The sequence below is a fragment of the Copadichromis virginalis genome, linkage group LG7 (assembly GCF_057382275.1).
Source record: "Copadichromis virginalis isolate Kocher_CV1m ecotype Utaka linkage group LG7, C_Virginalis_male_GT1.1, whole genome shotgun sequence".
Classification (NCBI taxonomy): Eukaryota; Metazoa; Chordata; class Actinopteri; order Cichliformes; family Cichlidae; genus Copadichromis; species Copadichromis virginalis.
The window spans coordinates 11,902,289-11,974,377 of record NC_140624.1 but is presented as its reverse complement, the minus strand read 5'-3'; the positions used below and the strand labels follow the sequence as shown (position 1 = coordinate 11,974,377).

The 72,089-nt window shown below is 39.4% G+C and overlaps 1 protein-coding gene and 1 long non-coding RNA gene across 3 annotated transcripts; one reads left to right on the top strand and one right to left on the bottom strand.

Annotated features, from left to right (window-relative positions):
- Positions 1-46,193: 46,193 nt before the first annotated feature.
- Positions 46,194-52,284, bottom strand: LOC146704537 (uncharacterized). The gene is made up of 2 exons (XR_014921181.1): positions 52,115-52,284; positions 46,194-52,027 (listed from the first exon to the last, which is right to left on the bottom strand). It is a non-coding gene; the product is annotated as an uncharacterized LOC146704537 (long non-coding RNA).
- A 1,538-nt stretch (positions 52,285-53,822) lies between these two features.
- On the top strand, positions 53,823-61,502 carry nr2f2 (nuclear receptor subfamily 2, group F, member 2). Of its 2 annotated transcripts, none has more exons than XM_085461754.1 (3): positions 53,823-55,102; positions 56,103-56,648; positions 58,800-61,502. In XM_085461754.1, exons 1-3 carry the CDS (start codon positions 54,652-54,654, stop codon positions 59,072-59,074), a joined length of 1,272 nt encoding a protein of 423 aa, XP_085317880.1. In that variant the 5' UTR covers positions 53,823-54,651; the 3' UTR covers positions 59,075-61,502. The 2 variants fall into 2 exon arrangements, with proteins under 2 accessions (XP_085317880.1, XP_085317881.1); XM_085461755.1 differs by having other exon boundaries at positions 53,824-55,102; positions 56,121-56,648.
- The last annotated feature ends 10,587 nt before the right edge of the window (positions 61,503-72,089 follow it).

Genomic DNA, 72,089 nt, shown 5'->3' with positions numbered 1-72,089 from the left:
ATATTCAGTGGAACCATACAGATGGGCTTCTGGCTGTGAAAAGTTTTCTGATCTCTGCTATAGGGTCAAACAGTCTATACTTCAACATTGCAGTGATATACATACTGCAGATAAGTTAGATTAACACACATGTAAAATAATGTTACTTTGAGTGATATAGCAAATGATTCTCCTAATGTGCCATTTACATTCAAATTATATTTAAACGCCGCTCACTGGATCTTAAAAAGCTTAATAAAATTAAATCTAATCAAATAGAAAGACAAATCATGCGCTTTAATGCCAATCATTGCCTGAGGATACTCACATGTTCAGTGCAATTATTCTATATTGATAGCACATGGAATCTAATACAGCGCAAATATTTAGGCCTGTTAGTGTGTGACAGCTTTAACAAGGAGCACTTCTGATGAAGATATCTCCCTGAACACAGAAATGATCAAAGACTGTCATAGCATTACAATAGTTCCATTTGTCTGCCTTGGCAGGGACATACATCCTGCTTACCGGATGGTTAATCAGAGACTCCCTCTATCATCTTCATCAGGATTGCCTGTGGTTTCGGACAATGTGTAAAAATGTGCTCACATTTCTTCATCTGCCACTCTGCCGCTGCCACTCACTTGTCCCCCAGATGCTATCTCTTCTCAAAGCACTGTCTATTATTTAGCACATCAACAAATTATTTTCTTCTCTTTTTTTTTATTTCAAACCTCAGCACACTAATTACAATTTATCAAAGCCTTATTCTCTGTGGGGGGAAATGCAGGAAGTATAAAGCACCGATTTCGACGTGGCAATTGTTGTCGTGGAGGCATATGCTACTCCTACACATGCCAGTCTCAAGTCCCCTATTAAAGCAAGCATCATTTCACTCACCTGAAGCAGAGAGCAAAGAGGCTGTGAAATCACAGCATCTGAAGAGCTCAGCACCTGCCAGTCTGACCTGCAGTGACAGGCCACGCTCCTCTTGCCCACATTAATAACACAGATAAACATAAAGCTAAATACCAGGCCATGCTCTGTTAACTTTTATGTGGTTAAGAATGATTGGCTTTTTGCTTCACTACACCACAGGGATCAAAGTACCCTGGAAGGATATCAGAGCGTTAGTCTCCCAGTAGAAATCCAGCTCTGTTCCTTTTACCTTCCATGCATATATAATTGTCAGTGTTCTACCTCAGCACTGCCTACAACCTCTGTGGACATGTCACACACAATATTGTGTGATATGTACTTAGCTAGCTTGGCAGGGCTCTGCAGTGGGACTGTTTGACTAAGCATGCAGCACGTATATAAATGAGTTCTAGGTGTAGACCTACTATAGCTTTGCAAGATATAATCAATACTTGCCCTTTTTAATGACAAATGCTGCAATAACTTTTCATAGCAGCTAAGCTAGAGTTGAAATAACTCTCTTATATTGCTGTGCAGTTATTATATCTTTGATATTATTTCAGTCTCCCATATGATTAAATGGTTTTTATGTTTTGTTTTCAAAATTACAGTAGCCTGTAGAAACACTTACCTCACTAATATTAATCCATGTTTGCTTGAAAGCATAATTCACAAATAATTTTGTCTGTTAATGCAGCATTATTTATTTATTTTTCCCACAAATAGTTCTACCAAATCACCATATTTCAGAGCTTGACATTTAAAAGGGTGGAATTGAAGGTCGTTAAGAGGCAGGGGATGTGGGCAGACGTCTGCAACTGTTTGTTTACCATACCACTCATTGGTGTCGGACTTCCTGACATTCTTGTACCTTATCTTCACTATTCTGAAGTCTGCAAACTGGTGCCAGTTAACATGGGGGATGTGTGTGGGGTCTGCTTCCGTGGCACTGTGTTGCACTCGCACCGGGACTGAATCCAAAAGAGCCAGGCTTGTGCTTTTGAGGAGTCGGGGTCAGGAGAGATTAACCCATGTGATCTGGCAGTGCTAGGAGAAATCTGACTTGAGTTTGGAGCAGAGGTGCTGCAGAGGGCAGTGCAGGCCGGAACAGGTTCAGCCCTTGCTCTCTTATCTCCGGGCCCCACTGTCGACAAAACTGCCATGGTCAAAGAGTGCTGAGAGTGGTGTAAAAAACCTGTTTACATTTCAAGGAGGTCAAGGACTTGAGGACAGATAACTATTAACAGCGTAATGCCACCGTCATTCAAAAGGCTGCCTGGATGCTGGGGTCCAAGCAGACTTTGTTAAGCCGAGCAACGAATTGAAAAGTGAAACTTTGGCAAAAAGTCATTTAATATGTCAGATAATGAGAAACAGAAACACACGTACAATTTGAGAGTGGGAGCACACACAGTTTGTGCAGTATGCTTAGGCTTCTGCTACCTATGTATACATGTTCTTTAATGTCTATAGATATAGATATTAAACACATGTGATGTATAGCATGGTGATCTTAAGGCCTTAAAGTATGCTTTTATACACCCACTGAACCAAAATGAGGAAATGAATTTTGTAAAACAAGCAAACAAAACGTACATAACAAAGTAATGACTCATAGTTCATCCCAAATAGCTAGAAGAAATTAAAAATGCATCCCAAACAAGCTCTCAGGTCTCAGGAGGATATTTAAGACCTGTGATCAGACCTTTATTTCTGCATTTCCCTGCAAGTAACATCACTGTCAGGTTTCCTGCCTCCTCCGGAGTGAATTGGATCTCTGTAACAAACTCACTGAGGAAATTAACAGCAGTCACAGGGAGGAAATTGTCATTTCTCCAGATCTTTCTTATATTAACCTGCAGGATTAGAGCAGAGTAAAACTGCAGTAGATGGCAGCGAGGACTAATATTTTTTCACCGTGTTTCCAGTGGCTGACAGCTAGGACTGACATCTCCCCTAAAGATTTGGTGACCTCTATTCTTGCCCAAACCTGTCTAAACATACTATCTTCACATTGTTCCAGGGGTTAGCAATGTGAAGCAGCTGTTTCCCTGTATATGTATTCAGTCTGAGCTTCTCCCTACAACAATGCCCCACTCCCCTTTTTCCTTTCTCCCTCTACTTCTTACTCACACAGATAGAAACCCATGCTTACGTCCTCCTTTCAATCAGAATGCGTTGTTTGCTGACGTATGGCCACTAGAGAAAAATTGCTTCAGTCAGATGTAATTGTGGCCCAGTCATTGAAGCGTGTTTATAAATGTAAAAGAGTGAAGGGAACTGAAATGTTAGGATGAAACCCATATCTTAGAAGATATTTATGGCTTATCTATCCATTTATTATATCAGTTTACATCCATATAGTTATATATGGTTACCATATATAACATACCTATATGGATGTAACAATAACCATAATAACACCTCTTATAGTTGTTCTTTGTGCTAAATACGTTTACCATGTTTTGCTACATTGTGTTTCACACTGTGTGGTTTTTATTTTCTGTTGCAATCCAGCATGAATTCATATTAAATGCGACTGCATCCATCAGCACCTCCCTGGCAGCGTGGTTGTCTGGCTCTCGATGTTTAATCTATTAAAGTGCACCCTTGCCTTTTTTTTCCCTGACATTGAGAATCTGAAAACTGGCTTTGAGCGGACATCATGTTTGAGCATCAGACTTCCATTGACACAGGCATATTCATATCATCCTGTCTTATTAATGGCATGACTTTACAGTTATTGAACTGTTGTTGCTGTTTGCTGGGTTTTTTTAAATCTCTCTCTGTTAAAATAACACTGGCACTGTTAACAGTTGAGTGGTAACAGTGAGACGCCGCTGCCCAACACCAGAACACGAGCTTGTATTTATTGCATACAGTAGTAAAAGTAGAGGTAATATTCTGCAAATGTTTGCCAAGGCAATTATCTATTGTGTTTTATCAGTGATGTTGTTAAAAAGGTTTGGAGCTAAATGCAGTCAGAAAATTACATGCGCTCCACTGCAATCAAGCTCATGATTGTAAATACATAGATACAATAATGTAAATTACGAGAAGGAGATAAAACTTAATTCCCTAACACGTAGTTCTCACATGGGTTCATGCAACTGAGGATGATCACACTAATAATAATAATGACAGAATGCTTTTCATATAGCTAGGGCATATTATACATACTGACCTTGTACTCACCTCAGAAAAAGATTATTCTCTGTTATTTAAGGTGATTGATACTCTTAACTTTCTCAAAAATATCTTGTGTTGTCTAATGATAATGGTGATGATGACTTCTAATCACCAAAAAGTCTAAAAGAAACTTGACCTTTTCTATTTAGCCATCTCTTTAACGTATAATTGCAAACACGGGACATTTAAAACTCAAAACTCTCCTGATTCCTCTTTGCATTATGCTACTTTTGAACCCTTTCCAGCTTGAGTAAGAAGGAACAACTGCAAGTGACGTGATTAGCCTAAGCAATGCTGTAACAAGAAGTGAAAAGAAAGCGGCAGTAGCTGGTACTTTAAAGTGTCAGAGTCTTTGTAGCAATGACTAGTTTATGATGCTGATGTCAAGCATCACACTCAATGAGGCCTTTGTCCTAGGCTGAGACCAGGGCAGTGGGAAAACTGCCCACTCTTAGTCGGCAGGCCCATCCATCTTTCCATGAGGCCTTCCCGTCCCCTTTGCACCAAAACTCTTGTGTATTAAAGATCTCTTGGGTTAATGCGCTGGAAAATTGGCTTGCATTTTTATTGGTGGAGTCCAGCTAAATGAAAGAAAAACAACTCATGGAGGGTAGAGAAGGACGAGAAAAATATCTGGAGGAATCATTGTAGAGGGCAGAGCCTCAAGACTTGTTTCCTGCAACTTCGATAAAAGAGAACCTTGTGTCTGACATGTCAGAGATGATATTGAGCTCGGGCCGAGTATAGCTCCATCCATTTATCATTACCGTCATAACCAGTGGTTGTTACTGCTGAAGTATTGACCTGGGCCCAATGTGTGTAATAGGTCATTAGAGATAAATCTGAAGAGAACACCAGTGATGACTGAGACTATAGAACACACATTTTGCGATTGGGGAGTCTGGAACATTTGTGTAATCATAAAGCATCTGTAAAAGATTTGAAAACTATTGTCAAATTAGCTTATTTTCATAGTATGACTCAGTATCAAAATAGGCTTTGTCTTTCAGAAGTGAAGTAGTGGTTCACCACTTATTGATGGGTAGAAATCTTTGTATGCAAAACACAAAAACCCTCAGGTAGTGGAAATTATTGCATGGGACCTCAAAAAGTCATTCTCTGTGAACAGTGTTTATCATTGCATTCACAAATACAAGTTTAAAGCCTAATGATGCAAAGAAATATTGCTCTGTGGTTGGATGAATGAAAATTTCATAATCTTCCTGGAAATCATAAACCTGCCTTCCTTGAGGTTAAAGATGAGCGGGACCATCCAACCAGTTATCAGCACACACAAACCACACACTTTGTGAAGGGACTAAAGATGCTGAATGACATATGCATCCAGCCAAAGTCTTATTGGACTGGTCTTTCTTAGCACTCAAAGCACTCTTTTTTGTGTATTCATATAGCACTTTATACGCTTATAGTACTTTTGTCTGTTATCACATACTCACACACCAGTGGATGCACCTGGGAGGTTCAGCATCTTATCCAAGGACAAGCAGGGGATTGAACCACTGACTTTCTGATTAATAGACAGCCTGCTCCCACCTAATGAGCACTGGCTGCACTCTTTTAAGAAGATGCTTTGCTTATTTCAGCAAGTTAGTGCCCAATACAGATACTGTACACATTCCAGTCTCTTGGTTATGAAGTAAAACAGTCAGTTAGGTGCATTATGAAACAGAAAGCACAACAAAGGTGTGTTGCAGCTGTTGCACAGCTGAAACCATTTATCAAGAAAAAACCTACAGCACTTAATCTCTTTAATTAATAACTGATTACAGTGACGCAACACAAATGAAAATGTGCCTTGTTCCCACCCTCATTAAATTCAACACAGTGGAAGTTATTGCATTCAAAAGCAATTTCAGTAAAAAAAAATATTGCAAAAAAATATCTGTTCTATTTTGAATGTAATAAATATAAAATTATAAATGTAATATATGTTTAAAATTATTGTCATATCTATTTTTGCACAACATCACAACTTTTTTATTGCTTTCTGTCTTTCTTTCTTTTTTTTTACCCCAGTAATAAGTTTACCTCTGTGGGTCTTACTGACACATGCAGGCTGCCTGTGTCACCCGCTCATTCTTTTTGATGACAGAGCTTAAGTTAAACCTCAGCATGGAACACATCAGTGCGATCAATGAGTGTTGAGTGACTGACCTACTGGACACGTTTATGGGTGTGGGAGGCTAATTAGGAACCACTTCCCAGGCTTGGAAAGACAAGCCCTCAGAACAGCTGCTGGTCAGCACTGGACTCCTGTCCTTGGGTCAAGTAGGTGGCAGCTCATCACGGACAGTGACACAGCTATAGGTCTAGAGAGGCCAATTTACTTAATGGCTAGCCTTGGGGCTGGGGACACCCAGTATTTCTTTCACTTGGACACTTGTAGATGACAGTGCAAGAGCCAAAATGATCCATTTGATCACAGCTGGTCTCTTAGGAGAAGCATGACCGGAGCCATTTTAGTGGGGACTCTTTTGTCTTTAAAAGTAAATTTAATGAAGTGGTCTATTTAAAGTTCGCTTGGCAAGCTATTTAGCAATTGTTTGCTCTCATTTAATGATCATTAAGCAATTTAATGTTTAAACGCACTGTAATAATTCAAGGTAAAATGCATTTTGCAAAAGGCTTTATTCCAAACATAATCACTGACATCAGCAGTAATAACTTTCTTTTGCTTTTTCCTTCCAGATTATGCCCCTAGGGGTCAAAATACTTTAGTCCCAGGCGTCTCTTAACACACAGATGTTACAGTAACACAGGCAGGAAATCATGCCTAAACATCACCTTTGACCCCACATGTCAGCTGATCTACCATCACTTCTTTTGAAATAGACTCTCAACTTCTATAAATTACCAGATTTTCCCACCAAGTCCCTCCATTCATTTTGTCTGGCTCCAGTCATTTTCTACTACAGACCCTGCGGTCAACTAATAGTGATTGCACAGTTGCTGAAAATCTGTCCCCTTGGGTTCACAGAGGTCAGAGGGCTCACACCAGGGTCAGAGCCTGTCTTTATGTCTCTTCCCACCAAAGGCTTTGTGATGAATAGAGAGCCCCAGGAAACAAAAGCTTTCAGCAAAGACAAGCAACTTCGCTCAATACATCAGCACCTCCACTCACTGCTGCCTCCCTGGTAAAAACACACTTTGTAACTGAGATAATATGAGATTGAGGAGGAGCAAAATCCACAGAGACATTGAAAGCGAGCAAAGACGAGAAGTGAAGACCGGAGAAAATGAATCATTTGATATTCAGTCCACATTTGGCATTGAAACGGTAAAAAGATAAAACGCAGGCACGAAACAGAAATTGCTCTGAACATATAAAACTTCAAACTTGCAGATGTTGAGGTACACTTTATCATTTCCATAACCACCTTTGGTGCACTAACGTATCGTTCCAACTAAATAAAAGATGGGCCGTTTTCCCCTTTTGGAAAGAAACATTTCCTTATGGTGCCACATGTCATACGTCTCTTTTAGCTTCTTCAACACCTTTCCTTTATCAACTTGTTTATCCTATGTTTGCTTTTGGCCCCTGTAAACCGAATCAGCAAACTAATAACCAGGCTGGTTTCAAAGCTCCTGCTTTGTTCCATTCTCCTCTTATAATGTGTTGCAGATTCCAGAGGTTGAAACTGGCAGCAAGATTTTAAGCAAATGGCATTTGGTTAAAGGTCAGATTTGAGGGGGGGCAGTAGGTGAAAGGTTGAATAACTCCAAGGAAGGTAGTGACCAAGCCTCATGGGAGATGTTTTAGACCTTGCTGTGGGCAAGTACCACAGCTGCTTAATTATTAAAAATCTGAATTTAAGGTGTTGTAACCTTTATATTCAAAGTTATTTAAAATGGTTACTTGCAAAATGTTTGCTCAGTTGCAATTAGATGTTTTTATGGGATATGGATGACTACACATATATGGGCCTACGTCAAATTAGTTTACTGTTATTACCCACTTTTTCACAATAAGTGGTGGTAAAAGTTTGCAGAAAGTATCACAGTCCTGAGTTCAAACTGCAGGTGTGTAAAATGGAACATGCACTTTTCTTCTAAATTAGGCATTGAAGGGCTTTGGGAGAGTGGTAGGGAAATTAGTGGAATAACTGGTTGATTCTAACCAGATGATTGCTTCAGTTGGACACCAGAGAGTTTTCATTAGGTCTCTAATTTACAAGCCTCCCTCTGCATTCCAGCACATGGATCAACTGCCCCAGGTCTTAAAGACCTCCTGTAGCCTTTGGCCCTTGCAAAACTTGTTGCCAGAGCAATGGACTCTGAAATTTACAAATTGCATCACAGCCAAGTTAAACTTCAAGTTTTAAAAGAATCTGCAATTTAGTATTATCTCCATGTAGCTGTGATATGCACGATAAATATCATTAGCTGGTAAAGACATCCTCATCAGGCAACTATGTATGTGACCATTATAAACTATATACTGCCTAGCCATTAAACCTCTGCTGCTGGACTTTACTGCAGAGGTCACCCTTAAAAAGTTAAAACCTTCACCCTTGTGGCCTCCTGTTTTTCTTGTTTTTACGTAAAAGTGGCACAAAGCATCTTTGTTTCTTTAATTTCGTCCAAATACTTCTGATTAAAAAATACAGGGTGTGAATCACGACTGATAAAACTTTTATGTTAGCCCCAGAGTGCAATGCAGAGCCCACGCCTGCCACCAATGTACACTACATATGTTCTATTTATTTATAGACTGAAATATGTGCACCCACTGTCAGCTTTTTCCAAGGGCACACACACTATTCCTCCAACTTGAACATCACCCTGGGTCGCTCTAATAGCTGATGACATATAAGCCTTCAGCTGCAGTTCAGGATGTTTTTCCCCTTAAAAGTTCACTTTGATAAATGAACCCGAGACTTGTGCCCCACTGACACTGCGGTGCGGGAGAGATCTTTGCAATGTGATCTTGCACAAAAACAAATGATATAAATTTCAAATTCATCCTAAGGAACTTTCTAAAGTAAACCACCATTTTTCCTGCAATTATGGTGTTTGTAAACACCGGGATGGATGCAGACAGACTATGTGCTTGCGCTAATGATGTTGTAGGAAGGGAGGGAACACTATGGGAGGCCCCATGCTGCTGCTTAACTCTCTCTTAGCTGGCAGGTCATGTGTGATTAAGAGGTTTGTGTTACCTGCAGCCCTGCTGAGGAACTTTTCCCTGGAGGGAAGTTTGTCCCATCCACCTAATCCGAAGAGGCCACGAATGAATATAGCACCATTTACCGGGAGTTTTATCACTCTTTTCCTCAGGGGAGCTCTCTCGGGCATCATATTCAATTTAGTAACCAGACAGGAGCTTACTCACCATTGCAGACTGCACACTAGTTTTACTTTTATTATTTGTTTGAGGTAATATTCTCTAATGCTTGGTGTTGTTACGAGCACATATTTCGCTGACATGAAAAATTAGCGTTGCATTTGAGTCAACACAGTGTGAAGAATTGTAAATGTCATCATCCAGAAAGAATTAAATTAATTAGAATGTAAACACACACAAAGACTGTACATGTTCAGTAATTGCTGTCTCAGTGATCCATCTATAAGCCTGCCAATAGGCCTCAAATGAACATCCAGAAAATGCTTGCCCTCTGTTTTTTTATTGACCGAGGATAATAAATAGTCTTCAAATTGTCCCTGAAATTGTGTCCAACAGTGATTACAGCTGGCATCACGCTGTGTCTGTGTGCAGTGAAGCAGTGGTGGAGATGAGTGGGGGTGACGGAGGGGGATAGAGCTGTGACAGTAGTGGGTCACGAGGTGGCATTCAGGACAAAGGAAAAGCATCACAGAGAGAGACGTATAAGCATGACCATGCTCCTGTCCTGGTTTGTGAAGTGATGGATGAGAGGACGGTGCCGTGGTGGAGGTGGTATTTGATAGCTGATGTAAAAGAAATATGTAGAACAACAATAGTCCCACCACCAAAATCCACAACAATGTTGCTTTCAGGTTCTTTCCGTAACCATTTGTTAGTGCTTTTTGTAAATGCAGCTGTGTAACAGGCATGTTTCCAATCACAGTACGCTGAGCACACATAATAAATGACACAAACTCTTGTACTGTTATTTATTATATACCAATGCCTCTATTTCAAGGACCTGAAATATAATGAGCTACACATCCTCACTTAGCGTTACTTATAAAGAAAATCATAGAAAGATCACGTGCAAAAAACCAACATGAGCAGTTGTTAACATTTTTGTGAGCACTTTGATAAAATGTAGAAATCTTTCCACTTAAAACAATCTGACAAAAACAAAAAGAAATTTCAAAAACATTCAATAACCTATCAAAATGTATTTTTACAAATTAAAGAGAGTGCCTTTAAAAACCAGAACCATCCCCTGCTTGACTTAACTTTATTAAATTTATGCCATTAACTGTACACACACTTATTTTTTTGTCTTTTATAGTCATGCATTTGCAACTCTCCTTTAAAAAAAAAAAAAATCTGAATTAGTTCACTTTAACAATGTCAAGGGAATAAAATGTAATGAACCCCAGACCACCTCTGCTAAAGGCCAAAGTTGTTGTTGTTCAAAAAGAGAGGACAGAGGAGACAACTGATATTGTCAGCATGTTGAGTCCTTGCAGTGTTTTGAGTGGGAGAGGGAGAACCAGGGGAGCCCCAAACAGGACAGGGCGGCGAGTTCCGCCAGCTGCACCCTGTCTTTGAGGAGGGGATGAAGAGCTTCTCATTGAGGTTGGCAAACGCTGGCTCGTAAACTTTCCCCTGTCTCTCCCTTTGATTTTCCTTGGACATCTGCCTGGCCCTCCCATCAGGAATGTGCAGCAGCTGTTTGTTGCAAGTGTCTTCGCCGTGTGAACTCAAGCTTGTGCACGGGTCCTGGCTTAATGAATTGAGCCAATTCAAACTGGGTCGCTTGGGACACATGGGCCTGGTGCATAACTCTGCTCCTGGGATGACAAGCAAAGCTCAGAGAAGGAGGCTGGGAAATGTATATTATGGAGGTTAACCATTTGCCCTCATACTGTAATTGGCTTAGATTGTCTAGCAACCGGATTTGCAAGGGCAGAACCTGCACCATTCTGCAGTGCAAAAGTTCAGCTGCAGTCGGTAGGATTGTGTGATCTTATATGTGTGTGTGTGTGTGTGTGTGTGTGTGTGTGTGTGTGTGTGTGTGTGTGTGAGAGAGAGAGAGAGAGAGAGAGAGAGAGAGAGAGAGAGAAAGAGAGAGAGAGAGAGAGAGAGACAGACAATGTGTAAACATAAGTCAAACACATGGACAGACAGCAGATATGTAGTAACACATGAAAACATGTGAGAGTGATTTAGTTTGTTTGACACTGGGCGCTACACTGCAGAATGTTGCAGAAATGGCAATAAAAACAGTGAAAACAAGAGTAATTTTTAAAGGCTACAACTATGCAATTCTATAAATGTAGTGGAATAATGTTTAATCCAGTGAAGCATCGTAAGTGATTTCTTATGAGTCAGTTATTATGGCCACAGATGCATGCTTTTGTTTTTTTCCCCTGCAAACCAATAAACTTTTATGCAGCACTGCTTTCCACCTTGCAGAAAAAAAGAATTCCCTTGTTTTTCTATGCCAAAGAAAGGTCCAGACTTTACTCAGAGTACTCATTTAGACTTTGAACTAAACGAGACAAGAGGATTACTGATAATGTGGACAGCTTTCATTCAAGAAGAACTGGCAAACATGACTGAGCTGACTGATAGGGAGAAGAATCCGATGCTGCTTGTTTGTTTGAAGGATGAGATTAAGGAAAGTGAGAACACAGAATTCAGTGAGATAAATACCACTGAGACATGTTTGTCGAGCCCCGTGAGGCCACTGTCTTCAGAACTAGTTGCACTGTTTCCCATATTGTAACTATAAAAAGGCTTTACTTAGCACTGGTTAAAAAATCTGTTGCTGGCTTATTTAAATAAAAAATGTTGTTTACATTTCTTAAAAAAACAACATGTCTGAATGATGATGAGCGCTTTATGTTTATTTGTTTTTAGTCTTGCCATTATGTGCTTTTTTGGGCTTTTTTCTTGTGTATTTCTGTGTGACTGCCCTTGCGGCGCAGTGAGGGGAACTCTATGAGCCATGATGAGTTGTTTAAAATCTAATCAAAAACTAACAAGTCCCTGGTTATTTGTTTCTGCCTCAATACTTGAGAGTTCCCAGATGTTGTGGAAGGTGGGGAGTCGATTGTTTATACAGCGGCGAATCTCTTCCAAACACACACATTCTATCAGCCTTCATGGCTATCTATCAAGGGAGGCACAAGTTACAGTTTTTCTGGAGTCAGGCAGGCACAAAAGCCCTTCAGCAGCAAATTACAACTCCCACCCCACCTGCTGAAGCCAGCGTGCTGGCGGCGCAATGTTCAGACGGTAACCTGCCTCCGATCGATCGGTTGTTGTTGCAGCTGTGCTCTGGTTGATGGTTTATTTAAGCGGCTCCACATGCTTGTTGAGGGGAAGGCAGCTGAATACATAAAACAGCTCTCAGAACCACTTTGTGGTCCAGCTAAGAGTAAATGGAATAATAAAAACCAAATGGTTTCATCCCGTGTTGTAGGCTCATAAATCCAGGAAGTTGCCTCTTACCTTTATGATCTAACACATGTAGCATGTTAGTTTTTTGTGGGATGGGCAGTGGGATCACTTGAAAGTATTAAGCTAATGTAGATTCAGATAATAATCACTGTTTCATCTGTATCAGCATGCAGTGCATTACAGTTAAAGGAGGGCTTGTAAACAGAGCATACCGACTGACGTACTTTATCTGAGAAAATGTAAAGTAATGTACAGTTTAAGGAGATATTACAGTGCTCATGTCAGCAGTCTGTATGTAGTTTTTCTTTCAGCTTTTATAAAAAATAATTTTTACAATGACAAAAACAAGTCAAGAGAGAACTTTAGTGGTGATATCTCTGTTCAGCCTGAGTAATTTAAGTCCTCTGTTTAGTCAGCTAGACTTCAAGGTCAAGCCTTGACTCGCTTCAGAGAGGTCAGTGACATCTCCTGTCCATTCACACTGTTTCCTTCCCTTCGGCCAGAGGGGAGGATGTATCCCTAACTTCCTGCTGCCATACACACAGACAGGAAATTAGTAATTTGCTGTGCTATGCCTGACATTTCGGGTGTTCGGAGTTACATGCTGCAGGGGTGTAAGCGTTTCTCAGAATTACTGCTGATTGTCTGCACAGACAATCAATATTTTTTTGGTCTTTTTGTCTTTATTTCCAAAAGCATAAATATTCATGAAAAAATCAAAGGAGAACTGTTTTAGTTAAATATCTGGCACTGCTGATCCTTAAAGACCAATGAGACATTTAAAATAATCTTTCTGATAGTATGGTGTGGTACAACTAAACCTACAAAAATTGATATTGCAGATGCATGTGAAGTATTGATGCTCTACTAATCAACCTGTCGAAGGGTTTGTACGCAGTAGATAACACTCTGTTCCTACAAATCTAAACTCATAGATTTCTGTCTCATTAGGAGCATTAGCTGGTTAGATTATCAGCAGAGATTAGTTAGCTTGTTTTTTTTATGTATATTGGTCTAAAAATTATTACTTGAAGACAATAGGATTGCAAGTCTATAAAAAATTACAATATACCAGTTAACATAGGTCCTGGGAATTTTACTTTTTAATGTAACATGACCAGCTGTTCTTCCTAGTTCACAACAGGAGGAAACTATAGTGAAAAGGGGATAACTGGACAAAAGTTGAGAGAAAAAGAAAGTTAGAGTGCGGTCCTGTAAAGTAAGCATGCTATAAATCTCCAAAAAGCATTGCTGTAAAAACACTAGAACATGTAACAATGACCAAGGGTACTTAGGAATTTTCTTTTTCCCCTTTGACTTAGCAAACTGACCAGAAAACTTAATTTGGCATGAAATATTTAAAACCAATGAAACCTATTGTAAGTTATGCTGTAAATTGTTCAGATGACTTCTGTAAATAAATTAAGAATACACAGGCAAATCTAATTTAGTTTTTATGGACCCTTAAATGAAACCCAGGGAAAATACATCGTACGCTTGTTCATCACTTTCTGAAAGTTGCAATCTACAATTTTAGCAAGGCATTTCATCGATCACAACCAGATCTTTATACCCAAACCTTTATGTCTTTCATGTGAAAAATTGTGTGAGAGACAGCTTTATTGTGACTGTGAGGAAGATTTAAAACTTTAAGTAAATGCTCCTAATTCTGTGACATCTGACATCTGCTTTTGCATGTGTGTACTCGCGGTGCATTACAGTGTAGTTTGAAAGCAGGTCATGATTTTGCCTTGAAATAAGTACAACATATTGTGTATTTTTTTTTTTTAGAAGAAATTGCAAAGTGCTGGCAATTCCACAATCCTGTGACTTTGAGGGATTTAATACCATTTGTTGTCACATGTCAAGCAGCTCCAGTATACTTTTGAGGCCTTTGGAAACAACAAAGGTGATCCTCGGAAAAAGTCAGCCACTCTGATATTGTGGATATTTCTGTAGACTCCCAGGGGTCCAGACTTGCCCTAGAAATGGCTGAGGACTGAAAAATGTGGTCGGAGCAACACTGTTTATGCAGAGCACAAGCTCATTTTTAGGGGAGAGGGAATGTTCGGAAAACCGTTTGGCCCTCTTTTACTTCAAGATATTTTGGCTCATGTTTCCCTGAGAATGACCTGAAAAACAGTAACCTAGATTCTCATATCCAATTAAAACAATTTGAGAAAACAAACCCAAGAGTAATGATAGCTGCCGTCATATTTAAACTATGAATCATGCGGCACTACATACATGTTTATTTACTTGTTAAAATTTGGATTAAACTCAAACATGCACAGAGTACGTTCAAGTACTTTTGTTCTATTAGTGCTTTTCTTTTTCGTTAAAAGTGCATTACACTGTGATAAATCACAGACTGCTCCATTATAAAATGTCCATAAACTTGAGTTATAAGATCATTAGCTGTAACACAACGTAAGGAATACATCTTAGAGGAACTTTCAGCCCATCACTGCCTGTTCAGGTTCACAGAGAAAGTGGTCCATGGAGACTCACATATAAAAATAAGGCCGACTTCCTCTTTTTCAACAGGTTATTATCATGTTGTTTCCATAATCTTGAAATGTTATTTCAGAATTGTCCTGCAAAGTATAAAGGCAAAAAGTTTTCGATACACGGTAAAGGTAATCAGAAGAGAAGCTCTGTGTTGTATATAGCACAGGCATTTGATATTTACATGTGTGTTTCATTTACTGATGCACGATAACACTCGCACATCTGGCACAGAGTCGACTAACACATCTGGCATTGGGAAACATTCTTAAACAGCAAGTAACCAGTAATTAGACTTATAAAGACGGTCTAATCACCTGTTCGGCTCTTTGAGGAATTCCACGTAGCACCCCTGAGAAAACTAGGGCCATCGCATATAGGATTGGTTATTTTAGTACCCTATACCTGAACAAACAGCAGATTTCTATTTTGACAGGTTATCTAATTATCCATGCTATTTATGGCGCAGGAACTATCTGCTACTGATTCCTTCATTATCTTGAAGACAATAAAAATGATCGGGGCCTTGTTGGAGAGAGCCATACCTTTGCTGAGGCTGAGCACATACCATCAGAAATTATTTATTTAAAGTCAGCAAGCACTAGTAAGTTGGATTTAAATCACATTTTAGTTAGAGAGATGCTCCATTTGAGCATTTCACTTCTACTCTTTACTGAGAGACCCAGATGCTTTAAGATGGGTTCCTAAATGAGGCTCTCTTAGATCTCTGTAGGATTTTAAGAGCTAGGCATAGCTTACTTTGCTTAGCAACCTTGAACATGGTGTTAAAATGAATCAATTTTCATTGATTGACTGGTTACATGACTGGTTAGGGATGGGCTAAATATACATTCCCTGTTGCTGTACATTAAAAACAGTGTATCTAACTGAGTGCCATACGTACATACAAGGGTTCACTTGCAGAAGTTATGTTTAAACATAACTGACACGCTGGATGCCAGTTGAGAGGAACCCTCAACAGGCACAGGGGGCAACACATCATATGTGTTTACATCTTTTAAATGTAAAGGTTTTTAGAATTGCCATTATCCCTTATTCTAATCAGAGACAACAAGCACAATGCAAAAATCTCCCAAAAATCACAATCACATTTTGGTTTGACATTATTATATGTCTTGCTCACTTAGTTTTATTAAGCACTTTTGAATAGTATTTGCAGAAGACAGCAACAAAAGCATTATTTGCTTTGCACCTTTTTGCAGGTCGGAGTTGATTATTGCAAATAAAAAGTGCATAAGTTTGACCCATTAAGCTGTAGTTTGCTACTTCCTGTTCCTGTTGCCTCTTCCATGTTTATTGATTCTAGATGTTTGCTTGTTTGTCCTTGTATATGTGGAAGAACCTTCCTGACCTTTGCTTATATGCTATACAGCAGTCACTGCTTTGACCAATAACTCATTTGCATGTCATACTGGGAGACAAATAACACAGGCCTCTGACTGTGTCCAAATATGATCCGCTCCATTATCTTGACATGTTTAAGACCAAATATAAACAGGCCACAAATATCAGAAGAGGTCACGCTGACAGTACAGTAAGTACATTCTTACTCAAATGGAAATTCAAAAGGACACTCATGAAATCACTGGAAAGCATGACCACCCATCAAACGCTGATATGAACGCCCATGCCAACGCTCTTTAATGTTTGAGTGCTGTATGCTTTTGAAAAGCCCTTCAACGTTTTTAATTTAGTCTGCAATGAAGAATGGTTGACAGTTGTTTTTTTGATTCTTACTGGATACTAACAGCATGTTTGGTGTTTTTCCCAGAGAGGCTATTAGCCATAATTTTACTGTCCTCTCTGGGTGTTATTGTCAGTATCCACGTTTGATTAAATCCCTGTGGCATAACTGACCAGTGTCATTGATTTGCTATCCTCCTTGTTGCATTGACTTGCCGAGCCACAAGAGACTTTTTGAAGGCTGCTGATCCCCAATATATATTTGTAACACATTTGTTTTAATTAAGTGTTCACACAGCATGGAAATTGGATACTTGACTAAATGACTGGAACCAACAGTAATACGACTAATTGTGGTTACTGTTGGAGCCATTGTGCCTCACAGATCAATATTTAGAGTAGCTTGGTATTGAATTCTTAAAAGTAAAAGGAGTGATCAAATAACGTGGTGAAAATTAGTGCCTATTGGTTTCCACAGTAACATTGAAGAGGCTTGTGAGAATTTTTAATACATTTTTTTACTTTGGTAAACATAGCTTTTTATTTTTATTTTATACATCGTACACCTTAAAAACATATATAAAAATGCCTTGTTGTCTTACAAATACATATGGATAGTTTAACAAACGCTGGCGTTTTAGATGTCTTGTAGTCAAGCCAAAAGCATGTGCACAGTCCAAAGCAGTGTTTTTAAACTACAAAACCAAATGAAATAAAACACTCAAAGGATTAGAACAATTTAGAAAGCAGACCCCCTTCTTTTCTATTGTGCCTCTACCATGCTGTGGCTATTTCTCTATGCCCAGCATGGGCTCCACTTTGTGGCTTTTAATAACCTACCCCTTCAAGCTTCTACCCCCTGAGACACATTTTTCCCTACTTTATTTGTGCCGCTCTGTTTCTACCTACCAGCAGCTGCAGCGAGTAGCAAGCAGTGGAGGCAGCAGCAGCAAATTTTTTCCAGTTGCTCAACACGCTAATACTCCCCTTTTCTTTGCAGCTCAAGCATTATATTGCAGTTTCATTGACTGGGAGGTGTTGTGTTGCAGTGGAATCAATAGCTGAGGGGATCCCAGCCCAACGATTAGCTTGTCAGTCAGGCCTCTGTGGTTGAAAGGAGGGGAGGCCGCGTAAATCCCAGAATACCAGGGGCCACCAGCATGGAAAAGCTGGAATGCTGGGAGCCGCCGATGGTGCTGCACCACCTGTTGTAAGAGGCAACATGTGCTGAGTGTATTAACCTTTCTGCTACTGTGGTTTAACTGCTTACTGCTTCCACTGGCCCTACAGTGCTGAAGCCTTTAACCACAGCATAAGAAATGCTGCTGTTATCTAATCAAATTAGCTTGAGCTATTTCTTACAAACTGAGCGCTCGTGTTTGGGGTAATAGGAAATAAATTTGAACGCTTTATCTACAGATGGTTTGAAAGTAAAAACCCGAACCCTTAATCCCTACAGCCAAGGGATCAAATGGCTCGGTTATGCTGTGGAAAGTGTTGGTGGCTCAACACCTTAGTAACGCACAACAAATGGGTTTTTCTTTCATTTGTCTGAACTTTTATATACGGAAACAACTTTTTGGTTGATTCTTGACTCACAGTCAGCTGGTGCAGGATATGTAGTAGCAAAGATCTCAAGCATTTGTGTTCAGTGGAAAGGTCAGTGGGAAGGGAATTTGAGATTTTCCATAAAACATTCTCATGCGCAAAAGTGCTTTCCAGTGTAACCAATCACTCAAATCCAGTTTGTCAAAATGATGCAACGCTAATGCAATATCAGCACAAGCGTGTAGGTTTTTTTTTTTTAAATTCTGGCGAAAAATTAGTGTAAGTATCTCTTCTAGGCTTATTCCATGAATCGAATACTGTATCATTCCCCAGGGTCACTGCCACTGACGGCACGCAATGATTCATGTTTCATTCCCTCAAGCACTGGCACAAAGCAGCTGTAAACTGTTTGTTTATGAGTCACATTTAGAGAAAATTTTAGACAAAGTAAATCTTTGACCTTTTTAGAATTATTTGGGTTTGGTCCCAGGGGTTGCCACACAGTTCATCATCAGTAGAATGCTATATGATATTAACAGAAGGCAACATACCGTGTTGTGATGCTCCTTTAGCGATTATTCCCCATACGTTTCCCTGTGACCTTTTACTATCATATCCTTACCCATGATTTAATCTGAAACCTGGCAATGATTGTGACTACAACTGTACATCTGCTACTATAAAAAAAGCAATACTGTAATTCACATTTTCTACTTTTTTCTTCTGTCATAGCAAGAGTCTTTCTGAGAGTTTTTTGAGTTTTTGAGTATTTCTCTTAAAAACCTTTGATTTTGTGCCTAATCCACTCTTTCAATACTTTCAGTAGGTTATACAGGCAGCAAAATGTGATTGAAATCCTGACTCATAAGTAGCCTTTCTTTACGTGATTAAAACGTAAGGTTAAGGGTAACTACAAAGAAAATTCTGTGAAATACTGTTCTTTTTAAATTTGGAATGATCAAGCATTTAATTTCTGTCTAGAAGGTGCTACTTGCTACTTGGGAAGGCGGGTGATTATACAAAACTAATACGCTAATGTGCACTTTCTCAACCCCACCTCCGCTCAGTGTCAGCTGTGAAAGGCTCCAGGTTAACCACATCCCAGCTGTATAAGCAGTTAAGTGGATGGATGGATGGATGGATGGATGGATGGATGGATGGATGGATGGATCAACCTCCTATTGGAGGTGTTGAGCTTTCTTTCTTCATACTAATCAAGAGAAACTCTAAACCTGTGGCTTGATGAACAACTGTTTACAATGAGTCACCCTAAGAAAAACCAGAGTCACTGAGATGTAGCACTAGAGGAGAAGCTGAGAAGAGTCTATAACTGTTTGTCTTAAAGAGGATGTGAAAGGATAAGGGTCACTGCAAGAGGATTCAGACCCCATTGGCAGTGTTTAACATACTTCCACTAACTGTGCTTCTAGCTTAAAGAGCAATTTTCTTATTGACTTTTGGCTTTTAAGCATGGTAAAACCTGATTAATGTCTATTTATGTGCTTACTGTATAGGTTTTCCAAATTCCAGGTGACGAAATATAGATTTCTGACATCATAAAAAATGTTTTTTTTGTAGAGAAAGACTCAGGCATGTGAGGAAGAATGCATGCTGTACAGCAATGTCAATTTTATTTAGCTTGTACAATGTGTTAACTCACACTTCACATTTTAACAGACTTCACTATTATTAAATCCAGGTAAGTAAATATTTAACTTGCTAAAATATGTTCCAGTCTGGAGTGCAGAGCTTATTCAATTGAATGGTACCATGTTACTAGTTTGTTTTTATTCATATGGTGAAATTAAAATCATTACTTCCCAGACATTTTTAGACAACTCTTATAATGTGATCCTTTGTTCAGAAAAAGAAAAAGGTGCTTCGTGTCATTAGCAAAGTATCAGTTATTCAGTATTTTCTCAATTAGGAAAGCTACACTTATTATTCTACCTACTGAACAAAAAACATAGCAATATCACAAGACTGACATGCATATATATATCTATATATATATAGATATATATATATATAAAAGTTTAAGAGTGTTATTTTCCCTGTTTCTGCCTCCATTTTGAAATGCAGAGTGCAGGAACAGGATCAGATATTTAGTGTCTATCTAGCTCACTTAAGCTTTATGCTGTTTAATCCTTTATAATTATGAGTTGTTTTCTGTGGCACACACCGAGAGCGTTAATGTGTGTCTGTGAGAGAGCGAGACACAGAGGCAGATAAAGAGAGGGAAAGTCTTTGTAAAGAATTTGGCAAGCTCAATAAAATCCCTCAAGAGTCCTTACCAAAGGATCTGGGAGAATGTTCTAAGTTCCAAGGAGAAAGACCCCTCAAGAGTGAAAACACACTAGCGTTAAGTTATTAGCTCCACTTTGAGCTGTGTATGTGAAACAAGCTCTCACAAGAGCTGGTGAGAATCCCTCAACTCACATTACTCCTCCCCCTGGCTTTGTCTCTTTTTCAGAATCAGACTAGGAGGGTTATTCTCTCCATGTGGATAGGTCCTCGGGCCCAATTATCTGGCTACAATGCTCAATTAGCCATAATCCCTCTTTTGAGGTGATAATAAAGGGGTTTAAGTTTTTACTTATAGAAAATGAGCCACATTTAGTGAGATGAAGTATGAAATACATAATTCCTATCTTTTAAAGAAAGTTCTTTTTTGGTTTGCTTTTTAGCCGAATTGATTTTTTTCTTAACATTGTTATGATAGCAGCGTGCCTAGAAATACGGGCTTTAAAGATTATTATTGCTGCCCGGCAAACACAATTCACCAAAGACAATGTAAACGATGAAGCAGTAGATTCTTATGCATTATGATTTTTCTGTTAACCTGTGGCCGAGTGGTGTCGTTTAGGTAAGTGTCACCGTGGGCAAGGTCATATTCTGTCACCAGGTGCTCAATTAAAAAGAGCATTATCCTTGTTTACAAAATACAAGAGCAATGCAGAGTGGGGCAGTAAATTTATTGTCATTAAACAGTAGGAGGCTGTTTTCTCTTGGCTGCTTGCCGACGAGCCACATGAGCTGGGCTGGTTAGCACACACACACTCACATACACACATACGCATGCACACACTGCATTTTTAAGCCAGCACAAGGACTACATCTGGGGCACCCCTCGTCCACGGCCAACTAATGACAAATGTTTTTGCTTTACTTTGGCTCGCATCTTAACAAATGAGTTCAAGCATTCTTGAAAAGCAGATTTAGGAGCAAGAGGTGACAGAAGCAGGGGAAAATGTCTGCCTCAGCTTTATGATGTGGTAACTAAAGGCACTCCATAAGGTGACTGCAAACTAAGCCTAGACATAAAAAAAAGTGAAACTCTGGCACCCAAAATGTCACTGTGCTGCTCCTTATGAGGCTACCACTCAGCCCCGCTCTGTTTACTTACGTGCCAGAAAGTACACATGATAAAAGCCTCCTTTCGACGTGAAGTTGAGCAGTCTTGACTCTTAATTTTTACAAGTTCTCTTAAAAGGCATTTGGCAGGAGGGCTTTAGTTTTCCAAAAAAAAAAGAAAACACAGAATTTGAATTGTATGTGGAAAAGAAACAGACTATCAAGAAGAGGTGTTGGGCCTGGCATCCAGAACAGTTCCTTTTGTAACCAAAATAAATAAAAAGAAATAAATAAATAAAAGAATATAAAAGATAATAAAAGAAATTATTAAAAAAGAGAGTTCACTGTTCAACTGGATCTTAATACACCGATAGTTTACCATAGTTTTTTCTTTTCTCTGTGAAACCCACCAAAGAATAATCTACTCAGTATCCAAGGGGAATGAACACTCCTGATCCCTACCCCTGCTTTTTTGTAACAATACCTGATTTCATGCCAAATTTGATACCAAGTGTTACTTCTAAGCTCTATCACAGGTTCCTGCCAATCTAGGTATTACAGCTGTCTCTGTTATTCTTGGAGGAGTGGCTCTCAGTTAACCTCAAATCAAGGGCTGTAATTTGTGGTTGATGGCACACTTTGAGATCTGTCTGATCTTTGTGCCTCGGGCTTCGAGGCACAGGACTTGATTAGAGACAGTTACATGTGGGAACTACTGCGCTAACCACAACTCGGAGCGATAGTCAGCCACATGCATGTCACATGTCTTTCGCGAAGATATATTGAGGTGAGATTTGCAGTGTATATATATATATATATTTTAAAAAAGCAGTATCTTTGTAGTTACAGCTACAAAGGTAAGATTGTCTTATTTTAGCTTTGTCTTGTCTCTGCTTTTTAGGATCTTGGATTTGAGATTTAAAGATTCAAATCCTTTTCATCCATTTCTGCAATCCATCAAGTTTTTCACCAATACATTCAGTAAAGTTGACATCATTTTCACATGATATATAGAGTAAGATATAGATATAAAAGGAGCACAAAAGTATCTTTTTTTCTAATTTGAAATGTATGTAGCACAAGGTGAAATAAATTGTTCATTTTCCCATTAAACGTTCAGAAGTTGTCTAAAACTTTAAAAAATAACATTTTAAAATCTAGTGGTACGTTGTAGCTGTGAACACAAGAATTTTCTTTTCTTTTTTCTTTCTTCTATTTTTCCTGAATGCGGCTTCTTGGAAACACCTTTAGAAAAGTTTTTTTTTTCTAATTAATAATTCTTCACATCAAATCAGCATTCCTCGGTGATTACAACAATTTTTTTTCATTAACATTTACTCTCTGTGCCACACATGCACACAAATACACACGTACAGATTCAAACGGCTTCATTTTGGGGTCATGGCCATTGCTGCACCGCCACCCACCCGCCCCCACTTCACACTGCACAGGAATAGATGCTGAAAGGGTGAAAAGAAAGAGTTAGGCACAAGGAGAATAAAACACAGCCACACCTTTCAGCGCCTGTGCTCTTGAGGAATTTGATGAGCGACAAAAGCAGTGAACAACTATTTACGCTGTAGCAGAGGCGTTGCCTATGGATTCATTATCCTCTTTGCCCCCCTCTTTGGTCCCCACCAGCTCTCTCTCTATTTCTTGCTTTCTTTCTCTCTCTCTCTCTCCAACGCCCTCAAACGCCTCACTCTTTGCCTTTCTTTCTTTCTTTGCTGTCTATAAGAGGTTTTTAAGCCTAGCCAGTGTTTGTAATTAGCTCCCAATGCTGGAATGGAACATGTTGAGGTGGGTGTTAATGGGCTGGCCAGGCCCTTACTCGCACAGCAGGCTGAGAGCAGAAACAGAAAACAGTCTTTGTTCCTTGGATAGGGAGAAGACAAAACGTGAGCATTAAACGTGTGTTGAAGGACCTCTGGAAAATATTAACTGGTATTCATATTTTAAAAGAACACTTGGACCAAAGCACAAGGCCCTTATAATGACTGTCACTTCTCTATATGTGCTCAGCTGGAAACTCTTTGGCAACTAACAATTTCGGCACTCATTATTCTTCCTTTGAAATATTTTCCAAGAGTTCGCAGAGTATTGTTTTACAATTGTTATGGGGGGTTAACGCTGTTTTCCTTTACTTGGAATCTGTTACCACTGTACAGTTTTTTAAAAATGTAAATATCAAACGGATGAAAGATATCAGCAGCAGAACAATCGAAGAGCACTGTTAACGCAGATGGGACAACAACACATCGCTGTACAGTGGCTTTCAAAGGAGATCAAGCAAAAATTGTAGCTTTGTGTGTTCAGTCTTTCGGGTCAGAGTTCAAATGCACTGGGAAAGCAGTGGGCGTTATTCTGAAATCTTTCAAGATCTTCCCTTTTCCCTTTTTTCTGGCATCTCTGCTTTAAGCTGTGTGGTTGCTGGAGCAATCCATTACTGTGTCAAAGTTCTTGTTCTTCTTTGGCCTGGAAGCATAGTGAAACAGCTTGTTTTCATTTCGGTAGGGGAAAGGCAGGACTGTGTTTCAAGTCCCCTGCTCCTCCAGATGCGCCTTGATCAAGGGAAGTTGACTATGTGCTTTGTGTTCTTTAAGACACTAATGTGATTATGTCACATATTTTCAGCTGATTCCCATTGCTATTAGTCTTGGTGTGGGGTCTTCGTTTCAATGGACTCTATCAAGATGGGAGTAGGAGGGATTTTTCTTTCAGCAAAGTCTGATTCCTAGCCAACCGGAGAACACTGGGGAATGTGTGTGTGTGTGTGTGTGTATAAATCTCCCTGCCTTTGCAGTATAGTATAATAAAGATAATATTTAAGTTCTTGCAATACAGTCTAATAATTCACTTTGGTTTTTTTGCTTTACATTTTTCTTTTGTGAAAGTGAGTAAATTATCGTTTCACTGTTTTCCTTCTTGCGAGAAATGTTTCTGTTTGTTGTTTTGTTTGTCAGAACCACATGATGTATTATACTAGGCTTATTGTCTTTGGACTACATACACCCATACATTGTGTTGTCTGTGTTACATAAACTGAAAAAGCTGAGAAGAAGTGGCATTTATGGCACAAAAAAACTTAAACAAATAAGGGAATTTCAGTGAAAGTGACACAAGGGATTTCTTTCAAAGACAAAGTAAATTTTGTTCTTCAACAAAGTCAGCTTAGACAAACGTATCTACCAAGACCAAAGATACTCCAAATAGCGGAGAAGAAGACCTACAAAAGCTAAAGGAAATGGTTAAAATGCCATAAACAAACAGATGTGTCTGCTAAATGGGTTGCTGTCTCCAACAGGAGTCGCCTTACTTTGTGGGCACCTTGAAAAACGTGTAAAAGTTTTTACCAGGGTGGGTCTGGGTCAGAAGGCACAACACTTTCTTATAGCACTGTGGCTCATCAGTCCGAGACATATAGTGTCAAAAATGGCTACCCACAACCAGCAGATAGTGTACACAGTCAGTATGTGCCTCTGCTTCTGTTAAACTGTCCATTAACATGTCTGCATGCTGCTAAAGAGCCTGCCTTATGGCAGTGGGTGGGAATATCTCTGGTAACATTACATTTATCAGCTCATCCACTTACTGCATGTCGGGATGACTGCATATTATGGAGAGTAACAGCATAGCTACGTTGCAATGCTAGATTAGAGGCCAGCTGGGAAGACAGCTCCATCATCTGCGAATCCAAATGGTGGACCCCACTTTCCTTTAAGCTGCCAGCATGGGTAAAAACAGGATTATGCCTCCTGCTCACTGCCTGGGCCTAGATTTGGTCTCTGATGGCTGCCAAACAATTTTGTGACAGGCCACTGTCATCAGCAACTATATGCTCCAAACTCAAAATTGGGAATGGGGCCTTTAACCACAAGTTTTATCCCACCTCATTACGCAAAGGGATATCCCAGAGTCAGCTTAGTCACTGCACCTACTCTGGGTGCTAGAGCCACGGGGGGCGGGATTGCAGCTTCAAATCTGATACAGAGTGCAGTACTATGATGGGAGTAGTCTGGGACAGTTAGAGCCACGCTTGGCCATGTTTTCATTACAGTAAAGCTCCATGGACAGCATCATACTCAACACTGAGGCACTGCCATAGAGAATCAACTGTCTCAACAAGCTGGGGTAGGAACAGCAGAGTTTTGAGCACCCCTCACACTGAGCCATTATTTGCTACATTCATACTAGCACTTGTCTGACAACCACGACTGATAATTCCTTCTGCTGCTGCTCTCCACACGTCATGAACTCTCCTTCTCCGGGCCCCTTTTTTTAGAAATAAACAATGTTTTTTTTTTTTTTAAAAAGATTACGTAGTGATTTTGGTTAAAAAAGTTGCATTAACACAATGCAGTCCTTCAGCATTTTAACTTGAATCTTCCTACTTTTTGTTTTGCTATCTTAAAGTTAGCCCATGTGTGAATCAGTCAGTGTTTCCACTAAGCTTGCGTAAAACTACTGTTGAGGTGCTGGGGCCGATTTCCTGTGTATCAAAAACAACACCTACGTTCCTTTTTCTGGAAGATCCTCAATCATAAGCTGCATCTCTGACATGCGTACCAGCTCCTGTGCACACCAGTGTCATGTTATGTCTATAATCATTAAACATAAGTGTGTGGATAGATTTTTTAATTTAAAAAAAAAAATGTAGAACAGAGTTCACAAGACGAGGTCTGTGTGAAGTAAAGCAGATGGTTGGGTGGAGGGACATAATTAATTTTCCAGTGCTTTTAATATTTTTTTGTTATTATTATTTTTTTTTTTTTATCAAAGATACTTATGCTTTTGGCTAAGTAGGTCCAGAGGATTATCGGTGGTATTAACTAAAATTGTTTTTTGTTTGTTTGTTTGTTTTATTGGGACGATGGGTCTCCAAACTTGTCACATATAACCCAACTAATTACTGTGTAAGTGTAACATTTGAATCTGTTTTGTACTGTTTCTGGCTGTGGGTTCAAGGTCAGAAGCCGACCAGCAAATGCTGTGAGGTAAGTTCTTTTGTTCAATTTTTACCTTGCAGGAGCACTTTGTCTCTTTTCAAAAACAAGAACCTACTTTAACCTCTACGAGATGACTTTGTGTGATTTACGTATCTTAATCAACAGACGATGAATGTGGGTATGTCAATCAAATCTTAAAGGTTTTAATCAGATGAATAGTTTTCTAAAATAATAAATCGGATGATCAAGTTGTGTCTTTATTCATATTAACAGATTTCAAGAAAAAATTGCAGATAAACCACTGTGTCACCAATTTTTTTATTCTCTCTATATTTAATCTTCCTGATCTCCCTGATTTATAAATTGTGGCTGTGTCTTGAAAACAAAAGGACATTTCTGTCCTGCAAAAAATTGATTTTTTTTTCTTTCTCTATTTTTATGTGTGCATTTGAAGATCAGTTTGGGGATGATGATCTTAAATCTATCTACAAAATTGCAATGTCAGCAAATGTGATATAAATTTAAAGAGCCCTTGAATAGCCATCTATACATTTTCTTCCACTTATCCAATTCAGGGTTGCTGGAGTCTAGTTTAATAGGATGAGAAGCAGGGTACACCACCAACAGTTTGCCAGTCTGTCACGGGGATAATACAGAGAGAGAGATAGCCATTCACTTTCACATTTACACCTACAGTCAATTTAGAATCACCAGTTAACCTAACCCTGGACTGTGGGAGGAAACTGGAGTACCCACGCAGATACAGGAGAACATACAAATTCCATGACTGGATTAAAGCCAAGAACATCTTGCTGTGTGGCAACAGTGCTAACCACTGCACCACCTTTCCACCTGGATCGCTTAAATAAACTATATTTAATTCTGTTGTAGTGTGCAAGCAGTAGAACTCCCACTTACTTTGTCTGCAGTATGAACAAAATATTTCCAGTCTGCTTTTTTTTTTAGTATTAATGAAAGCGAGATGGCATTTGGAGTTGGGCGATGTGCTTTTTTCTTTTTGCTGAGATGTAAAACGCTTCGATGATAATGGTGGAAAAAGATTAATGAAAAGTCTCAACATGCTTGCAATGATGCAGACTTAAAATGTTTGCACCTGAGAAAGCATCTAGAAAGAAATCATACTTACCTTTGTGTGCCGCCCCTTCAATCAGCAGTTTGCTAAGCAGTAATACCAGAAAAAAAGACTTAAAATAGGTGAGTGTTGTTACATGTTCTTATAAACAATAGGCATGCAGTTATGAAGGCTGATACTCATTTTTGCTATAAATCAAATTTAGCATTAGTTTAAGTCAACTTTTGCACACTCAAAGGAGCTTTAGACTGCTGTTGTAAGCACTATATATATATATATAAATAGAGAGAGTGAGAGAGAGAGAGAGATTTTTATTGATTTTTTTTTTTTTTACAATTTTTCAATACGAACAATTTAAATTACATTAATATATGCACTTTTCTGGGGTTTCTGACATTTTCTGGCATTGCCACAAACTGGATAATCCAGCTGTCAACAGTTTGTACAACGCAAGAGCCATTTCCTGGGTTCATCATTGTTTGGAGCAGATTAGTAGAGGGTAGTGGATCTCATATGGCCCGGTCAGAGGCCATCATTGAAGGGCTTAACGGATTAATGTTGCTTCACGCTCTCACTCATTCTCTCTAATATTCAATCAAATTGTGTGCTGGGTGAACTCATGCAGCACACTCTGTACAAACATGTCATATCACTGTAGTTTAACAATACACATCTATTTGCTGAACTCTGTACAAGCACATAATACATATTTCTGCCAGATGGCTTGCTTAAGGATTTCCCTGACTCCTGTTTAGCACTCAGACGTACCAGTATATTACAGCATTTGTTGAACTACTGTGTAAAGCTATCTGTGGCAACTGAGTCATGGTGTAGTAGTGTCCATGTGCTTGAGGAGGATGGGTCAAAGGCTAAATCCCTGCTTAAAGACTCCGTAGTGAGCCTTTTCTATCAACAGACAGGCCATTTCAGTATGTGTTGGATAAGATGTAATTTCCCATCTGCTTTATGGCTATTTCTGATCCCTGGGCTCTTGTCAGCAAACTCCTCAGGACAGATATCATCAGTAATATAAGGAGGACTCTGGCAATACTTAGGGCCTTAAAAGGCCCTTCACTTCCCTCAGTCATGTGGTTGGCTTAAAGGGTTTGAAAGTGCAGGTCACAAGTAAACGTTTCACAAACACTATCAAATAGCACAGATTTATGTGGCTTAGGACAGCTTCTTCATTCGCAGAATGTTGTTGGGTGTGTGTGTGTGTGTGTGTGTGTGTGTGTGTGTGTGTGTGTGTGTGTGTGTGTGTGTGGCTAGCTGAAGTTGGCATGTGGGGGTTTGACTAAACTCTTGTGAAACTGAAATTTATTAGTGTACTTTTTACTCATTGGTTTGTTGATATATACTATATAACCCCAACTTACAGAAAATGTGTAAATGCTCTGTTGTTTTAACAATATTTTATATTCTGTAACACTTTAACATACGGTTTGCAAATACAAATCTGTATTTGCAGAAATTGCAGTCAAATTTCACTATTTGTGAGTGAGTGAGTTTGGGAGTTCCACTGCTTTCACGAGGTTCTGGCAATAGAAAACACTTTTGTTGATATCTTGGTTAAATATTATTGCTGTGTGAGAGAATGTGAGTGAATATATAGGCAGCAATCTCTCCAGAGTTTGAGTTCAGAAAAATATTTGGGTGTTCTACTGGGAATTTAAAAAAAAAAAAAAAAGGTGACGCAGAGTTCAGAACTCAAATTTAAGTTGTCCATACTTTAAATTATGGACATGAAAATCATCTAAGTAATGCATTATGTGATTTTTATAAAAATGCCCAAGTTCAATGGTTGTGTGGTTCTGTAAGAGCAACCACATTCAGCAGTACAGAATGATTAGTAATGCAGAATAGACGGCAGAGAGGCAGCTAGCATGGGGAGCTATGGGCTAGAAATGTTTGCATAAGTACAAAATAAGCATATCAGATGTGCAACATATGAATGGGTGTCACAGTAAAAGTTCCCGATCAAATTCCTATTTAACAAAAAATAAGGCCGGTGGTTTGGCCAAAAGGCACCAATATTGGCTGTTGACTCCAGCAAAGCTTTGCAGCAAGCTGAGACACTTTCTTCCCTCTTGTGATCTCATCTGTGGGATTGGTTGTGGAGTCAATATAGTGCCAGGGTTCAGGGTCAGATAGTTTTTCTGTCTCTGGAACTCTGCCCCCCTCTCTGAAATCAGGGGCAGAAGCCAGCTATGGTCTGTCCTTTACACTGCCAGGTTCAAAAGCAATTGTGTTCCCTTCCGAGTTTTGCACAGTTCCCACCAGGGGACCCAAAGTTGCTTATTGGTTGCAACTCTTGATCTGCGGTCTTGGTGAAGCAAGCTTGCCCTTTACCTTCATCAGTGCACAAGTATTTCTGCAGTGCTAACTGTGGCAGGTGTCTAAGTGAAGTAGAGTCCTCTGCTCTCTGACCAAAACTCTGTAGGCTATTGATGATGGAAATATTGTTAACCACGTGCCTCAAATCCCTGAGGAGAGATTGTGGTCAGTTTACCACCTTCTCCTCCGTCTTCCTCGCTATAAAGAGGAGCACCTGATGTTCATAGATTGTGGGTTTGTCATGTTTTGCTACATTAAACAGAGGAATCTTCTTCCAGTAGATAGACTGTTGAAATATTGCGATGACGCCATTGCTATTGCTAAATTGTGTGTTACCTAAATCATCAAGAACTCCCAGCAGGCCAACAGTAAGATAATGTCAGAATATTCAACTCCGTTTTGCATGGACATAAACACGGAATGTTCATCAGATGTAACCAAGGTGAAACTGAAACTTCTGTACAGTCTAGGCTGCTGTCTTTGGAGACACTAAAGGTACTCTTAGCTTGCATGCACATGCCATGCCTTTTTTTCATTTAGCACTGCGCTTCTCGCTTAATGCTCACAACATGATGCTAACAATGCAGACGTTTAGCAGGGATAACATTTATTATCTTCGCCATCCTTGTTTTAGCGTGTTAACATTTTTGATTTTGCAATGAAAACGTTGAATAACTGGCTCATTAAAGTTCTAATAATTTATTTTTTAGGGCAGTAGAATCCATCAGATATCCTATATACATATCATGATACATAATATGCAGGTGACAGAGCTGAGTTAGAAGTGTATATTCTTACAAATAAAATCAGTACAATCTGCTGACTTAGCATATACTGTATAGAGTAGGTAATCAGGTAATGGAGACACCATAAACAGGAATGATTTTTTCAGATTGCGTGGTCAAAAGGCAACTACTACAGCCTGGTCATAAATGATAGTGAGCAAAAATGCTCATTAGAGGGAAATTTTAGTGGAACACTAGTTCACCGTTCAGCTAAAGCACTGCTGTAAAATGGAATTCCTTTTTTCTGCCTCATTATAGGCAAACAAAATCTTGGCATGTGAAATGAGTTATGAACACACTCTTGAGAGGAATACAAAACAGCATGTGCCTTAGTCTGGCCAGGAGTGCTGTAGTTATAATATAAAACATTTACTTGGCTGCACTGCATCATCCCAGCACATGTTAGCGGGGCTGCCAAATGCCAAATTTCAGTCGAAATAATTGTCAGACAAGTTGATAACATATGCTTAAATCCCATGTAATTTTGAGGTATATGCTGTTAGAGAAAGGTGATTTAATTTTCCCTACTCTAATTTATGTGGCTCATATCCTTACCACATAATACTTTTGAACTTAGGCTGTCAAAGATGACATATTTCTTCTAAATGAGCTGTTGTTGACTGTTTCACAAGCTGAGAGATCACAGTTTACGCAGTAAAACATTTCTCTAATTCTTTTTCTACCAGCATCTTTAAGATAAGTCGCATTCCTTTTCTTTGCACTCCTAATCCTATCCTTCATTTTCCACCCCTAGACTACCGTTTCATCCTCCACTCCCACCACAGTACCACTGAGATATGCCTTTGTGACCCAACCGCCAACCGCACTCCTCTAAAAATCCAGCTGTTTCCCCTCTGCCACTTTAACTCCCTCTCCTTCATTCATGAGCCGGTATTCTCCTCAGTTTGAGAAAACTGTTTGTGGGTGGATAGTATTTAAGACAATGAATTGTTTTCCCAGAGTCACTCAATGCACAGGACCCATATCCAGCTGTGTTTCCTCAAGCATGATACACTTCACTTGTTAAACACGGTCATTAGTTAGTCAACACTTCTTGGGCTGCCTGGCAAGGAATTAGTGATGACAGTCTCTCCTTCATGCTCCCTCCCACACTGCCAGAGCCTCCCACCATGAGTTTTCTCAGTCCTCTGTCTCCTCTGTTCATGGGAAAGTCCCAGCGCTGGTAGTGTTATGACCAGGGTGAATGATTATGCAGGAACAGAAAAATTTTGTTTCTGTGTTTTATATTCACATAACTCAGATGGAGTTTCCGAACTGAAATCAGTGAATCGGCCGTCATTCTTCTGCTGCTGAAAATGCAATTATAAATACACATTTTAATTTTCCGATAATATTACAAAATTCTTTCTGTAAAAACATTCCAGTTTCATTGCAGTTTTCATCCACTGTTTTTCCAAAGTGTTGCTTAAGGCAGGAAAATTCTGATCAGGATCGCACTCTTGTTTTACTGTCTGTTCTATGGACATGAAAATCAGATGTAAAGTGTTGTGATCCCAGAAGGGGAGTGTCCTTCATTGCGGCATTGAGACAACCCAGGACTCCATAGATCAAACATGGCCTGCGTAAAATAAGCCATGTGTAGGTGACCCTGTCCAACCTTTATTTTAGCATCCAAAGCTTAGAAGTTGCTATTATCAAGATTACTTCCAATTTCTTCAGCTGATAGTTTTATTTAAATACACTGTGCTAAACGCTAAAACCCACCAGTAGCTGTTGCCACTTGGTAACAGTTGTCTGACTTCATTAGAGCTCCACAAAGGAAATGTAGTCCTCTCTGAATGCTGTTTGATGAAGTAATATGATACAGACTACTGTATAGCTGCTAGGAAGAAAAATATCCACTCTCTCTCTCCCTTTCCCCAAACACGCGAACACACGTCACATGTACATGCACTGTACACATTTTATTTAAAGTCACTGAAGCTCAGTACGCAGCAGTGTTTCTCCTTGGAGTTTCATTTCAGGAATGCAAATGCCTTGGGCCCAGACACTCTGTGATTTATCTCCTCATTTATCTTTCCACACATCTGCCTGTGCCCTTGTGTCTGCCTGTTGCTCATTCCTCCTTTCTTTCAGCCAGTGTGTCTCCCGTGGGACCTGGGACTCCCCCACTTGCCCTGCTCTGCCCCTCACATGCTTGTGCGCACACACACACACACACACACACACACGCACACACTCATATATATATATAGATATATATATATCTATATATATACATATATATATATATATATCTATAGATAGATAGATAGATAGATAGATAGATATATGTATATGCAGACCTTGGATAACAATATTCTGCACTCACTGTTGCGTTGTATGATGCTACCCTCACCTTGCCGCTGTCATCTTTACTGGACCTCCAATAATCCAGTCTGTTCACGACCAAGCATAGAGGTCTCTGCACTTAGAGCATCAACAATCTGCACGCTGTCTCTGTTGGATTCAGAACACTGTGGTGGTGCATTACTGGAAGCCATAGAAAGTGACCTGATACCCACACTTGCTTTCTGTCAACAAAGATTACACTCAGACGAGCGCAATGGGAGTCCCGGGCAGACCAACCTGCTGCTTTATGTCTCATGCGGACAAATAGAGTATGTGCAGGACGAGTCGGAGCTTTGTTTTTCTTGTCAGAAACAGGTATGAATAACAGCAGGGCCTGCCACAACACCCCCGAGTGTTTCATATCTTCTCAGCATTGCCGTAAAATAAACACCAGTAGTGCAATTGCACTATGTTTCTTGACATGTCTTGCTGCTCATTCAGACGTCCCCTGTCCTCTTGTGCTATGCCCTACACCCTTCTCCAAAAGTGCCCCACATTCTGCCTTGATTTCACATTTCCTCGTGCAGGTCTGTCTCGAGCCCTGCAGAGAAACCACCGCCTGGTGTGAGGTCAGGTGTTATTTATCACAGCCGTCTGTGCAGGGAGTTGACATTCGCACAGGCGTTCTGCTCTGCCATTGTAATTGACTCTCCTTGTCTTCTCGAGGACACCAACAGATATAACTATGTCAGTACACCTCTCAGCTATATATTACTCATCTCACTGAGGAAGACAACTGGTGAGTTATCATTCTGCATCAGCTAAACACAAGATGGACAACGCGGCTGGTTACAGGAAAATGGCAGGATTTCACAAAGCCAATATAATTCTCAGCCAGATTCATTTCTTTCTTTTCTCCTTTCTTCACACACTTCTCAAATTATCAGGTGCTATAAGTACAGACACGATACAGGGCAACTTCTCTGATAGGGCTAACACTTGTAGGCCAAAGGGAGCAGGCACATTTCTGAGGTCATCGTTAAGTAAATACTTATTAATGGTTACCTCCATGACAATCTGATAAACAGGTCATGGTAATGATTAAGCCAAGGTTGGCAAGGTTATAGGCCATGTGTACACAAACGCATGATGGACGAAAGCAGGTTCAAACAGGTGCTAAGGACTAAATGTAATTGTTCCAGGACAGCGATCTTTGACCTGTTATGTGCAAATGCACTTCATAAACCTCTGAATAGCTTTTGTCAAATAACAGAAGCACACAGTTTTCTAATGACAGGTACACTACACCCCAGAGATCTACATAATTGAAAACTATCCAAATTGTTATGCAGGTATTGTACAGAGCGTTAGGTGCTGACTGAGGGAAATGAAAAGAGAAAAGGAGAAAAAAACATTCAGCCCAACTTAAGTTCACAGGGTCATTTCCAGCTCAAGGATTAAGTAAACTAAACAAAACTACACAAGCTGCAACTTATCAGACTGCTTGCATGCCAGGACTTTATTTTATCTCCCCCTCATGTTTGCGAGTGCGACAGAGAGGGCTCACAGTCCTCGGCAGCGTCAAACATTAGAAAGACCTTCAGTATGCGAAGATTTCTATTCTTTCCCAATAATGATAATTTAAAAAAAGATAACTGGAATAAATAGATCGTGGGGAAAACTGCATCAGTTAGAGCAGTGGCAAGATTTTTTCTAACTTAATCAGTGATTGATTACCTACTTGATTTATCTTTTTTTTTTTCCTTTTTACTAAAAGAGATAATGTTGACATCCACTTAGTCTGTGTTAGAATCAGTACAGTGAACAGCTTTGGTCATGCAGGAAATAGCTCTTTAATGCTCTGTCTCAACAGAACTTCACTGAAGCTTTCATGAGGATTATTTTGTTTATTTTGATGAAATGGAGAAACTATTTTTATTGCTTTCTCACATTCCTCTGCTAACCAAGAGTACCACAGTACTTTTGGAGAACTTATTTTCCCGTGAATCACTTCATCGTGTGGTCACTCAAATCCACCAGGGCACATGAAACATGTATCCTGAATATTTTGCAGCTTTTTAAAATACAGAAAGTCAGTGGTTGTTTGACCTTTAGACTTCTTCTTGACATGTTTATTTATGAAATCTTTTGACTCCTTTGAAATCTCTCAGTAGACACTGTGTAGAGAACAACTTTTCGAACTTAATAATGGCGGTTGCTGAATAAAATGTTTCGAAAAGTGGTCAAATTATCCATAATAAATAAATTATGTGGCATTTTTAAAGATAATATACTACTGAATAACCGATGGAACGTAGCTACAAAAATCTGTGGTTTGTTTTTATATGTTTGCCCTGGGATTATCATTTTATGTAGTCTTTGAATCACTTTGAAAATGTAACTTTGACAACTATGGAAAATGCAGAAATGATGCATACATTTAAATACAGTAACTTTTGACTACCGGTATACTTTGTGTCTCCTTATGAAATAGTAGGTGAAACTGTCGGATGTAAGTACCTGTCATCAATGCATTTCTTTAGTTCTCAACTTCAAAAATAGCTCATCCAAACTTAAATGCTGTGAATAGGAACCTGCTCTTTACTTTAACATAGCCCTCAGTGGTAACAAAAGGAACACATTGGAAGTTATGTATAAAAATGGGAGTTGGGAACTTGTTTAAATGAGTAAGAAAGTTGTAATCAAGTGTTCTTAAACCACACAGTCTTTTCAAAAGATGCTTAAGTTGTGAAGGCCGGTGACTTTTTGGAGTTTTTCAAATCCTTTTAATGGCTATATTAAAACCACTGAAAAGTGCCTCTTCAGCAATTCATATCTCATAATATTCAGATGATATGGAGCTGGGACTTTTCTCAAGTTCTCAAATAAGCTAAAACATTATTTTGATTAGCACACAATCCTTACGGTATGTGATTTGTTGTAGATCGGAGCTGATACGTGTGCTTTGTTTCAAGGTTTACACAGTGTCAAAATCAGTGGCAAAAGCCAAAATAGGTAAGATGAAATGAAGCTGCCAAAAACCCTGGCATAGATTACATAAGTGAAAGAATACTCTGAGTCAATATCACCTCAAGAAAAACTTCAACACTAAAAAGGGAGGGGGAAAAAAAGAAAGGTCATCTGGTTTCCATTAAGAAGATAAAATGGTTCACTCTGAGCCTTTTACTGGCCGCTTTGTTACTGGGAGGCGTCCATACTGCTCTCTCCATCATCATCCAGTTGACACAACATTAAAGGCTTCAAACAGCCGCACAGGGTTCCTTAATCAAAAACTAATTGTAATAGATATTGAGGAGTGCTAACACTCTGACCGCTTGGCTGGTATATGTGGTCCAAGGCTGGAGATACTATTAAACACAACAAAGGCATGATAGCTGAGACAGGGCAATGCAAGTGTGAAATACAACATGTGGCTGAAAAGGCACAGATACACTGATACTATAAAGCACTGGTCTAAGGCGAGCCTGTCAACTCTGGTTATTTAGAAACAAAACAATGGATCTGGAAAATTCCTGAAAGTGGATACAGCAGAGAGATTTAAAATCACTAACAGCTAAGGAAAGGATACTGTGGCATGGTGCCAGACTTAGAAAATTAGGAACATGTCAGACAAGAGGACATTTTGACAGTGCTTGTGTGTTTAGTATGTGTGTACGGCGTGCGAGCCGGCGACACAATATTTAATTTAGCAAATTAATTCTCATTAATTTGATTAGCCATTATCATTAGCAATAACTCATCAAAGGCCTTTATTCCTATATATTAACCTTTCAGACACTCGCCCACTTAGCATATTAAACATCAGAGTCCAAATGCATGAACAAGGTGAGCGGAGCTTCTGTCTTCGAATGATACATGACGCAACAGTCATCTTCTTGGACTGGAAACACATAGACTTGTCTCTTTCATCATGCCAATCCTTTTGACAAGTCTCATTCTTCTTCTGTTGCTGAAGAAGTCATTTGACAAACCTGTCCTGAAATGAATCTTAACAGACCTACAGAGGTCAGCAGTAAAACACTGGGCAACGAGTAAACAGAGCCAACTGTTTGAAGCCATCAAACCTGCTTTTTGGGTTTAGAAAATGGTCTGAAATTAACTCTACATCTATCTATCTATTGTACCGGATGATTTCACACCCGACGAGATAGAATCAGTGCTTGTTTTTGTGGGGTACTTGTGCGTATACCATGTCTGGCTTTCATGCAGGTGATGAAAACTTTGAGTATGAGACATGAACTCAAACACCTGCAGATAATGTTCACCTTTTTACCCCATTATTCACTGCATTATTCCCTAATCCTAAACAAAAATTGTAATTCCCCAAATTTAATCACACCATAATAATTATTTAAATGTCATAAGCATAACTGTTCCTTAAACCTATTGTCAAAAGCAACAGATTTAAAAGACTCTGGACTAAAAATACAAAAACAAAACGTATTCTTATTCTGAAGTTTTGCAGAGATGTTGTTCTCGACATTGTGCAGGATAACTTGATGTAAAATTACAGTAACATGCTCCCTGCTTTTCAGGGAGCGCATATGCGCAGGCATGCTTATAGATCCTACCAGGTGTGTCTGTTTTTGTCTGTGTGTGCGTGCACCAGTTTTACTCCTCCTCTGTTGGCAATAGAGTGAAGGATATTCAAACTCTATATTGTACATCAGTTTGGCTTTAGCAGAGTCAGTTTTCTCTGACCATAAATGTATGGCTATGCACGGTAATTGTGTGGAAAATGCATGCAGCCTCCACCTAGCATAACCACCCCTGCTGCACTCCCCTGTGGATAACAAATGGCCCTTTTCTCTGGGAATTGAGGCTAAACGATGGTTTCACTTAGAGAGCAAAGTGACTGTCCATCTTCATAACAGTGCTCTCCATCAGAGAGCAATGAATCCCATCCCGTCCCACTGGCTCTGATTAAACACAGGCAATGGATATCCCCTTTATGAAGGCCTCCAAAGCTGGCCCTTGTGTCAGCCTTGCACCTGCAACTATCAGCTTCTCCTTCTTTAATATATAAATTTAAAAAAAGAAAAAAAGGAGAGAAAAAAGCCATCTGGCCAGGGGGAGCAGTGCACTTCTCCAGCAGGCCAGTTCAACAGAGTCTGTTTGAAAGTGACACACCTTAACTTGATCTGAATTACCTAAGGCATTTCTTGTTGGTGGGGGTCACATGGAAAGCTCACAGGTCACAAAGTTCACTGGCTGAGGGACTTTCACTCGTGGTTGTGCTTTGAGCTCTTCCCCTTGTCTGTTTTTCCTCATTTCTGTTTAATAATATTGTGTTAAAGCAGTAGTCTGTCTCATATCAGTAGGGTTATAATGTGTAACGGCTTTCATTTTTGTTTGTTTTCACGGGGAGAAAAATAATTAGTTGCTTCTTGAGCTCTTTGTAGCCATAAGCCCAAAAGATGTCATTCTGAATCAAATGCATTTTGACTTCAAGTGCAGCCCCTTGAGAAATGTGGCTGAAATGAACAATAAAGTCTGTTTACATGCCTATTTCTGTTGACACTTTTTACCATGTAAGAGGTGCACGCGGTATAATATATGCCACCACTGGCTCATATAGTCTGTCCATGGTGGGAAGCTGTCACGTCAAATCTTGCGTTTGACCACTTGCCACTAACTTCTTTCAAAGTGTTCAGCATGTCACATGAGAGCAACATCTTGAAGTTATTTAGGCTTATGAGAGAAAACATTGAGTTTTACTTGGTGAAAGAGCTTCCAGCATTTGAATAGGCTTGCCATTGTCAGGTTGACCTTTAGTTACAGGTTACAGTGCTAAAACACTTGCGCATCAACTATGACTTAGTAATAGCACATGCTGTACGTGATGAGAATCACTTGATGTGATGATGAGCACTTTTAAGAGATTCACACTAGAGCGTAGGTTCCTCAGCCATAGACACGGTGCAGAAGACGATCAGTCGGAGATTATTTGTTTATTTATTTTGTTGAAAAAAAAAAGGTTGTGTCGATGGAAAGCTCGTGAGTGCTTTTACTTGATCAGGTGGGGACAAAGATTTCAAAGCAAATGGTTGAATCCAGAACAAAAGTGCTTGTGTGTGTCTCTGGGAGATACCAGAATGCACACAGTGGTATTCTATTGTTCATACATTAGCTAATGCCATTATCTTGTCTGTGGAGTCAAAAGAGCTAATCTCATGTTATAGGATTTGCAGCCACCTAGACTGATCTCATTGGGTAAACGTTTGGCACAGTGACAAAAGAACAGGATGAACATCCAAGTTCAGTAAGCAGAATCCATAAACCAGCAGCAACCCGACCCCGTGACTGGCAAGAGTAGAGCCAATGCAGATGTGGCCAGCTTTACTTTTCACTTCAGGCTGGAGTTTGAACTGTGAAAAAACTACTTTGACACAAGTTTTTTTATTGGTTTGTTTGTTTTCTTAAGCTTTGCAGCATGCCTGTTGTGACCAATTTCATATTTTTGATAAAAATGTGAAAACCTCCTCCACTGTTATCCAGTGGTTAAACATAAATTTCAAAAGCCAACTATTTGCAGTGGGAAACAGTCTTATCGGAGTATAACTGCCAATTTGGTCCAGACACCCGCCTCATAAATTATCAGGAGTTAGATGGATTGTACAGACTGAAAGATGAAGTGATCCCAAACCCTTGAGAGCAGCACTAGACTCGAGTTTGGCATGGTGTTATCATTACTCGAGTTCATATTGATGACTTCTTTCTTGGCCTGATGTCATTTTCAGCAGTGACCATGATCAATAAATTCGGTTTAAAGGCTGCTATGGGGTTTTGTTGATTTAGTGCACAGGATTAATATGTGCACTAAAATCAAGTTCAATCAAGTCAGTTCTGTTTATGTAGTGAAAAAAAGTGCTTTCAAGTTAGCTAAGACACCCTCTGCCCTAAAACCCTTGATTCAGATGAAGAAGAAAAACAGGAGAAAACTCAGGAAAAGCAGTTGAAGAGGAAAATATTCAGTATTGGTATTAACTAAAACCAAACCAAACAAAAAAGCAAAAAGAAAGCAATAACACCCTATTCTCGCTTAATAAAAACAGAGCTCTTAATGGAGTGTATCTAAATAGCATTAAGTATCTAGAACCAAAGTCAAATCTAGCACTTTATTATTTTTTAACAAGACATTTAATAGATCAAGAAAACACTTCTTACATCCATTTCTGCAAGTTAAACAAGGAGATTAACATCACGCTCATGTCTATGCAATAATTATGGATCTAAAACTAGAAAGTAATGAGTCTCGTTTTGTTAAACGACTGGAAATGGGGCAGAGCAGCCAGTCTTTCTTCCAATAAAATAAGGAAATATGCATTTTTATTATTTTATTTCTTACACTATCTCTAATGACAGTAACTGTAACAATAACTTTCTGTGAAGTAATAACCTTTAATGATTTTTTGACAATTACTCAACAAGGGCTGGAGTGATGGTTGTGACTGCACTGCGATCAGTGATTTTCTTATCACACATCCTTGAGTGAAATAGGTGCACTGACACTGAACTGAAGTTGAGTTACTTTTTTTCTGCTGACAATTATAAGGGGTCTAAAATAGTAATTTGTCTGCTTCACTTTACTGTTTTAATAAATTGCAAAAATCTAATGGACTTGCAGTGAATTTGACAGATTTCCTCAGAACTCAGAGTATTGGATTTAAGATAAGATAAGATAAGATAAGATAAGATAAGATAAGATAAGATAAGATAAGATAACCTTTATTAGTCCCACACGTGGGAAATTTGTTTTGTCACAGCAGGAAGTGGACAGTGCAAAAGTTATGACGCAAAAATTAGAATACAATAAGAATAAATACAGTACACAGCTGTACAGAATAGAATAAAATAATATACTATATACAGTAGAATAAAATAGAATAAAAATATACAATAAGATAAAAATTACTAGTAGTAAACAGAGCATATATGTAAATAATTTCCCTAAACTTGAGTTATGAAGGTTCGTTGATCCCCTTCTCACCTTCCAAACCTGTGGGAAAGCAAGGCCATAATAGTTAAGAATACTTCTTTAAACCAGTCATAAGATGTGTATCTTTCCTGGCAATCCTTAGATGACTCCTGCTATTATGTTTATCTGTCCCCAGAGCTTCTTTTGAATTCATTATTCCTATAATGCCCATTTGCCATATTTGTTAACATGCCGGGTCACCTGTCTCACAGCTGCCTGTGTTGACTAGATCTGCCTTTTCATCAATGAGAGCTACCTGCCATAATGACCCTGTAATAAAGTGTCATTATCTATCCACCCAGTCTAGTGTAGCATGCACAAAGCCACTGGAGGAATCCAGGCCCTGTCTAATTCATTTCTGCTGGGTATAAATGTCAGCGTCCTTTTGTGAGGATTACAGACATTCCCACATTAGGGCCGGACTGATTGTTCTATATGGAACGGTGGGAGTGGAATAGAGCGTTTGATTTCAGATAATGTAGTACGAGACAAATGTCACTGGACCGGATAGGTTTTTTGTCTAAACCTGGCTGCAGACTTGAATCTGAGACTATGACGGTGTCAGGGAAAGCTTGAAGAGATGAGAATGGCAGTGGTGTGGATTACACAGTCTGTTATTACAATTTGTCAGGTTTTATGATGTCAGTGATGTCTGGAATTTATCTCTTCAGCCTTTTATATTCCACCTCATTATGACATCCAAAGCCATCTAAGGTACTAATTTGTCAATTTGTATGTCGTTAGCCGAGAACTGTGTTAAGAGGAACGGTGTAATCCCAAAGTTGGATCAGTTATTTGTGGTGTTTTGCTTTTTTTCTGCCTTTAAATCTGTCATTTTGAACCCGGGTGCCAGTATATGAACTTGCAGATTACCAAAGCATATGCCAAAAATGTTGTAATTTACACAAAACTTTAAAACTTCTTAAAGTGTACAGTATAGTTTGTATAGATCATTGCTTTAAAGAACATGTTTAATATCTTGTTCAGTAATTGCTATATTGATTGCTAATGTCATCGTGATTTAGTAGAGAAGCAGTCATGTGGCAGCTTCAACAATTCAAGGGTCTCTTTGTCCATTCATCAGCACCCCTGATTGGGCCCATGTCATGGTTAGCTGCAGGCCCACCAGATAAAGATCAGTGGATGATTGGGCACACACATTCTTAACATGGCTGACCCGTGACATCTCAGGGGCAGGCAGGGAGCCTGTCATTATGTGTACAATGCAGCGCTTTCTTCCCTCTTATCTTTACTGATGACATTGAGAGTTTTTGTATTAACTCATTAATGAAAAGACTCATCATTAAAGGCATCACGGGACACGGTGCGGCGGTGGTGACACTGCATTGCCACTGTCAGCAGGAATGTGTCCGAGACGCTACACTAGCACGATGACAGCATGAGAACTTCTTGTGCTTTTGTTGTAGATGTAAAGCTATAATATCGAGTTTCCTTTGTTGCCTTCACCACAGCCCACACTTGCCCACACTACATTTAAATCATGTATTTAACATGATATGTTACACCTCGGCGTCCATTTCTGATAAGGAACCTTATATAACGTGTTTAGAAATTGTGGCTAATTGTTTTCTCAATGTTGTTTAATAATTCATTTAATAATGTCTGCTGTAAGACAATGAGAGCAGTGTTTGGGTTGTCAGGCTGGGGAAAAGAATGTTTGCTGGACACAGTGAGTTTATAAACAGCTTTAACAGTTTGGGGTTGTAAGAAATGTAAGAATGTGGCTATAATGATATAGTATAATTAGCATCTTTAGACTTTTATAGCTTCTCAGGGACCTCACCAATAATAGTATTGTTTTATAAATTGTGTAAATACTGGAAAGCATGATTTTTCACAGCCTCGCAATGATAAATTACCAATAATATAACTTTATAAGCAGTTGCAAATTAAATAATTTCTTTAATTACAATAAAAAATGTATCAAGATTTCCTTGTTATAAAGTGGTATCAAGACTTTGTTTAACATATCCAAATTTCCCCATCCAGGCCAGTTTGATCTCCACGAGCCAGTGGGAGGTTCTGAAAGTGTGCGTCGCTATCCACTGCATGCACTAACTGCTGACTGCACCTTGGTGTGTGCGCTCAAAACCATGCATGTGGTGAGTGGCTGTGCTTATGTGCAACTCGTGTGTTAATGCTGTCGTTTCCACAGATCAGTCACAGCAGCATTTTCTCTGTTGTTTATGGTTATGTCACCACAATTACAAGAGAGAAAGGGGGGCAGAAATAAAGTGTCTGTGAAAGATTGATAGCTTTGGTCTTTAGTTCAATTGTAAATTAGAATAGCAAGTCCCTCTGGGATACAAGGGCTCTATTTATGATTAAGAAAGAGCTTCCATAATAGAGTGGTGGTAGAAAAGTTTGCTCTTGCTCACAAACAGGCAATTAGCTTGATGAAACAAGCCTTACTTTTTTTTCTCTTTTTTTCCCCCCCTCGCAGCCTGGCTGTGTGAACCCATATTATTATGGGCAGCCTTATAGTTTATGGTATTATTTTCACCTTGCGCTGCAAACAATATGGTATTTAAATAAACTGGCATTTTTCTTGTAGACCACTGTTTTATCACTGCAGTTTAATACGGGCAGAGCAAGTTCAGAAGTAAGGCGAGGTGTTTATATTGTGTGTATCATGTGATAAAGGTGACAAATATCACACCATAGTTTTAATCCTGGCTGAGAATCTGCACAGAGAGTGTAAATAACATATGAGGGATATATAGAAAAAGACTTACAGTATGTACAGTGAAAATGCATATTTATTTTTCCCCAAATAGTTTTTTTAAATAGAAAAGCAAAATTTATTGATGTGTAAATTGCCTATAGTTGTTTCTATTCAAACCCCCCAAAAGTAGCTTTCTCTCATACGAGAAACGAATTCCAGCCAATATACACGATGATGTCATTTTGCTTCAGAGTTTTCGTTTTAAAGGATCTAATCCTTGCATTGTGGGCTCATTGCCATGCCAGTTATTCAACCTGACTGTACAGATTTGTCCCCCTACTGTATGTTTCCTGGAAGAGATCAGTCACACTCTTTTTAACAAGCTAAGCTTTACTACTGTTTCATTCATGCGGGGAAATCTGGATCAAAAACGGAGCCAAGAGTTAGTATTAGTTAACACTGTAGAGCAGTCTGTCTGAGAAGCTAAAAATCCTCTGTGTAAAAGATTATTACCAACACCATTATAGTTAATGGCACTATGGCTAAAAAAAGAGTGAATGGGAGACGGGAAATTACTGAAGCATCAGAATATACCTGATTGTATTGTAGAGACTAAACAAGTAAATATGTGAGGCGGTGTGTGCCAAAGAGCACGTAGCTATGAGATGTACCGCTGTTTGTTAGGGCTTTATCTTTTAAACAGTGAATTAAAAAAATAAGCATACAAAAGCATAGTTCATAGTGCACACCTGTTCAAAAAAAGTAAATGAATAGAAGTTATTGTGTTAATTGAAAGCTACTAAAAGCTTGTTCAATTGAAGAATCTATTTCAAAAGTAAGTTGTTATATTATCCAAGGCCAAACAGCCAGGAGGATTGTTGCTGCTAGGCACAGTGCTAAAGCACCTCTGTACAGTACCAAGCTGACTGCCATTAACTACACAATATGGGTAAACTATATTTGGTTGCCTGGCCTTTTCATCTGCTTTACTAATGAGGTAAAGCCAAGTAAAATTTGGAAATTCCTCTTGAAATCACAGAAGCTGGAATATTGTAGTGACATGAGAAATGCGTAGGATTCAGAGATGAATTTTTAAAGCTGTGAGATGACAGAATTGTAAATTCAAAAGAAAGAAGGGTTCGACTCAATATTGTGATGATTTCCTACTGCTAACTATGAACTTAAGTTACCACCTCAGTACCAGTACAGGACTGCCCTGAGCCTTTCTTTACTCAATTAGTAATTTAATGGGCACCAGCTGAAGGTTTTTGCTGTTGGCTTCAAGACATATTTGTGTTGTTGTTTTTTTCCTGCTGATACTTCTCCTTTGCAAGCCAGATGAGGCTTCCCCACACATACACGACAAGACGTGTGTGGCCACCGCTTTTCGTTTTTTTTTTCTACTGTTTTGCCTGAGGACACACACTCCTGTGCTAGCTGTTGTCATGGAAATTACACCAGTTTATAACATTTGTTTTTGGTATAAAGACAGTGGTGATCACGCAATAGCTCTCGTCTTTTTGGTATTTACACTTAGCTAATAAGTTCATTTTTGTTCTCTGTTTGCTTTCTTGCTTTCCAGTTCCTGTGTGCCAGACGTTATGGCTGCACAGACTCGCTCTGCAGCCACCATTGTTGTTTACAGCTCTGTTACGCCTGTCGATTGATCCGCAAACAGATGCATCTCTGACTGTGATTCACCAAAGCTGATTAAGTCACAAGTGTTTTGTGTTGGTTCACCAGCATCTTGGTTTCAGAGCTGTGTTTTATTTCTATAATTATTTCCTGTACCTGTTGAATATTGCTGAATTAAACACAAGTCACATTTCAGACTGTAAAATGCACCAAAGTCTTAATACTATGAATCTGTAGTGGTTAGTTGTTGTTTTTCGGGATTATAATTTGTCAAATTACAAAATGTAAAATTGTTAAATAAGCTATCTGTGGATATATAAAGTATAAAAATGCACTTATGCTGTTTGAATACAATCAAAATAATGAAACACAGGACTGTCTTAGCCTAAGGATACAAAATAATCAAGGTTTCACAGTGGCAGTTATCTAAATGATTCTCTCATAAATCATTATAATTTAGGGGGGATGTTGCTGAAGCAACGCCATTGTCTGTGGTGCCGCTTAATTTGAGGGTCTGATAATTAGGGTAGCCTAGTTACCATGATATAACCAAAAGCCATCTTGGTATTAAAAAAAATACAATGAATTAAATTATCTTACTTGTTTAAAAAATATATAACTGAGGGATGTCAAAGACAATGCTGTCAGCATCAGGTGTTTAATTTTGTCACACTAAAACATGCCAGAAAGCAACAATAGTTACACCTCCTGTCCGTGTTCTTATACTTTTACATACAAAAGGACAGATTACTCATGACAATTACAAACAAAACAAAAACACATGAATAGAATTTGTGATATCTTCAGGCATTTAGAGTTTTTATTTCTATAGTTATTTTCAGTCAGTTTGTTTAACATTACAGTTGTTTGCTCGTTTATTTTCACAGTTCACATTTAGAAGATGCACTTTTACCTTTGGGCAATCATCCCGCTACTGCACAGCTTGAAGTACTACATACTGAATTCATTTAGTGTTTTGTGACTTCTAGTAGTATGTTCAAGAGTTTGCATTAATAACAAAATGCTAATCCTAACCTTCATACATTAGCGAATAAGAAGTGGCGAAATATAGTTGCTACACACTGATCTAAAAACTTTGTATATCAAATACACACTGTTCAACATATATTTCAGATCACAATAAGACATTTTTTTCAACCTCTGCACATTATCACAACATTTTTACAACTCCCCTCTCAATTTATTGTGAGAAAAACAACTCTAATATTCAACTCAGTAAGTGTTGCGGCTCACGTTCTAAAATAAAGCTAAAAGTAACTCCTGTATGTCCTCGTGTGAAGATAAAGTAACTGAGACAAACAATGCGTGATTTTTGGTTTCAAATGGCTTTCACTCTCAAAGTCATGAAATTTTCTTCTTCTTATGTCGAGTCATTACGGATGTGGAGGTCTTTCCAGATCCCACTCACGTTCCATCTTGCGTTTATTCCCTCCCTTATAGACCACTGAACAAATGTGGATTAAATGTGACTTTAAAAAAATTGCATTGCAATATTTGCTATTATAGAACATGTTTTGGTAACAAATGCTGAATATGTGTCTGTGGAGATGTGGTTAAAATTGTCGATATTCATGGACTGCTGGTTTTGGTCATAGTTACAGTATCAGTGACTGCAGTGCTTTTACAATGACGTGCATTTTGATGACAGAACATTTACTCTGGATTGATTTCTCAGTCTGCATTTCTTGTGTTCAAAAGTGGTCCAAGTTATATTGCACAGCTACAGCTTATGTGCGACTGTGTTGAAACCCTGCAAGTCACATAAATCTCAAAACTGACAAATGCTTCTCAGTTTTGAAACTTAGGGTAAAACTGCAGAAGCTGTAGTTGGATAATCAAAACGTTCCTTAATTTGTACCTTACTCCTAATCATTAAATTACCAGAGATGCGTATAGGATATTGTAATTGTTTTTTACATTAATGCCACAGGAATATCATTCAAATATAAAATGAATAGGACTTTATTATCTTAATTTCAGTGAGCATCGTTAGCACCTTAAAAGCACCAAAAAACCAAGCATCCTGCCAAATTACTAGAGCAAGACACTGATAGCTTATACATTTAAGGCAAACAATCACAGTAAAACTGGAAAACCTCATTCTTAACATGTATGATACAGTAGGTGCTATAAAGAGAAAAGCAGTCAAAACACAGCTCATATCTTAAAACTTTATTAGTGGTAAATGTTGCAAATTGATATTATACACAATACTATTTAATTAACTTCTTGACTAACATATAAAACATTAATGCTTAACTGGTTATCTCATAACTTTACGTGGTAGACCATCACATAAAAACTGTGTATTTCCGAGATCTCACAAATGCGAGACCTCATGCTACAAACAGTAAAGTTATTCAGGAAGGAAGGAACATATACGAAAATCACTAAACTGGAGATACAAGGCTTTTAAAACAGAAGCAGTTTGAAATAATTGGTTAATCAAATACTGGCTGATTATCACTTGAGAACGTAAGCTGCTGTTATAGCTATAAATGACTGTAAATGACCTTCAAGAACAGAAACAACACACTTTAACACTGAATAGCTGTAACGGTAAGCTGAAGCTGAAGTAAGCCTCCACTACATCCGTTTGTGTAGTTTTTACATATCCCCCACTGCTACCACATTACACCTTGAGTTACAGTAATTCAATACACTGTCTGCTGCCTTTGGGGCCACATGTGAGCCACGTCTGGCTCGAGACTGAATGCTGCTACGACTTTCTCTCTTCTTTCTTCTCCCAAACTTTTTCTCTCTGAGTGCATGAAAAAAAAAGTGTGAAGCAAGCGGACTGCCCACTCTTCTCTTTCAAAAGGAAAAGTGAGGGGCTCAAAGAGACACATATCACAAGTGCCTGGTACAACTGCACTGTTGTACTGATGGTCACCGTACAGCTCCACTGGGACAGATGGGATTTAATCTGCTTGGCCGATGGGCACTTCAGCAGCAGTTTCTGGGGGTTAGAGAGCACTTATCACACAATTCCCCTACCCAGACTTTCCCAGCGAGTCCTTGGAGTTAAACCATTGACCCTCTGGTCATTGCTGCTACAATGCTGCTGCCTGAAGTAATCATCATGCATGCTCCATCTATGCAGTCTTTAGCAGCCAAAACAACACATCGCTTACAACACTCATCTTTCTCTCTCTACAGTTTTGATCACTTTAAACCTAACAGCAATGATTCAAACCAAAAGCATTTACAAATACATTAAGAGCATGCTGGCAGTCAGCCTAAAGAATTCATTGAGACAAATTGATCCCTATCTGTTTAAACTGGCACTATAATCTGTCATTGGCAAATTGAACACAGTGAGCTATCTGGGATCTATTGCCTTTTTAGATAGTGGCCCTTGGGGCAAGCAGACAGAGAGAAAGTGATCCACGCCGCTGAATGAACTCTATGTAAGGTTTTCAATTGAAACATGCATGGCTGCTTATACGAACACACTTTAAAACACACCTTTTTTCCTCACACTCCACATAGCTAAATGCTTTTATACTGCCTGCACGCGTATGCCGTCAACTTGCTTGCACACATACCACATTTATAATAAAGCGCTGTTACTGGAGGTAGTGGAATGCTGTTTTTTGTGACTAAATTAAAATTACATTTACATCAGAAAAACAAGCACAGTAGTCTTTAAACCTTACAAAATCCCTGTTTAGAGCAATATAACCATTAAAATATTCATATCAAAATAAACTACAGTGTACGTCTGGTCAGGATAAAAGCCAAAAAATAAAATAAAATAAAACAAATTCTATATTAATGATATAATTAAGTTAAGTTTGTTTATTTATCATAAAAATGTAAACTTTAAAATATCCCTACATCATGCTACTTTTCTTATGCTGCCTTTTTGTTCTTTGGTCCTGTAATAATGTTGGTAAAAAAAATAAAAAATTTGAATATTTGGTTTGTTTCTTTTTCCCCTACCCATAATATCACAAAGACCTACCATTCCAAAGAGTCAACCTTTACCGGAGGTAAAAGGTACTGATTGATATTCAGTGCAACAGATGAAAGTCCCATGAAATATGGGACACATCCACCATAATCAAATGAAGGAGAAACAATTTGGAGGTGTTAAGTTTTTTTGGCTCTTTGTTTTGTTTTTATACTAATGTGTGTGTTATGCTTGTAATCTTTTTTTGACGTGCTGCCTTTTTAACTAGAAAATAATCAGCTTATAAGTTATCTGAAATTCTTTCTTCATTTACGATATTTTGATTTAGATTGCGTCAGTGGGCAAAAATATGACCAATATCTCTCTTCGGGGTGTTTTTTAAGTGGCACAGTTTAGTTTCTGTCTTGATTCCACACTGTCATCTAATTCAATCAGACTCTTGAAGTTGATTAGCCTGCTTAACCTTTGCTCCTGCTTGGGTCTGGAAGGGTTAATCAGGCCGGGAACTTGGAGACCTCCGGGTCAGTATCCCTCTATCTGCATGAAGGACTTGGTGGAGGAAGATTAAAGTCAACTTCTTCTTTTTTTTTTTTTTTCATTTTTGACATTTAGCACAAGTGTGAGAGAGCTCTTTGGCCGTCAGCAGTTCAATTTTCTTTTTTTTAGATCTTGGTGCGTTTTAAAAGCATATTTGTAGGAATTTAAAAATTTTTTTTTAACTACATTCGGTTTTTAGTATATGTCTATAACGTTTTACAGAATATAATCACGTCGGAGCGCACTTCCCAGTTTAACCTGATATTGGAGGGAAAGCTTTTCCTTCGCACGCCCGTAAATCTCAAGAATTGTCTATCTCGCTATCGATTAATTTAACTGCAATCATTCCAATCAGCACATCTCCAGTCCCGTGTTCCAGAGACTGTGCTTTGTTTTACTAACAATAATAAAGTGATTTAGTCCTTTCTCCCTGTCAGAGCATGGGAAATCGTTAAAGATCTAGCTATTTGTCTGTGATCAGTAAATATTTAGTGCAGGCGACATCCTCTGTCTCCTCTTAATCGATACTGATCCCGTTGGGCAGCGCAATTGTTATGTGCATGCAGGCTTGCTGAGCATACACTGCTTTTATCCTCTGCTTGAAAAGGAGAACCAGTACAAATCACACAGGAAACTTTTTAATCCGCGAATTAAGAAAAACTGCAGGACAAGAGTTTTGAAGTGGGGGGTCTAATAGTTAAGCAGTTGTGCTGCTGTGGGAACGTTTATGCGTTAAGAAAATAGTGCGCAAATTTCTGTGCATATTTACGCGTGGTTCATTGGGCAGTCATAATTTATATATAGGCTTTCCTACTATCTGCCTGATGCATACATGCTAAAGGAGTATCTGCTAAAAGGTTAATTACCCTCTTATGTCATTACTGATATTTCTTAATAATAATAATAATAATAATAATAATAATAATAATAATAATAATAATAATAATAATAATAACTCATGTATTAGCATTTTGTAGGATAAAGTTAGAGCATTTATTAAATTATTTATGCTAAATTAATTTTTACGTGTTTAATAATAGCTTGGCTGATATTGCGTCTTGGCTTGCTTTCTCCATATATTTCCTAATATGCAAAATCTCATAAAGATTGCTCGCCATACTTAAAGACAGGTGTCTGTTCTGACTTCACCCCCTCCCTCTCGCCTCAATAGCCCACACAAAGCAGCCGCGTACGAGCGCGTTTTGGCCATATTACTGTAGGAGAGAAAAAGGCGCACAGGATCTCTCTCTCTCTCTCTCTCTGCCTGCTGTAAAGCTTACTTATCATTTCCAGAGGCAATCAAATGATATTCTGCTCGGACGACACGTCAACTTATATTTCCAGTCTCTCGCCTAACAACACATGACGTGAATCAGTTGTTTGTTTTGGCTCTCCAAAGTTTTTGCATGATCAGACATTGCAATTTTCCAATAAACAGCGTGCTTTTTGTGTCTGATCCCGTCTGTTGGAGAGGAAGCTTTGCCAGCTTCAGTCTGAGCACTGTGTCGAAAAAGAGAAGACTAAATATATTCTGAATAAGAGAGAAGATGCATCCCGCTACGGACGAATCAGCAACATATGCATTTGGTAGGTTTGTTACTATAAGAATACAGCCTCCTGCCTCACTATCACTATCGGGTAACTTTATGAATGGGTGTTTGCAAACTAGTTGGGCTTGATGCGATTCGTCATATAAATTAACGCTGCGATAATAGGCAGAGATGACTGACGGAGTCGTCCGTAGTCAGTGCGCATTGTAGAAGCATCGTATATATGTAGTCTACGTTATGCTCCGTCTGCAGCACACGTCTTTTATTTGAAGAGATGAGCCTATTTAATATGAGATTTAATTGTGAGCAGAAGGATAAAGCATTGCAACATTGCTGATTTATCATAATAAAGCATACAAATCGCATACTTACCATTTGAAGCAAAACTGGGTCCTCGATAAGCCAGTACCTTGCGGGGTATTTTATTTACAGACTTTCCATGTTCACGGGATCTGTAAACAAAACCGACAAAATAGTAATGCAGACAAAATATAATCGGCTAATTTGTTCTAGAATAAAGACACAATTGGTCTATATACCACCGCTGGGACTGCCTGAAGTGGCAAAAAGTAAATCCAACTTTGGCAACTCTCAAAGGTTTGCCGTCCAAGTCATGTAAAACAGAATTTAAACAAACAGTCATCAGTTTAAAATGGTGCTCGTTAGTTTGGTCGATGCGAGAGAGCAGACTGAATCGGTTTCCGTGTCCGACGGCTCCTCTAAATTGAATCTTATTTGAAGCAAAAAGAATTCATACGCTAGGGGGCACCCATATACTGTAATAGATCCTGGGACAATGCATGCATGCTGCTGCTCTCTCTACAGGCTAACACAGTGACCGGGCTGTAGGTTCATCTGGAGGGCTCTGTAAAGTTTTACCTGCAGTTCAAGTTTGATAGCCTCAGGCCACGGTGAAAGTAAATCAGCCCCGTTCAAATACACACAAATATCAATATAATATATTATTATTATTATTATTATTATTAACCATGTGGGCACAGCCATTCTCCCCCTTGTTACAAACACAGCATCGTTTACTTTGTTTCTTATCGTCATTAAAATAAGATGTTTTTATTTTATTTATTTTAGTGAGCAAAAATCCGACAAGTATTAAGGTATCGTTTTTGTGTGGTGTGTCAATACGGGGACTCTGCTTTCACCCTAGCCTTAAAGTGAAGGGCATGGCCTTTGACCTCGAGTGACATTTTAATTGTGCTCCGCATTTAAAGCTGTAGTCGTCTCAAGCTCTGACCACATATACAGACAAAACTGTCTTTGGAGAAATCATGCTTTTGGACCTCCTGACCATGCAGATGATTAATATTTGTGGCTTGCGGGATTTTTTTGTTAGGCAACGGCGAGCTGTGGGATGATTTCACCAGGCGATAGCGACAATTTCACGAGACATGTGGATTGTGATGTGTAGCACCTGGTACGATTGGAAAGCACTAATATGTACTATTAGCCTCGTAGAAATATAGAGGTTTGTTTAAAATGAGAAATAAAGAAATCCAGGTGGCGTTTTCTTCTCTTCTTCTTTAAATGGGGAGCGACCTTATTCAGTGTCTGGTTTTACAGTGTGCATGGAAAGACAAATCGAAGCCTACACTTGTTTTGATTTTTTTATATGCATTTATTATCAATAATAATAAACATGTTATTTGGTCTAGGTAACAGCATCACCAGTCTTAAATTAACGTAGCCCATCACACAGCCTTTTTTTTGTTTCTTTTGTGTGTTGTTTTTTCATTCATTCAGCAGTGGAGTCTGTCTTTATATCCACATACCTAAAGGATCAAGACTGTAATGAACACAGGTCATGCCAAGAAGGTGCATCTGTGTCTCAGGGATAAGAAAAAAAAGAAAAGAGAAAAAAATCCTATCTTCTTTTATATTTCAGCTTGTTATAGGGTTACCGGATATACTGTAGCGCGACATGATGCACTGCATTGAATTATTGATATTTTCCTTTTTTCCCCACTTGAAATTGCTAAAGCTTTACCAGGCTGCATGTGAGTATACCTTATAGTCTGGGTGATTTGAGTGACTATCAGTGAATACTCTCTCCGAAAACGTCTCTTTTTAGGACCAAGCGGCCCTCTCGACCTCCATGCTGGCTCTGGCAAGGTACCAAGTAGCACAAGTGCCGACTAGCCAATGGGGTTCAGGGGGAGGTCCCTGAGCTCTGACCAGTCAAACACACTCTCCTTCCTTATATGGCAGCAGATCTCCATGGTAACGTGTGCTAAGTTGCAGCAGTCGTGTCAAAGTTCACTATATAGAGAGCTCAGTGAGCTGATCAGAGAGAAAGCATTCTGCCAGCCCGGCTCCTACCAATCGCAAATCACTTCCTAACCTCCGCCTTTTTAACATATTTGATCACTTTGATTCTCTTCTCCTTTTTCCTATTATTTTTCAGTGCACGGAGGAGGTTTGTAGGTTGTGATCCTTGTTTTTTTATGTTTTTTGTTTTAGTGCTTTCGCTTTTTTGGGGAAGAGTTGTCTTCATATTCCAAGCTCTCAAAACATTGGCTTCAGCTGCGCGCTTGCTGGCGCTACCTCACAAGGAGAAAAGGAAGAAGACGCAGTTTTTTTCTTTTCTGTTTTTTTACCCAGTTGGTGATTTTCTCCAAGACTTGTGCTGGAACTTGATAGTAGCTGCTACAGTGTGCTCACTAATTGTTTTATGCTGCTGCGAGCACGGTCTTATCAACCTGCTCCATCATCCACTGACTAGCCCATGCTACCTCGGTTGGTTATTTTTGAATATTTAACCCACCTTTTCCCATTGATGGGTGTACTGGATGGCTGACTGTAAGCGCCCCTGGACTTGGCCTTTAAGCGCAAGGCAGCGACTCAGCTCGCCATCGCATCAGTTTTGAAAACGTGCTTCGGCAACGTCTCCAACAGCAATAAATCGACAGTTTTCGGGAGATTCAGACTGGATTCAGCGTAGGCTAGATCTGGCATTTTGTGTGTCCGACTGTTAATCACAGTTTACCGCGTTTCCTTGAGACATTATTCACCGCGACACCAAAACGGCAGACAAAAAGTTTCTTTACGTTGACTGATAGATATGGCAATGGTAGTGTGGAGAGGCTCCCAGGACGATGTGGCTGACACCCAAGGCACCCTTTCCTCGCAAACCCAAGGAGGACTATCTCTTCCCACACCTCAAGCAGGCCAGTTGAATTTGACAGCCTCTCAGGTCGCCCCTCCGACCCCTCAGACTCCGGTCCAAGGACCCCCGAACAACACACAGTCCACGCCGACGAACCAGACGTCGCAGCAGTCGGAGAAACAGTCACAGCACATTGAATGCGTGGTCTGTGGGGATAAATCTAGTGGCAAACACTATGGCCAGTTTACTTGCGAGGGGTGCAAGAGCTTCTTCAAACGGAGCGTACGACGGAACCTCACTTACACATGCCGTGCCAACAGGAATTGTCCAATCGACCAACACCACCGCAATCAGTGTCAGTACTGCCGCCTCAAAAAATGCCTTAAAGTCGGCATGAGACGGGAAGGTATTGGGATTTTTTGTTCTCTTATCCATGTGTGTGTTTGTGCGTTTGTAGGTTTTAGACATCGAACCATATCATGTCGCCCCCACAGCATGTTTCCTTTCCCGACTATTCCCTCCAAGGCTGTGCGGCTGGAGCACGCAATGGAGCCGCTCTCTGCCTGTGGTCGAGACGGGGCTCTCCGGATGTTCCTTTTAGCCATGCATTACAGTGTCTAGCGCCAGTGCGTTATAGCTCTGCATTTGACAAATACGAGCCCACCCGTGGCCAAACTGAAGCTGCCGAATATAATGTGATACCGTGACTGCCGTAGAGATACATCTGTGTTGAATTTATGATACAATAGCCCTCTGCGCTATTATGGCGAGTGGCGAATTAAGAGATAGCGTGTTCTGGCTACATCTCCACATCTTGCCGCTTGCCTTGTTCTCTGTGTCTTAAGCTGGACATTAGCGTGCGTTTAAAAAAAGAACGATCGTGCTCCGTCTAACCCGGAGAAATTATCTGAATTTTAGTCTAAAATAGGCCTTCGTGTATGGGGTAAAACGAGATGAATTGCTAAGTAGGTTAAGGGTTAAACATGCAAGGTCTCCCTTGCCCTCTTTGTGTTCCTTCACAGCCAGCTCATGTTGCTGTTGCTGAATAACAACAATTTAAAGCTAGACATGTGCGAGGCTTGTCTTAATTGTGTTTAAAGCGCATCCCTGTTTGTTTGTTTTTTAAATTTATATATATATATGTATATTCAGTGTACGGTTTCTCAAACTACAGCCTCTTTATTATCAAGGCACTGTGTCTTATCTCTTTTTAAACTCGGGTAATAATATGTGTGTGTGCGCGCGTGCGTGTGTGTGTTTTGATCCTGCACAGGCTAGTAAACATTTACAGCTTGGCGTTCAGATTTCAGTTTTCTGCACTTTAAAATACTGTACTGTTTAACAGCCACCCTTAATGCTCAGAATGTCTGTGATCATTTGTAGAATTCAGGCTTCAATATCTGTAGTTTCTCTTTTTACTGCAGCCGTGCAAAGGGGACGGGTGCCACCCACACAGCCACACCACGGTCAGTTCGCCTTGACAAATGGAGACCCACTCCACTGCCATTCCTACTTATCCGGATATATCTCTCTTCTGTTGAGAGCGGAGCCCTACCCGACGTCCCGGTATGGCAGTCAGTGCATGCAACCCAACAACATAATGGGTATCGAGAACATTTGTGAACTAGCAGCCAGGATGCTCTTCAGTGCCGTGGAGTGGGCCAGGAATATTCCCTTCTTTCCAGACCTTCAGATCACAGACCAGGTGGCTCTGCTGAGGTTGACGTGGAGTGAGTTATTTGTGCTCAACGCCGCGCAGTGCTCCATGCCCCTGCATGTGGCTCCTCTCCTAGCGGCGGCTGGCCTTCACGCCTCCCCCATGTCTGCGGACAGAGTGGTGGCCTTTATGGACCACATTAGGATCTTCCAAGAACAAGTGGAAAAGCTCAAAGCTTTGCACGTTGACTCTGCTGAATATAGCTGCTTAAAGGCAATTGTGCTCTTCACCACAGGTAAGACAATAGACTGCTCACTCAAGTTCAGTGTGTGTGAATGTCACTAACCTGCACACTGACATCAGCTAAATCAACGCTGACCTAAATATATCAGCACTGGCCAGAGGCTGTTGCTTGTATTAGATGAACGCTGTACTTAAACGTTCACCTATGCTGCCTTCATGGCCAAGGGCTTTCAGACAGACCCTAGGCTACTCAATTATAAAATCACTCGATTGATCAACTGATTTATCAGTCACATGCGCAAGGATAAAATGAAAATGGTGGAATGACCACACCAGATCTATCTTGGTTTAAATGAACAACAAAGCAGAGCAAAGTATGCCCAGACACACACATACACACACACAAAACCCACCGCAAATTAAGCTCGAGTTAAATAAAACTGATAACTCCGCAATAATTGCTTCAGGCATCATAAAATCGAGATATTAGAACTCTTTTGGAGACTCAAATAGCCTGCAGATGAATTTCTACACTTGGGCTTTTCGGCCATTTATCATTGTGTGTATACCCCACGTCTTGTTTGTAGGAAATGACAGATATAAATGATGTCAGGCTACGAGGGGGATGGGAATAGAAAAAGAAAGACAAGCCTAATGTCCCATTTGCACACAGTAAAAGCACTGCCCAGGTTTCAACGCTTCCTTGTCATTTAGGTGGCATACATGTGCTACCATAAAAAAATACATAAATAAATAAATAAATACATAAAAAACACGGACACCCCTATATTTGCAAAAATGAGAGAGTCTAACAGCATTGTGTGATATTGCGCAGTGACAAGAGGGGCGGCTTTAATTTTTATTTGCAGAAATATTCTCTCCGCCTAAGATTCAGGGCGTCTCTGGACTCGCTCGAGAACTGGGTCATGACCTAAACATAACCCAAACTTCCCGGCTATTTTGTTACATTAACTACACCGTTAAAGGAGAAGAAGAAAAAATAAAAAAAAACACGTAGGGAAGAGATTTACAAGGTTTCACCGACGACTGAATGCATGTCTTTGAAATGATACCATACCTGCAAGCCATCAGTCTTTTTATTTCATTTAGCTGTGGCAATCTTCAAGTGAGCTCATGGTGGCTGGTTAGTTAGCCCTTTCTGAAATAAAATCATAGTTCATGTCATTGAATTTTACTGTCAAGGCTTTATACATCCACGATGGCTTAATTTGTCTCCTCCATACCTGAGTCCCGGAGGCTTGAACGTGAGCTGTGTGTTGTAGCCTGAGTGACACGCCTTTGCTACTTTGGCGGTTTGGTTGTTGTCATGCATCAACTTTACAAACTTACCCAATGTGCGTACAAGCGTTTTTGGCACATCATCAGCTGCCGCCCACATGCAGCAGCATAGATAGTGATTCTGCGTCTCCGATGGTATAGTATGACGGCAGCTCCGTAGGCTATGGGCCCTTTTTTTTTTTCTCTCGAGCTAAATCTCTGCTCACTAAAGGTCAGTAGGTCTCCCTGTCTTTCCCTCTCTCCTCCCTCACCCCCACCCCTCTCTACCTCGCACTGCCTCTGACTGTGAAAGACACAGGCCCATCTGAAACAGTCTTTAACTATGAATATGCTTAATTATTTAGTTCACTTTTAAATGGCTTTATCGGGGAAAATATAGATAATAATAGCGACGAAAGGAGTAACACAGAATTAATATGACGAGGGAAGCAAGGCTCTCATTTTTATCTGCCCCTGTAAGATGGCAAGTCCCCCCCCCCCCCCCCCCCCCCCCATCCCCTTTTTCATAAATTAAACACACACGCAGATAAGAAAATAAAAATCAAAGTAAATAGTTTAAACAAAATAAACTGGCATGCATGTGGAAGCGTATTTTGGTTAATGGTGCCTTACATTATTTGTTTAGCGTAATGCTATGGTTATTGTATTATTGTCATATAATAATTTGTTATTATTTTTTTAAAATCGATATTTATTAAATCAAGCCTTGAGACCATTCAGCTACACTTTTACATGTAATGTTGAGATTTTAATTCTGCAAATAATTGATTTTTTATTTTTATTTTTTATGTGACAGGCTATCAATTTTCGCTGTAGTGTATCACCACAGTGGGAAAAAGCTCCTAGTGAGAGAAACACTTTAGGTTACACTTTATTAATGTTTATTTGTTTTTCCCCCTCTCAGATGCTTGTGGCCTCTCAGATGTGGCCCATGTGGAAAGTTTGCAGGAGAAGTCCCAGTGCGCCCTGGAGGAATATGTCCGGAGCCAGTATCCCAACCAGCCAACACGGTTTGGGAAGTTGTTACTCCGCTTGCCTTCCCTCCGCACAGTCTCTTCCTCGGTCATAGAACAATTATTTTTCGTCCGATTGGTAGGTAAAACCCCCATTGAAACTCTCATCAGGGATATGTTGCTTTCGGGGAGCAGTTTTAACTGGCCTTACATGCCAATTCAGTAAACCAAGAAGGCGACGAACAAACAAAAGGTAGGGTTGGGGGGCTGCGAGACTACAATGATTATAGCTGCTTTTGTGGAAGGAATAAAAAAAAAACCCGGCTGTTACACGGGGCTGGCTTTCATGAAGAAAGACATTGACGTAAATGACTGAATTCCCCCCCTACTCAAAAAAAAAAAAAAAAAAAAAAAAAAATTGAGACATCCATTGAACTTTCAAAATGGCAGATACATGCTCCCAGTGTTCATGCAGAACAACCTGCTTCGATCCTTTTTTTTAATGAAAGAAGAAAATGAGGGAAAAAAAGGGAAAGGGGATTCTGTTGATCCGTGTGAGGAAATTTGAAGTATTAAGTGCATTTAAAAATGAAAATTTGGGTTAAAAGAGAAACTGGAGAAAGGGAAAATACGAAACGTGAATTTTCTTTTCTCAGATGACTTGTCCTGTGTCCATGTATAGCTGTGTTTTGTACTTTCTTTGTTCCTCCTTTCTGGTTCCAAACCGGCCTATGTGATTTCTGTAGTACAGGTGGTGTTATTTTCTAAGACAATGGTTTATTTTGAAAAAGGTGAAATAATGAAAAAAAAGAAAAAAAAAGTTCTAAAAAGAATTAAAACCACAGCAATAGGAAAATAGGCTTATGATCTAGGCTTAATGCTGCAAACGCACTTATGTTGTTAGGATGACCAATCTGGACAAAAGGGAGTTTTTTTTCTTCTTCTTTTTCTTTTTTGGAGTTCATGTTAAACTTTATGACCCAGCGGAAACACTTCGCTCTTTATTACTATGAAGTTACAGGATCCACTTTTGTTTTCCACTCCTGCTTTTAACTAAAGCTGCATAAGCTCTCTTAAATTTTTAAATTAATTAGTTTGACGCTGACAGACATGAGGGCTTTACACGATTTTAATTATTTGGCGAATAATCTTCCTAGTTTCATCCAGCTCTGAATATTTGGCTTCAGTTCCCCAATTGGATACAATAATAATAATATTTTTTCTTAAAAAGGAAATTTTTAGAAGTTGCCTAGACCTGCTGTTATAAAAGGTATGTAAAATAGGTTGCTCTAAATGCAGTACATGCGCATTTAAGAGCTTTTGCAGAAGCTGAAAACTGTACTGAAAGCATAGTTGGCTTGCTTGAAGAAAAAAAAAGTTGGAGAGGTCAAGGGTCATAAAAGTTTGAAGCCTAGCCAGAGTAGTGTTTAATAGCAGTATTATTACAGCGTCCCTGAAATGTCACCCTTTATTCACTTCAAGCATTAAGTGCCTGACAAGCATGGTGTGATTTCTTATCAAAACGATGTTAAAGTAGGCCTACAACATTTTTTTTTTTTTGGGGGGGGGACGACACAATTAGATATGAAACTCCAGTCATGTATTTCACTTGAAAAAACTGATTAGAGGCAGTATTCTTGTAAATATAGGTCAATTCATTTCAACAAGTTTTTTCCTTCATACAAAGTATATGTGATTAAGAAAAATCTGTGGTTGCCATTTTTTTTTCCTTCTCGGTAATACAACGTCTTCAAAATTGAGTGGCAGACTTAGCTAGTAGCACTGAAGGTTATGTTTTTAATGTATATACATATTACTACAAATGTTTTCTTTTTCATGTATATTTAGACTGTGAATGCATGGCCACAGGTCGCTAACCTATTTTACCTTTGATATATAAATGTAAATGTTTTTTCTCTCTTTCTTTCACTCTTTTTTTGGACTGTATAGATATAATCTGTGCATTCAGTACACTAGCCCTTGTATTTAAAGCAACAGAAAAAGAAAAAGAAAAGAAACGACGTTCATTAATAGGCTACAGACTTAAACAGGGTGAGCAGGTTTGGGGACAAAAAAATTTAGAAAAAACCTAAAAAAAAAAAAAAAAAAAAAGGAGCTGATATTTTAACTTTAGTGTTATGGCTCCTTTTGGTCTCTGACAGGTGCCGTGGTGTGCATGCGCGTGTGCGAGAACGTGTGTGTGCGTGCGTGCGCGTGTGTGTGCGTTTGGAAGCTAGCAATTTTGTCCTTGTTTTGAGGCTTTTCTTCAACACACACATACAAAAAAAACACAAAAAAAACACCATGTTGTGGTTGAATTAAAAGGGATCACTGATTGAACACTGATCTTTGGCTGTTCGGAGCCACATATGGACCAGAGAATGATACATGATTGTAATTATGAACAGTTTAAACTGACCCACGTTTTTATATAAATATATAAAAATATATGACTGCAGGGTATTGATAACGTATAGATACTTTTTTTATCATTATTATTATTATTATTATTAATTGCAAGTGATATATGTGAGTGTGTGTGAAAGTTTATAGTTGAACACAATTCTTGTTTGTTTGTGTTAGCTTATTGTAAACAAGCATTCTGCTGTAAATTTGTTCTTGGTATTAAATTATAATTTATGAATTTGAAAACACCAGTTTTTCATGGTTTCTTTTTTTAACTTCCCAAACTTTATGTGTGAACTTGTCCTTGTATGGGTGTGCGTGCGCGCGCGCGTGCGCGGGGGGTGTGTGTGGTCGGTTGAAGGTGGTGCTGGTGGTGGTGGACGGGGAAGGGAGGGGGGGGTGACTGGAGTCAATTTGCTGTAGCAGGATGTTGCCCTTTTGCCCTTTGAAAGTGATTAATGAATTACAAAATAATTAATCAATCCGGCAACAGGCCCGCTCAGTACCTTAACCCCCCCCCCCCCCCCTTTTTTTTTTTTTTTTTTAATTTCCCTATAAGGTTATACTTCCTAAATCCTGATCTCTAAATTACCAAACTGTTTGGGAAATGATGGATTCAAGGTTGCTGTCTGTTAAAGCCCAGAAATGGAATACCACTTGTAATAAGGCGCAGTGCCTCAACAGATAATAACATTTCATAACAGTAGCCCGCCCTCACACGGGACTGCGACCATAGTGCAGGAAATACCAAACCCTGCCTTCCCACCGCTTTATCTGCGGAATAAAGTTTCACCTTTGTACGCTCGCATAAATATTAATGGGCGGAATTTATATAGGAGCCTGTACATTATGCATAGTATCAAAATAAGATAAATCGTATTGAAAGGGAAACCGCTTTGAATGATTTCATGAATATAGAATTGCTCTCTATCGCTGGCAGTGGTTTAGGTTGTTATGCTCTGCTTTTTATTTTTACTTCCAACCGATTCACCGGGCTTCATCAACACTACCAGAACTTCCTGAACTATAGGCGGCATAATGCACATCATCGTTATCGTTGCTGTTATGTGTGTGAGAAACTCGAGAAGTGGATGTAAAGGTTTACAGTGCCAGCTATTTACACGCACTCTACTCTGACGCTAAAACTGTTTGCCCTATAATTATTATTAGTATTGGCTTAGTTGGAAGTTAAATCTGAAGTAGAATTAGCCTTGTTGTGCAGAAGCTTTATCAGGATCGGTATGAAAGCCAACTTCACCACATTTTTTTCCCTGCCGCTGCTGCTGGTGTGTATCTGTGAGTGCGCCTGTGTGGTTGTGTTGCTGTTGATAATGAAGAAAATGATGATTATAATGTGGCGCTGATGGTCTTTTATCACTGGCTTCTTGCTGAAAGCGCTATTTATCCATACAGTGGTGCTTCCCCTGTTTGTCCAACCAAGCTGTCCCTGAGGTATAGCCTACACTGGGGCCAAACTAAGCCCATATTGATAATTAAAGGTGGACATCTCGCTACACGCGATCATCAGTTAATTGGACAGAGTGTTTAAAGTAGAGCAACCCCGGCCACTCAAAAAAAAAGAAAAAAAACTTTTACCATTCACAGTGTTAGCAGGGGGTGAACACTTTGAGGGATGCAGAATTCACCCACGTATGTCAAAGTAAAGCTTTCGAGTGGGTCTTGACCGGTTGGATTTCGACACTGACCGGATTGATTTGAGGTGACAGAATTTTTTTTTCATGACATATTGGATCTATTGGACTCCATAATTTCTACTTCTGTCCATTTATTAGCATTATGCAGGGGAAAAAAACCAACAAGGTGTAACTTGCTGCGACGTCACTTTTATTTACATCTGCGTGACGTGCCAACTGTTTGACACGCGAGCTGGTTTTGCCTATAAGCAAAAGTTTAAAGAAAAATCCTGCAGCCTGCTGACGATGCTACGAGGCTGTGGCATGTATATAGAGTCTTTAATGCTCGGTTAGTTTGTTGGGGTTTTACACACAGAAGCTTAGAACTTATTTAGGGCTCACGGGCTATTAGTGGCGCTATTTGTTTAATAAGATAAGGATATGGTTTGCATTCCCTTGCTCTTCCGCTGTCTACTTCACACGAAAGCACACAAGTACATGTCTGCGCAGTTAAGCCACAAATGCACATATGCACATTATTTGTACCTTGGCACTATCACTATGACAAATTATCCCATACTGCATGCGCTTTATTCCATATAGGTTCAGGCACCGCAGCTCATTTACAATGTAGCCTACAAGTCAAAGGCTTAGCAGCTTGGGGCACCTGCCTCATATGTTAACGCACGGGCTTTGAAGACAGAGGAAAAAATAATTAATATTATTATTACTATTAATATTATTAATGTTATTATTAATATTACACATTGACTATAAAGTGGTGATGAAAGCTCAATCAGCAGATGCAAGACTGTTTTTTCCCATTCTGTAGCAGTTTTCTTTATTTTAAATGTTTTATTTTGCGATCATTTCTCCACTTTGTCTTTCGCCATTAAAATAAATTGCCTTTCACTTCTCCTTAAAGCAAACGCCTTCCCTGCACTCTGTCCATAAATGTAAGAAAATTGTGCCATCTACCCGCTGTCCCTGGAACTGTAGCTTCCCAAGACCTCGGAGACCTCGGCTCACTTTAACACAAACGGAAAGGCGGTCGGCGCTGCACATGCAGGCGCCTCCTCGCGCGTCCATGACAGCAGCTGCCGGCTGCTATTAGGCTGTAACTTTACAAGTAATGTGTGTTTTAAGCACCTGTCATCCACTCTGTATCCCACTGCGTCAGTCTGTGTGAATGGAGCAGATAGTATACGGCCACTGGGCATCTCTTTGCCGGAGAGTCCAAATTCACATGATCCTGAGCGCAGGAGCAGGCACACACACAAACTATTTGGGGGGGGGGTCGAAGGTAAAATGTCATAGTTGGGGGATAAGCCTTTTTTTTTTCTTTTTGGAAATTCGTGAGACCCACGACTGTAATTTACGCCTATAAAGAACCGCGTTCTGCTGTTGACTACATCAGCGAATTTTGTTCCTGGTTATTTAGCATCTATAGAACATGTTATAGAACATGTAGAACATATTTCCCGCACAACTGTAGACCTCCTGGGTTTATTTACTTTTATGAAGATTTGTTTGCAGCACGCCGTTTTTATATTTACGCCGATATTAATCGATAGTACTGAGTTTTGTTCCGCTTAACTTAAACAGAGCGGTTCCTTTCATGAAGTTTTCATAAGTGTTCGGACCGAAAGGAGAGAGAGAAGGGGAAGTGCAGAAAGAAGGGCCAGGCAACACTACCAAGACAAAGTTCACTTGAAAAAAAAGAAAGGGGGGGGGGGGGGGGGGAAGGGAAGGGGGGGAGAAAACACTGCTAGACTTTCAAAAGGGGTGCAGCGCTTTGTGGCCGTTAAATAGGGGAGGTAAAGACAATTGCAGCTGATGTAGTCCAGGAGTATGAATATACCCCGTGCTGAATTTATGCCCGTTTCGAGAAGGCTATTTGAGTTTTCTTTTAGCCCAAACACGCTCACAGCTAGTCCATCTCGGTGCCAGCGAAACATTCCCTGCGGTAGTTTGAATATTTACGTGCCAAATGGATCAGAATGCAAACTAATATTTGGCCACCGAGTTTAGCATGAAGACCGTTTACAATATTAAAATGTATTTACGGCCGAGAGAGAACAAACCTTTTCGTTCTTTTTTAAGAGGAGCATGCTGCTGGGTTTCTGTCACACTACTGTGCGCCCGAAACTACAAAGCGGGGAGACCGGCACCTTTTTAAAGCGCACGTTGTAATTTGTCTTAATATAGACGATCACACACAGAGGGGAGGACTTAGAAGAGCGGTGAGCCAGAGGGATGATTTGAAGAGACCGCAAACACTCTGCTGGATATTAGACAGCCCCCCTCAGCCTCCCCAAACCCTAACGCATTACTTCATCATGAGTACTTCATAGGTATTGATCGATATAGGCCTACATCTTGCATTGATTTGTTACTCGGGGTACATAGATACTTTATTAAGATTCCCATTAGGTGCACCGCAGCGGTTGTCAGTCTTCCAGGGGTCGCAGTATTAATGTTACACACTCTTCACTCTGAAATCGTTTGGCGCGGGACCCTGAATGTGCCTACAGCCCACACGTTAACCTGGGGGTTCCCGTGCGTGCGTTTTGGAGGTCCTTGGAGGTGCGCGTGCTTGTGCGTGTAACTACAAAGTGGCTGATTAGGCCTGCGTAATTGGCGATGTCAGTTAACCAGGTTTGTTGACTTAAATCGCACTATTGCGCAAACAGTGGTGTCCGACTTAAGCCAAAAGACGATGATGAGGAGGAGGATGGCGATACCTGCCGCAGTGATTAGCGTGTATGGAAGACGCTGGACGTAAAATTTTGCATAAATTGCTCAGATAGAAGCTAAATGTTTAATCAATTCTGCATTAATTTGACGGACAGGCCTGCCATGCCTCGCTCGTGTCACTCCACACGCAGCTCTGCCTGTCTTACCCGTCGGTTATGGGGATGTTTTCTGTTTTCCTCCCTGTAAACCTCCCTCACCACGGAACTGTGTGTGTGTGTGTGTGTGTGTGTGTGTGTGTGTGTGTGTGTGTGTGTGTGTGTGTGTGTGTGTGTGTGTGTGTGTGAGAGAGAGAGAGAGAGAGAGAGAGAGAGAGTGAGCGTCTATGAGTGAGCGTCTATCCCTCTGTGTGTGGATGCGTGTGTTTGCCGAAACTTCAAACGCGCACTTGGCAAAGCTCTCTCAAACTGTGAAATTAATTTGGCGTAATTCTGGTCGATGCTGGTGGTAGACTGAAGGTGCTTTAACAATAAATCTCACACCCTGGGCGTTATCTCTTGTCCAGCCTTCATCTTCATCATCGTCATCATTATCACTGTTATTATCATCACCATTTCCACCACCAACACAGTGATCAGCAGCCTACACGTTCACAAATTCCACAGGTGAAAAAAATAAGCCAAACAAAAATCCTCCAAAAATGTAAATTTGTAGACTCACCTCTGCTGTGGAAATCCTCGAGAACTTCAGCTTCAAGAACGTGAATTCTACTTTTTTGTACCCATTTAACCTAAAACAGGGACTGCTAACATTTTCTATTCTTTTATTTTACTTTATGACATTTCTTTCATCGTCCAGGCTATATGTTGCTCTGTCCCTCTCTGTAAACAGCCACGGGAAAGCGGTCGTTGAAAGTGTTTCTGTAGGACGGACTTTGCGTATTTCAACTCGTGTTTAAAAAAACAACAACATAAAAAATACAAATAAAAAATAATAAAATTAAACACCAAGCTCTAAACGGCCAAACATCTACTCGTATATTAGACTGAGTCTCCCGCGGCATTTATTTGACCTGTAGGCCATAATAGCGGCAGATATCGGATTCTTTCTTATTCAAGTGTTTCTTAAAAAACATGAATATAGAAACAAAATAAAATTAAAGTGAATGGTTAAATAAATAAACAAACAAATAAACGATGTTATGTTTACGTCCACGTACTGATGGTTTCTCAGATCCTCAAGAAATCCTTAAGGATTTGTGACTCCTTCCTATTCCCTTTTTTTTTTTTTTTTTTAAATCATCCTATATTTTCAAAGCTGTTGCGCTTAAATTTAAAGTCGCCTCTTTTTACCTTAACTTTTTAAAGTAGCATTCTCTTTATTCTCAGCTCACCCAAACAATATTGCGACATAACACTGCGCGTGTGTGAACAAGTCTTCTCTTCGGGCTCTTTCGCTACCAATTCATGGGCTCCCACACCTTTTCGTGTCACGAACACCAGACGCAGTTACGACTTACAGCCCCCGGATCCCCGCTTGATAAGATGTTGTCACGGGGACCCACGTCTGACATTTTCTGAGGCTTGATAGGATTTTTTTTTTTTTTAACAGTCTCCATGTGCTGCAGACTAGCAGATAGCAGCAGGGAAGCTGAAATCCAGGATCAACATCCACGCAGGATGTATACATACATCCTGTAAATGTGCAACTAGAAGCTGAACGTGAATCACGAGAGGAATTAAATTATTTCTCTGATTTCCGAGGACCCCATTTTATCTCCCTCGGCGAACCAGTATAGCTCACGGGACCCCAGTTTGGGAACCAGTGTATATGTCGGACTGTGATCATTTTTTGTTGAATTAGATTACAGTGAAATGACAGCACTTCTCAGATTGCTGAGGACGACTTCACCCCCTCCTTCGGTGACCCCCGCTGGTCCCGGGACGCGCTCCGGGACCCCCTGCACTAATGAACAGCGATAACAGTATAACTGGTGGCCGCCAAAAGACAGCAGCATGCAGGCTGTTGTCATAGCTGGCTATGCACACAGAAATCGGTCAACCTTATGAGGGGACAAACCTTCACCGAGGGTCTCCGCGGAAAAGGGGGGAAATGTGAAGGAGTATCTGCTTGCAACAGCGAGATGGCGCTATTCTGCATGTTTAACATCAGCTGCGCTCCAGTTCTCTCTGTGCCTGTGAAATGCTCCATGTCTACCTGACCACCTTTGATTTCTCTGCAAAATACGCCGAATGAAACTAAATACAGATATCAAAGGGTAAATAATCGGCAGACTCCAGTCGGACAGGTTAAGCATGGAATTCCAGATGTTTTGTTCACATTTATGCTGAAATGTATGCAAATTTCTGAAGAAAAAAAATTCTTATTATTAACTAAATGTCTACTTAAGGGGGAAAAGAAGTATAGAAAGCACAGTAGGTAACAAACCCAGCTACTGTTTGTCAAAGAAACAGTGAAGATCAGGTTTCACATAGTGTTGCGCTATAAGCTCATTACGCCTCTTCCCCGCAGGCTCCAAATTCGCGATGATCGGTGCAGTTTCGATATTTTGTGTTCATTTATTGACAACTGCTTTATGTTGAAATCTGATCTGCATTATGCTTTTTGTGTCCCGTTTATCGAACATTGTGTTACATTTCAAATAAATCTGCTTTAAGTGTCCAGAACACATTTGAAATTTCTAAAAGAAAATAATTGATAATATAATATATAATCTATATATGGCCTTATTTTTTCTACACTCTGGATTTTTTTAAATTTTATGTTATTTATTTACTTATTTTGAACCTTTTTCAATTTGAACTTCAAAGCGCTCTGGGCCTGCTGGCACTAGTCTCTTGTATCTCTCTCTGTTGTTCATTTGCTTCGTATTTATTATTATTATTACAATTTATGGTAAAATATTTATTATGATTTTTATTATTGCGATCCTGTTTGTTTGTTGGATCGGAGGTGCTTCCAGCGGCCTGTGAACGAGCGGCGCTCCTGATATAACAAAGTGTAAAATAACACCATGTGATAGTTCATTCGATATCATTTCTCATCCGGTTGTATTCTCTCTGTTTGAATGACTGAAAACAGGTATATTTTCGCTTAAGCTTCCTTCAGCTTTTTATTTATTTATTTAATTATATATTTTTTTCAGTTTTTCCTCCTCTGCACTTCAAAGAGCGGTGGGAGCTGAACTATTTCGATTTTATGAAATATTGTCTTTTAGCTGATTTTACTTTTAAATTATGAATTGAAACCTTGACCTAAAAACGTTAAACTCCAGCGTCAACACACTGAAATGAAAGATAGTGAAACAAATGCCCCCCGCAGCCTCAAGTAGTCTCAGTAATGAATAACAGTATTAGTTATCATTACTAAAGCCACTGCATTGTACGTACGCACACGTGTAATTTACTTGTGTATCTGCGAAAAATTGGATACAATTAACAAAATAAATAAATAAATCACACTTTCTACTTCTTTAAATTGTTTTAAAAAGTTCGCTTTTGCATCTGAATGTAGGTAAGGCGATAACTGAACGACCTAAATTGAGCCATTTCGTGATGCTGACGTTGTGGACTCAGTCATCAAGCTCCCTGAAGCTTTGGCCAGTCCTCTGAACTCTACAACTACATGTAAACAAGGTGTCAGTTTGGGAATAATCTTTCTTACTTTTTATTGGAAGGAAAATTCAATCTCCCAAGCTTAGATTAAGCAGTTTTTTCCTTTTACTCTCACCCTCTTCTTCTTCTTCGTCCCTTGTCATTGCTGGGGCTGGACTTTGGTGGACAATAATGCGGGAATTGTTGATGCTTTGTGACCCATAAAATTTGAGGGTGGCTATTCTGGCTTTGGTATGTAATTATGCAAAACACTTTGCATAAAGACTTGCTATCCGATCTAATGATAGAGCCTGCAGTCTCATTTCCAGAGAGGGAGACACCAGCAAACCCTACACTCCGAGTGACGGTGGAAAAGCTGCCATAATAAAACCAAGACAAGTGCACATAAGAACACATGCTATTGTTCAGGTAATTTTGTTTTGGTATGGATATTTATAATCTAGCAAAATAGAAGACTGTATTTAAATGTAACTGCCACTTACAGTATGTGTTTCTTTCACATTCATCTCTTTTTCCTTTTTTTTTTTGCCTTTTGTTTCTTTTTGAGTCCACTGTTCTGTTTTTTATGAAGCTCTTTTAATGTGTGAAATCTTTTGGTTTTTGACTTTTAAAATGTCTTTAAAAGAAAGAATAAAGAAAAGGCAGACAGGAGGAGAAAGTCAAACCCTTTGCAGAATGTGTCTGCTCTGAAGAGCAGGTTCATTGTGATATTGTTCAGCACACTGGTTTTCTTCACACCAGGGGTCTAAAAAAATATCTAAATACAACCTATGTTTCTATAAACACAAATCATGGCAACACTTATTTACTTTTTTTTTTAGATTATTCCCAATAAATATGTAAAACAAAAGAATGAAATAAAATAAAATTTAAAAAATGGATGCAATATTTACATGGATATATTTTTTGTCACAATTTTCAGCCTGTTTATTAAAAGACTGCATACTGCATGTCTTTGAGGTGTGCAGTATACGGGATATTCTGTGTGTATGCACATAATAAACACTTGTGCTGCCTGACAGAGGTGTGAATCTGAGAGCTTTTCTACCAAATGAAGTGCCAGCAGAGAGAGAAATAAAGAGATCTGCAGCTGTCAGGGGTCAGTCAGGCAGAGATTGCTTCTAGAGATCTTTTGAAAAAATCACACGTTTGAAGGCTTAGTACTTTGCTGTCTTCGCATTTCAAGCTCAGATCAGTGGAATCAGAAAAAAAGGGAGAACATGGGTTGGAGAATTCTGATGTTGGGATGGACACCGGACGAGTGCTTTTGGAAGGCAGGAGACAAGTCTTTTACCTGATCCTTTAGAGAGAAGAGGAGAACCCGTGTTTTTTTTCTTTCTTTTTTTTGTTCTGACATTAAAACATGTATTCCTCAGTTAAAGCAACAGCGTCTTTAATGTCTGTGGGCGTGCATGTGTGTGTGTGTTTGTGCAAAGGAAATGTAATGTACAAAACGTGCTCTACACACTCCTCTAATTTGCTGTGTGTGTGTCGACAAAGAAGGAGTTACGGAAAACAACTCTGAACTCTGAAGTGTTTTATAATTCACTCACATATTCAGTTTGTTGCTGCTTGAGAACCTTTATAGTTAAAATGTGGAGCACCCCCCTTTTCCAATGTAGAATCTTTTTGGCACTGTTCAGGAACAAGAAACCAAATAAATTACACTGAGATTGTTTCACACATTATTCATTATTTCAAGGATATAATGCGCCACATTTACTGTTACTTTGTTGTGCTTTTTGAGCAACTTTTCTAAATCCTGAGCCAAGCAGGAGCCTTTTTTGCTCTTTCCTGGCTGATATTTTGTGGCGATCACTTACTAATTTTAGGTCTTTTCTTGAATGATCAAACATTTTTTTTTCCTACAAGAGTTCAGAGGATTCCACAGACACAAAACACATTCTGGAGAGATGAAGTTAAGCGTTTAAGGAAAGAAGGTGAGTTTTTATGATATTAAGAAGTCATTAAAAAAAAAACAGAGAATCGTTATTCCCCATGTGTTTCCTAATAGAGTGGAGGTGGAGCAGTGTCTCGACAACTGTGAAGCCAAGAAAATGTAACTGAATACACACAATTTAATTTCAGGACTTTGAGGTCCGGGTTGCAAATAAAATTTAAAAGAAAATATGTCATGAAGGTTATTGATTATGACTTTTAACGTACTTTTAAGCAGCATTTATCTCTCTCTGTGTCTCTTAGACAAACACACACACACAAACATATGCACACAAAGCGAGCGTGCTCTGCATCAGAGCAGAGTGTGCTCCAAAGCAAACCCCAGTAGGCAGTTGTAGTAAATTTTGCCAAAGTGTTGAGTCAAGCTATTTCAGCCAATCACTACTCTCACTGCAAAATCCAACAGTGTGAATTTTCCTTTCGCCTCAGACTCCTGCACAGAGCAATGTTCTTAAATAAGGGCAACGTTTTTATTTACAACATAACTTTTGACATAAAGCCCCGTTGAAAGCTGTTGACCTTTTAGAGAGTTTTGTTTAGTGACAAGATTTTAAAAGATCTCTAAACTACTATATTTGGATTTATATCTTTTTAAAGTTTCTGCTATGTTTCTATGATACAACACTAATATCCTGTTTAATACTAGCATCAGAAATCTGACAAATATGCCAACTTGTTCTTTAAACATGTGACAAACTCACCAGCCTGTTGTTTAAACTCGTCAAATAGCGGAGAAGACGAGATTTAGCACTTTGATTCTTACATTGTATGACACTGCTCCCTAAGCAAGGACTAACATTATTTGACAGCCAAGTTTTAAGTGTATTTTGAGACTGGTAAAGCTTTTTTCTCCCCCCCATTTCTGACACACTATAAAGTAAATCTGTTTAAAGATGAAACAAAAGAGAAATGA

Bases quoted from the DNA above. Each gene is read 5' to 3' on its own strand.
- nr2f2 (XM_085461754.1), top strand. From the start codon at position 54,652: ATGGCAATGGTAGTGTGGAGAGGCTCCCAGGACGATGTGGCTGACACC. The intron at 55,103-56,102 runs GTATTGGGATTT...CAATATCTGTAG, and splicing joins AGTCGGCATGAGACGGGAAG to TTTCTCTTTTTACTGCAGCC. The intron at 56,649-58,799 runs GTAAGACAATAG...TCCCCCTCTCAG, and splicing joins AATTGTGCTCTTCACCACAG to ATGCTTGTGGCCTCTCAGAT.